The sequence below is a fragment of the Schistocerca nitens genome, chromosome 2, assembly GCF_023898315.1.
Source record: "Schistocerca nitens isolate TAMUIC-IGC-003100 chromosome 2, iqSchNite1.1, whole genome shotgun sequence".
In the NCBI taxonomy this organism is placed as follows: Eukaryota; Metazoa; Arthropoda; class Insecta; order Orthoptera; family Acrididae; genus Schistocerca; species Schistocerca nitens.
In genome coordinates, this window is record NC_064615.1 from 903,186,560 (window position 1) to 903,258,648 (window position 72,089).

Below are 72,089 nucleotides of genomic sequence, written 5' to 3' on the forward strand. Positions count from 1 at the left end.
TGCAGGAAGATCTGCACCGGATAGGTACTTGGCGCAGGGAGTGGCAACTGACCCTTAACATAGACAAATGTAATGTATTGCGAATACATAGAAAGAAGGGTCTTTTTTGTACGATTATATGATAACGGAACAAACACTGGTAGCAGTTACTTCTGTAAAATATCTGGAAGTATGCGTGCGGAACGATTTGAAGTGGAATGATCATATAAAATTAGTTGTTGGTAAGGCCGGTACCAGGTTGAGATTCATTGGGAGAGTCCTTAGAAAATGTAGTCCATCAACGAAGGAGGTGGCTTACAAAACACTCGTTCGACCTATACTTGAGTGTTGCTCATCAGTGTGGGATCCGTACCAGGTCGGGTTGACGGAGGAGATAGAGAAGATCCAAAGAAGAGCGGCGCGTTTCGTCACAGAGTTATTTGGTAAGCGTGATAGCGTTACGGAGATGTTTAGCAAACTCAAGTGGCAGACTCTGCAAGAAAGCCGCTCTGCACCGCGGTGTAGCTTGCTGTCCAGGTTTCGAGAGGGTGTGTTTCTGGATGAGGTATCGAATATATTGCTTCCCCCTACTTATGCCTCCCGAGGAGATCACGAATGTAAAATTAGAGAGATTCGAGTGCGCACGGAGGCTTTCCGGCAGTCGTTCTTCCCGCGAACCATACGCGACTGCAACAGGAAAGGGAGGTAATGACAGTGGCACGTAAAGTACCCTCCGCCACACACCGTTGGGTGACTTGCGGAGTATAAATGTAGATGTAGAATGTAGATGTAGATGTAGGTCAGTCAGTCCACTAAATCCTGCACTGGTACCGATTTCGCAATTATGACCAACTATAGAGGCAGGACGGCTTATTATTTTTGTAGGAGATTTCCAACGACTTGTTGAGTGCTTGCCACGTCAAGTTGCTGCACTGTGCCCAGCAAAAGAAAGCCCAGTACGATATTAGGAGATAATTCATGACTTTTGCCGCTTCAGTGTATATTCGTCTTCACTTTAAAATATTTGATTGATGCTTGTAACATGTAGATTCAAACTGAGTAAGCGGCAAGCTTCTATCAGTAAGGACGGTTTGGTGAAAATACAATTTTCCTTCGAGTGGATACTTTTTCCCACCTTCCCTTGGAAATAACAACTACCGAAACGCAGTGGTTAATTGGTACCGTAATATGAAGGTCGTAAATTAGAATGATGTATGGTATAAACAATACAGAAAGCGTGCGTTCCTGAGGGGGACCGAGTCAGATGCTGACTGCCTAATTACGGAGCGGGGACACACGAGGAGCCGTATGGGAGCTGTGTCGACTTTGACGAAAACGTCAGCCGTAGCAATTCGGCTTCAGGAATCACCACTCCACATCACAACAACTCCTACGGGTCGTTGAACATATAACACATGGCTTCAACATAAACAAAGCTACAGGGGCGGTGTTCCTGGACATCAAAAAGGCTTTCGACCGTCTATGGCACAACGGCCTCATCCGCAAACTCAGCGACGTGGGATTCCCCGACGGGCTGCTGCGTCTAATACACTCATACCTCACAGACAGGAGTTTCAACACTGACGTGCAGGGAAAACAATCAACACGACACGGTATACACGCGGGAGTATCCCAGGGAAGCATCCTAGGGCCCCTACTGTTTAACCTCTACATAAACGATCTCCCAACCACACACAACACAATGACGGCAATCTATGTGTATGACACAGCCATCCTTGCTCAAGATTGGAAACCATCAAACATTACGACACGCCTACAGACTGCACTCAGAGTGGCCGAGCCTTGGTTGGAGAAATGCCGTGTTAGAGTAAACGTCGACAAGTGCGAAGCCGTTCTGTTCACTAGAAGACCGAAGCAACTGCGCAAACACCGCTACTGCAGACCAATAACTCTACATGCACGTCCAATACGTTTACGCGAGAAAGTCAAATACCTCGGTGTCTGGCTGGACCGGAAATTACTCTGGGGGACCACATACAACACATGACCAACCGAGCTAGCGCGAGGCTCAAACAGCTCTATCCTATGCTCAACAGGCGTAGCACACTGAACAGAAGGGTGTCGAGGTCCATGTACATGACACTTATCCGACCCCTGATGACGTACGCAGCTCCTGTCTGGGGATACGCTGCGCCTACACGCCTGCGCCGTCTGCAGCTCATACAAAACAAAGTACTCAAAATCATAAGCAATGCTCCACGATACACACGCATCGCGGACCTTCACCGGGAATACCGACTTGAGACTCTCACGGAGGTAATCCACAAGACTGTACAGAAACTCCAGACATTCGCAGAACCCGTTACACTGAATCTGGGGAACTACGACCACAACCATAGATGGAAACATAAAAGACCAAAAGACATACTTGTAAGGACCTAACATCTATATCCAAGCACACGCAAACACAACGGTACAGGTGAGCCCCTGTTAATCAGACGCCATTACTGGATATCCAGCTGGAATACACTGCCGAATAAATGGCACCACACAGGGAAGCCGTACCGTACACTGCATGCAAACAAGCTCCACACATCCCCCACGCAGTGAGATGATCTATTGCCGATCTCCCACTACTGTATAACGATCTTGATTGTTCCAGGAATGTAGCAGCTGCAGCAACTGGGACACATCGCCATCGCTTGTCACGGTAATGATGCATGATAACTATACTAATAAATCAAACCTTGCATGAGCTAGTAAGCCACTACTGCTCTTACTACCCATCCCACTGTCGCAGAGGTTTTTTTTCCCACGGCACGAGCCATGGCACTTTTTTCCCTCTGCTCTTCAAATCGCTACCCTCACTCGCGTTTCGTCCACTATCTATCACCTGATGGACCGTGTTAATGCGTAGCCTTACCCAGACGCACGGACAACATCACAGCCCAGCATCCTGTGATCCACTTACTAGATAACTAACATGTTTACGGAGGTGACAGTAGAACTTTTGGTTTGGTCACCACGTTGGTGCGGGCGTAGAGGGGCCCCATCTCTATGTACAGCCGAGAACAGTGAGAGGAATTACGGATGGCGGCTAGTGGCGAGTAGTTGGTCCCTGGACAGTTATCTGCGAATAGCGGTGGGCTACGTGTGGCCAGTCCGAATAGGATGGCTGCCTGGAGAGGGGGGGGCGGGGGAGGGGGTCACGGCGGCCGGGCTGGCAGGCTGCGCGCCCACTCCGTCGGCTCCCCGTATAAAAGACGCCGCCGCCGTACGTCCGCCAACGTCTCGTCGTAGACGCCCAGCAGTACACGACGGGCACCATGAAGACCCTTGTGATACTGCTGCTGGCCTCCGTGGCCCTGCTGGGGCTGGCTCCCGGCCTCAATTGTAGTGCAGGTTAGTTGATTTCCATCACCCCGGCTCTAACCCCATGTTGTCGGAAGTACGTACCAGAGGTACATATATAACATATGGTGAACATCTACGTATAATATTTGCTGTTTATTCAAAACCCAATGTGGTTCCCTTCGTCAACTTTTTACTGACTTATTTTTTTGTTTGATATGTCCTCTTACTATTTCACATCCTATTTTTTATAAAAAAAAGTCTTCTCAACGCTTCTGCTACGCCTTTCAATCTCGACCATTTGTATTATATGTTATAACTTTTTACTTTACTTACTATCTTCTCTCTGCTTCTCCTTCCAGTTCCATAAAACTACCCCGACTTTCGTTTCAGTATGTCCTTTATACGACTCTTCTAGCAGTTCTTTCCAAGGACTATTTTTCTCCCCATTTCCTTCCAGCAGCAGTTAGTTTATTACTACTTCGAACTAGATCACCTTCAAACTGTTCTATCTTCTTTACTGATTTCAACAGAACATATGTCACTTACACCCAACTTTCTCCTCTGATTTATAGTTCTCTCTTTCTCTTTCTCTCTCTCTCTCTCTTTCACACACTCACACACATGCACAGTATTCCATATTTCGAGAGGTACTAGTATGAATCAAAACAACAAACAAATGTCCAGTCAGCACTGGCTGTAAAATGCTTACCTTAGTGGCTGTGAGCACTTGTTCCGCAGAAGAGATGTGTTTCACTATAACAAACCTGAAGAAGTACTCATAGCTCATAAAGTATATATTGTAGAGATCATTTTTATAGCACATTTATTTCTTGTTTTGATCCATGCTACTATCTCTCAGAATATGGAATACTTATTTTTGACACCCTATATATATATATATATATATATATATATATACCGTATATATATTTATAAGCGTTTGACGCTTATTTCGTGAGATATTTGTCCCAGTCACTATTAATGGATCACCATATATATATATATATATATATGATCCATTAATAGTGACTGGGACAAATATCTCACGAAATAAGCGTCAAACGAAAAAACTACAAAGAACGAAACTTGTCTAGCTTGAAGGGGAAAACCAGATGGAGCTATGGTTGGCCCGCTAGATGGCGCTGCCATAGGTCAAACGGATATCAACTGCGTTTTTTTTACACGAGAACCCCCATCTTTATGACATATTCGTGTAGTACGTAAAGAAATATGAATGTTTTAGTTGGATCACTGTTTTCGCTTTGTGATAGATGGCGCTGCAATAGTCACAAACGTATAAGTACGTGGTATCACGTAACATCCCGCCAGTGCGGACGGTATTTGCTTCGTGATACATTACCTGTGTTAAAATGGACCGTTTACCAATTGCGGAAAAGGTCGATAACGTGTTATGTATGGCTATTGTGATCAAAATTCCCAACGGGCGTGTGCTGTGTATGCTGCTCGGTATCCTGGACGACATCATCCACGTGTCCGGACCGTTCGCCGGACAGTTACATTATTTAAGGAAAGAGCAAGTGTTCAGCCACATGTGAAACGTCAACCACGACGAGCAACAAATGATGATGCCCAAGTAGGTGTTTTAGCTGCTGTCGCGGCTAATCCGCACATCAGTGGCAGACAAATTGCGCGAGAATCGGAAATCTCAAAAACGTCGGTGATGTGAATGCTACATCAACATCGATTGCACCCGTACCATATTTATATGCACCAGGAATTGCATGGCGACGACTTTGAACGTCGTGTACAGTTCTGCCACTGGCAACTAGAGAAATTACGGGACGATGACAGATTTTTTGCACGCGTTCGAGAGAAGTTCAAGTCAGCATTTGATACCAGTAAAGGTTCTGCAACGCAGAAAATTTTCATTATCAGCACCAATTTGCTTCTAATCGCTCACTGGCGTGTGCCAAACTGTGCCGCCTTGCTTCCCAGACAACAGCATTCTTCCATATCGTCAACTACTGCTCTTTTCCTAAACCAATACTCAGAATTTCACTCTTTTTGTTGATAACAATCGTCAAGAGTATTTCAAAATACTCGAAGCGTTTGGTGGATTGATAAGAAGAAAGGAACAAATGGAGATCATTGACAAGAAGAAATGTCTGGATGATAGGACATGTCTTAACACATCAGGAAATAATTTCCATACTGCGAGAGCGAGCTGTTGACAGTGAAACTGTAGGGCACGGCAGAGGCCAGAATGCATCCAACGAATAACTGAGGACGTAGGGTGCAAGTGCGACTGTTAGATGGAGAGACTGGCAGAAAAGAGTTTTTTGTAGTGGGCCGCATCATACCAATTAGAAAGCTGACGACTTGGGAATCATCAGTCTTCTGTGTGGACTGAACCAGCCGACCATGAATTTCTTTCCTATGGTAACCTCTTCACCTAGAGTGGCATTTGCACCTTACGTCCTCAATTATTTGTTGGATATATTCCAACCCCCGTGTTCCTCTGCAGTTTTTACCGTCTACAATTCCCTCTAATACCATGTAAGTTATTTACTGGTGTCTTTGACGCATGTCCTATCATCCTGTCCCTTCATCTTGTCAGCGATTTCCATAAGGTCTTCTCTTCGCTGATTCTGAGAAGACCTCTTCATTTTTTACCTTATCAGTCCATCTAATTTTCAACATTCTTCTGTAGTATCACATCTCAAATGCTTAGATTTTCTTCTGTTCCGGTTTTCCCAGAGTCCATGTTTCACTACCACACAACGCTGTTCTCCAAATGTACATTCTCAGAAATTTCCTCTTAAAATTAAGGCCTATGGTTGATTCTAGTAGACTTCTCTTGGCAATGAATGTCCATTTTCCCAGTGCTAGTCTGCTTTTGATGTCCTCCTTTACGGCTATCATGGGTTATTTTGCTGCCTAGGTAGCAGAATTCCTTAACTTAATCTGCTTTGTGAGCACTAGTTTCCCCAATTCTCATTTCTCGTGCTTCTCATTACTTTCCTCTTTCTTCGGCTTTCTCTCAGTTTATATTCTGTACTCATTACACTGCTTATTCCATTCAACAGATCTTTTAATTCTTCAGCTTCTCTGAGGATAGCAATGTCATTAGCGAACATTATCGCTGATATCCTTTCACCTCGAATTTTAATCCCCCTCTTGAACCTTTCTCTTATTTCCGTCATTGCTTCGTCGATGTATAGTTGAACAGTAGGGGCGAAAGAAGTCCTCCCTGCCTTACCCCGTTTTAGTCCGAGCATTTCTTTCTTTGTCTTCCAATCTGATCGTTTCCTCTTGGTTGTTGTACATATAGTACGAGTACATTGCTCAACTTTCTCTTTAGCTGACGCCTATTTGTCTCAGAATTTCAAATATCTTGCAATATTTTACATTTTCGGACTCTTTTCCAGGTCGACGTGTCTTGATTTTCTTCAGTCTTGCTTCCATTGTCAAGCGCATTGTCAGAACTGCCTCTCTGGTACCTTTATCTTTCCAGAAGCCACACTGATCGTCATGTAACAGATACTCTTTTATTCCCTTTCTTTTGTTTATTATTCTTATCTTTAAATTGGATGCACGAGCTGTTCACCTAACTGTGCGATATTTCTCGCATTGTCTACTCTTGCAGACATCGGAATTGAATGGGTGACATTTTTCCGAGAATCTGATTGAATGTCGTCAGGCTCATAGAATATACTCGCCAACTGGAGCGTTTGTCTGGCTCCCGTTTCTCTCAATAAATTTAGAAATTCCGATGGAAAGTTATCTATGCCTTCTGCCATATTTAATCTCAGGTCTTCCAGAGATCTTTTAAATTCTGATTCTAGTACGGGATCCCCTATATCTTACATACCGACGCCAGTTTCTGTTTCTATCACATCATAAGACAATCCCTCCTCTCGTGGAGACCCTCAATGTACTCTTTCCACCTATCTGCTCTCACCACTGCATTTAACAGTGGAATTTCCATTTCATTATTAACATTGCCACCCTTGCTATAAATTTCACCAAAAGTTGTTTTGACTTTTCTATAGGCTGAGTCAGTCCTTCTGACGGTCGTTTCTTTTTCGACTTCTTCACATTTTTCCTGTAGCCATTTCGCCTTGGGCTCCCTACACTTCCTATTTACTTCATTCCTGAACGATTTATGTTGCCCTATTCCTTTCATTTCGTGAGCGCTTTTGTACTTCCTTCTTTCGTCGATCAAGTATTTCACTTGCTACCCCAGTATTTATCCTTCCAACATTTGTGATTGCTCTTTTTAGAGGTGTCCACTACTTTTCAATTTAACTTCTTACTGCGGTATTCTTTATCGCAGTATCTACATCTTTAGCGCACTTCAAACCGTTCTCAATATTTCTAAGTACTTCAGTATCCCACTTTCTTCCACTCTGATTATTCCGTACGATTCTCTTTAATGTCAATCCCCTCATCATCATTAATAAATTGTGATCGGGGTCTATATCTGCTTCCGGGTATGCTTTACAATCCGGTAGCTGATTTCGGAATCTCTGTCTGACCATGATGTAATCCAGCTGGAAACTTCCCGTATCTCCAGGCCTTTATCCAAGTATACCTCCTCCTCTGATTTTGCAGCCGTGTATTTGCTATTACTAACTGTAATATATTGGAGAAATCCATTACTCTTTCTCATATCTCATTCCTACTACCAACCTCATGTTCTTCCGTAACTCTTTCTCCTATTTCCTACTCTACAATCGCATTCCAGTCTCTCATGAGTATTAGATTTCATCTGACTTTTGCATACTCAGTTACCCGTTCAGTATCCTCATTTACTTTTACTATCTCTTCATCTTCTGCTTGCGCTGTCGGCGTGTATACCTGAACTACTTTTGTCATCGTTGGTTTGCTGTCGAATCTAATGAGAACAATCCTATCACCGAACTGTTCACTCTCTGACCTACCTTTCCATTCATAACGAATCATACTCCAGTTATACCATTTGCTGATGGTGGTGATATTACCTTGTATGTGTCGAACAAGAAATCCTTATCTTCTTTGCATTTCACTTCACCGACCACCACTATATCAAGACTGAGCCTTGGCATTTCTACGGTCGCAGGTTCGAATCCTGCCTCGGGCATGGATGTTTGTGATGTCCTTAGGTTAGTTAGGTTTAACTAGTTCTAAGTTCTAGGGGACTAATGACCTCAGCAGTTGAGTCCCATAGTGCTCAGAGCCATTTGAACCATTGAACCTTGGCATTTCCCTTTTTAGATTTTTTAGCTTCCCTACCACTTTCCAAATTCTGACATGTCTTGCCCTGATTCATAGAACATTACCCCTTCCTAGGTTATTCCATATTTTTCTCATGGTTATCTAACCTTTAGCAATCTCCTCTCAGAGTTTCGAATGAGGAAGTAATCCGGAATCTTTTGTCAATGGGAAGATCATCACACCTTTTCAATTATAGGCCACATGTCATGTGGATACACTTTATGGATCTTTAATTCAGTGGTTTCATTGCCTTCTGCGTCCTCATGCAGTTGATTATTGCTAAGTCTTCCCCTTTAGGGGCAGTTTCCCATCGTAAGAACAAGAAAATGCCCTGATCCTCTCTCCGCTCCTCTGCTCTCTTTGACGAAGCTCTTGATAGAACAACGGTGACTTCTTATGCCGGGAAGTCTTCGGTGGCCATTGCTGATGATTTTTATTAGAAATTTAAGCAGTGGTTCGGTTCGAACCCGGGACCTAGAACACTTTAATTACCATTGTCAAAGACACTACCTCTAGACCGCGGGTTCACCTGACTAATGACTTCCTCCCTTTCGTCTCTGCGTTATTAATCGTTATGGACCAGTGAACTAGGCGTAGCGTCTTTGACTAGTAATGGAAACATCCTGGATCTCGAGTTCAAACCCAGCTACTGTTTAAAATTTGATTAACGATCATCAGAAATGACAGCCTAAGACTCCCGGTACATGCAGTCACACTGCGTTGTCAAGGAGTGCGAAGATCGGACAGAGCTTCATGACAACCTCTAGCTATTGGGACGGCAAACTGCTCCTAAAAGGCGGAACAATCAGCAGTGATTAACGGCGTGAGGATGCAGAAGGCAAAGTAAACCATTCCATTAAAGACATACACTTTGTATCCACAGGACGTGTCTGTTGTAACTGGGAAAGTGTCGTAGTGATATCTCCATTCATGAAGGACTCTAGATTAGCCCACTATTGCGATCTCCGGAAAGGCACTGCCAAGGGGGCGGATTGAATACTCGATGAAACTATAATATTCTATGAGCCGAAGTGTGGAACGCCATAAGTTCGAATGTTAAAGGAATGTTAGAAAAACACGAGTAGGATTCGTTATGAATAGGAATGAAGTACAGAGAATGAGGTACTGTGAACAGTTCAGTGACAGGGTTGTTCTCATCAGATTCGGCAACAAACCAACTTCGACAACAATAGTTCAGGTAGTATGTAAAAGAGAGATGAAAATCAAACATTCGTGGGGGATTGGAGTGAGGCTGTAGCGGAAGAGTAGAAGAAAGAGTTACGGGAGAACGTGGGCTTGGTACAGTTAGTGGATTTCCGTGAAAAGTTCAGTGATAGAGTTGTTCTCCTCATAATCGACAGCAAACTAACATCAACAAAATAGTTCAGGTATACATGTCGAATTTTCGTGAAGAAGGTTAAGAGATTGAGAAAGAGTGTGATCATACTGAACGGGTAATTCAGTAGTTAATAGGAGACGATACTCTGTCGATCATGGGGAATTGGAATACGGTAGTAGGTGAAGGAATATAAGCCAGTTATGGGAGAATTTGGGCTTATTAGTAGGAAGAGAGGAGGAAAAAGTAATTGACTTCTACAACAAATTTTAACTAGTACTGGCGGAAAACTCTGTTAAAAAATCACAGAAGGATGAGGTATACTTGGAAAAGGCCCAGAGACACAGGAACATCTCAGCTGCATTATATCATGGTCAGACTGAGACTTGGGAATTGGACTGTAAGGTGCATTATTGTAAATTAAAAACTCTGATATGACATGCGTGCAAATTACCAATGTGATATCATGGATGCAAAAAATGTAGTAAATTCAAAGAGGATATTGCTTAATCAAACAGCACAAGTTTATAAGTTCTAGGGATTGATATGCAGATCAAACAGATTAATTAAAGAGTTAAAACATTGAGTGTTTAAAGTTGTTACAATGCTTTTTATAGAAATACAAATCTCAGGGCCAATTTGACTTGGCATTATGACGTGGCATGGTTCAGTGGTTCAAATGGCTCTGAGCACTATTGGACTTAACATGTGAGGTCATCAGTCCCCTAGAACTTAGAACTACTTAAACCTAACTAACCTAAGGACATCACACACATCCATGCCCAAGGCAGGATTCGACCCTGCGACCGTAGCGGTCGCGCGGTTCCAGACTGAAGCGCCTAGAACCGCTCGGCCACATCGGGCGGCACGTGGCATGGATTCGACTAGCATATTTAGAGATTACGAGGGGTGAAAATGGATCATTTCACCATTCTGCGTAGTCAGTTGTTCTGTGGTGGTGTGGGTGTCAGACACTGGATGAGTACGGCGAATCTTATAGCAGCTGCGTGGCGGCGACTTGGCAGTCAGAATGTGTCTTCCATGGCTTTGCGGCGAGGCTGTGACGGTTTCCGCGTTGACGGGCCGCGGCGGTTGAGTTTCAAAAGCAGCATTATCGCAGTGTTGGAAAACCAATGTAACGGTAGGAAACTGTAATGTGCAGTCGAGTGATTAATTTCTATGCACTGGACAGCAAGTGTTCGTTCATTCAAGATAGAATGGGAAAAGAGTTAGTCACAAATTAATGGCGAACATTCAGACGGGAGCAGGAACCAAATTGTCCGCCCCCGGTAGCTGAGTGGTCAGCGTGACAGAATGTCAATCCTAAGGGCCCGGGTTCGATTCCCGGCTGGGTCGGAGATTTTCTCCGCTCAGGAACTGGGTGTTGCGTTGCCCGAATCATCATCATTTCATCCCCATCGACGCGCAGGTCGCCGAAGTGGCGTCAAATCGGAAGACCTGCACCAGACGAACGGTCTACCCGACGGGAGGCCCTAGTCCCACGACATTATTATTTCATCTCGGGAGCCAAATTCTAGGTCCGCAGACTAAGTAGACAATGGGCTGTCGAGTCTCCATGTAGTCTTGTTTTCACACTGTCTGGCCAGATGTCTCTTCGCCTCTTATGGTTCTCCTCAGCTCACAGAATGTCAGAATTTTTTGTCCTCTCAGTCACTGGCGGGCCGAATATGCAACGCCACCTACTGACTGGTCGCCGTTTCGTGATCATGCCTCCCACTGCAGGGTGGAAATTTCCGATGTTACGTGAACTAATACGTTGATTCGGGCACTGTCGTTTTTCTCACGTTTTCTCTGTCGAGACCACTCCCAACATCGGTCGTAATCAATCCGGCACATTGTTCTGACATTTGGCCGTATTCCCTAGCTGTCGTGTATACAGCCGCACCACAGCCTTACTTGCATATAGCAGCTGTCTCTAGGTGATTCCAGGACAGTCTTATGTCCAAGAATCTGCTGGTGTTCGTAACTTATATGTATCCTTCTCAAAGTCCACCAAACAGTTTTAGGCAGGTCATTTCATTTGCAGCGTTCGAAAGGTTCAGACGCCTCCCTGTGCGTATTCTTGGCGCTGTAATGTCTATATTCTGTCTCAGTGCTTGATGGGCTCAATGAATTACCGTCACGTTTCTCACTGTCCGCCAAAATCTTTAAGGCAAGCCAATTTTTCTGTAGCCATCCAGAAGTCTCACACGTAATCCCTGCGTTAAGGACGTTTTTACATCTACGCATCGTCCCAATGCCTGTAGAGGCAGCGGTATTTTTCTCATTGACTGTCAGGCTCTACGCAAGGTGTTTATTTTTAGAAAGCCAAGGAATTCAAATGGTTCAAATGCCTCTGAGCACTATGGGACTTAACAGCTGAGGTCATCAATCCCCTAGAACTTAGAACCACTTAAACCTAACTAACCTAAGGACACCACACACATCCACGCCCGAGGCAGGATTCGAACCTGCGACCGTAACGGTCGCGCGGTTCCAGACTGAAGCGCCTAGAATCTCTCGGCTACTCCAGCCGGCCAAGGAATTCAGAAACTCCTTCCTGCATACGCGGCTGCCAACGGCCTTTCCGCAGTTGTAGCATCGGTTCCCTTCAGGTCACCGAAGTTGAACGCTGTTGGACTTGGTTGGCAAGCAGGATGCACTCAGCCCTTGTGAGGCCAATTTAGGAGCTACTCGATTGAGAAGTAGCATCGCTGATCACGAAAACTGACAGCAGCCGCGTACGGACAACATGCCGCTCCATATCTGCATCCAGTGACGCCTGACGGCGGAGGATGACATGGTGGTTGGTCGGTACCGTCGGCCCTTAAGAGGCCTTTTTGGACGGAGTTGTGTCCATACTTCCAACTTGTCCCTGCCAACAGTCCCAAGACGTTCCCATCTTCCTGGCTGGTGGTGAAAGTGCCTGGCTACGAAGGTATTTCACAGCTCCTAGGTTCTTAACTGCTGATACGGATGGTTGGGACTCATGACATAGTGACCCATCTACAAGGTTGTGCGAAAAGTAATGAGACTGAGAAAGCTGCTAGAAATCTGGCAACGCTGTGTTCTTCTACTTGCGCAAACTAGTGTGTTCATCCCTTTCAGATGCTCAGTCCGAGTTTCATCTCCTTACAGCTATCACGTAATTTTGGAGAGCGCCGTCAGTGAAGCTGTGTTTTTGTTTTATGCTACGACAATGTAATAGCGTAATTTAGAGCAACGTTATGACATCAAGTTTTGTATTAAACTCGGGGAATTCGTGAATATGGCCTTTCAAAAGTAGAAACTGGCGTGTGGGAAACATTCTTTATCAAGGGTACAACTTTTTTTCTCGCACAAATCGTGTTTGGAAAGTCGGGAACACGCTGATGGTGAATCTCACTCAGAATTTGTTTCTCCATGACAACAAATTCTTTTACAAAGATGTCCTTGAAAGGCTCAGGAAAGGGGTGAATCGAGTAAGACCGGTTGTTGCAGGCAAACGCCCCATGCCACCCTGCTACTTCCGTTATGGAAACTTTCAACTCAAACGGCATTTTTTCTTTTCCCGACACCGAGAAATATCTTAAAAGAACGTCAATTTGGGACTCTGGAGAACAGTTAAAAGAATGTGACAGATATGTTAAAGGCCCTACCAACTGAAGCCTTCAGCACTTCTAACACGGATGGGAACTACTACTCCGCCGGTGTAAACCTGCCGAAGGGAACCACTTTGAAGGGGATAACATCGTTGTTTGAAAAAAATTAAAAATTTGGTAGATAAAAAACAAGTCTCAATACTTTTCTCACTCACTCGTTTCACCTGACGTGTCGTACACACACCTTTAGAAGATGAAAAATCTTCACTCCATCATGATAATACACAGAAATTGCACTTCACACACAAGTTCAGTGGTTTTGTAGAGATGTTTTTTGTTGTATCCTAGCGTGTCAAGCCTGGTTGGCTGTTGATAATGTTGTGTCGATTCCCTAAGGTCTCGACACAATGAGTGGCTAGGTGCACGCGAAACTAACGCAGACGGGCGTAAATTCTGAAACAGGAGACTGGATGAAAACTATAAAGAAAAGAAGAGAGATTTTAACATACTTAACTTTAATGTAGTCTTGTTCTTGTTGAAATACATCTCTTGCATAGTAGTAAGCAATTAGCAATGATACACATGGCGCCTTGCTAGGTAGTAGCGATGGACTAGCTGAAGGCTATTTAATCTGTCTCTCGGCAAATGAGAGGAAGACTTGGTAGGTCTAGTCGCAAGCTATGTCGTCCGTACAACTGGGCGAGGTCAAGTCCGTGTATTGTGACCTGCCATGTGGTGGCGCTAGGATTGCGAGTACACAGTGGCGACACGCGGGTCCGACATGTACTACAGGACCGCGGCCGATTTAAGTTACCACCTAGCAAGTGTGGTGTCTAGCGGTGACACCACATTCCTCCCCCGCAAATCGGCGAACGGTCGTGAGATAAGGCTTCCGCCCGCCGTGGGGAGGACCCCATGTTGACGTATGCGATGAGGTGGGGAGCCTAACAACAGGCGAGGCTGTGCCACCCGCACCCGGCCATTCGGTCCGAGGGGAGCTAGGAAACGCCTGCAAACCTAGTCCAGGGTGCACGTCAACATGAGGTGTTTGCGCACGGAATGATATAAGAGGAGCCGCGGGGTCGACCTCCATGTGGTCGGAGCACCCGACGGGCGAAGACGACATCTGGTCCGGAGCGGGCAAGAGGTCCATGGCGGAGGACGGCTGGTCACGGGAAGCAAGCGGCGGCGCGTGACCCAGGGAGGCGCGAGGCGGCTGCAGCGAAGCGTCCGCTGCTGGCGGCGCCGGCGGCGGCTGCGGCGGCGCGACGCCATGAGGCAAAATGGAAGGCATCGTCGGTAACACCTGGGGATGAGGCGAGCCAGTAGATGGGTCCCCAGGGCGCTGACCTGACGGCGCCGTCGCTGAAAGCAGACGGGGAGCGGCAGAACCCAGGCGACGACAGAGGCGCAGCTGATTGAGATGCCGACGCACCTCACCAGAGGCCCCCAAAACCAAATACATCGCGCGGCCGAGGCAGCGAAGAATGCGCCCTGCGAGCCAACGCTGGGAACCACGATAGTTGCGATAATAGACAACGTCGCCAGGAGCAAAAGCAGGAGACTGCCGCTGCACAGGAACCTGATGTGGCGGATGCAGCAAAGACATCAGAGTTCGATGAGGACGACCATGGAGCAACTCAGCCGGCGAGCGACCATCGCGGGGCTGAGAGCGATACGAGGACAAAAAGAGCAACAAAGCGTCCTCCCGAGAATGCGACTCTTTCAACTTCAACATCTGTGACTTGAAAGTCCGGACCAATCGTTCAGCTGCACCGTTTGACTGAGGCGAAAACGGCGCGGATGTCAGATGTTGAATACCATTGGCCTTGCAGAACGACTGAAATTCTGCGGACATGAATTGTGGGCCATTGTCGGAAACAATAGTCTGCGGAAGACCGTCAATGCAAAAGATAGCAGACAAGGCTTGGATGGTGGCAGAAGACGTCGTGGAAGACATCCGGACAACAAAAGGAAAATTACTGAAAGCATCGACCACAACCAACCATCGAGCATTCCAGAACGGCCCAGCAAAATCGATGTGCAATCGTTGCCAAGGGGAAGTGGCTTTCGGCCATGCAAAGAATTTCCGCGGCGGTGCGGATTGTTGTTCGGCACACGCCACGCAAGAGGAGCACATATTCGTAATCGCAGCATCGATTCCGAACCAAGTACAGTGCTGACGAGCAAGCTGTTTCGTTCGCACTATACCCCAATGTCCTTGGTGAAGAAGCTTTAATACAGAGGACTGTAACGAACGTGGGACCACGACTCGGGATTGATCATTATCGGAACGCAACAACAAAACACCACGTCGGACAAAAAGTCTCTCCTTGTGAGCAAAAAAACGGCGAACCAAAGGATCCTCGATCCGTGACTTGGACAAGGGCCATTGCGTAGCAACAAAACGCAAAACGGGAGCAAGGACAGGGTCAGCAGCTGTGGCTGTAGCTACACGACGAAAATCAATCGGAAACGATGCGACCACGTCATCGGCTTCCGAATCAATGAACAAGCAAGCAAGTTCGGAAGAATCGAATGCTTTATCCTCAGCAACAGGCAAACGGGACAACGCATCAGCGTTTCCGTGCTTAGCAGTGGACCGATACAAGATATCGTAGCGGTACTGCGAGAGAAAAAGAGACCAGCGAATGAATTTCTGCGCTGTACGTGGAGGTACAGGTTTGTTCGGATGAAAAAGCGATGTCAAAGGCTTGTGGTCCGTGATGATGGTAAAGTGACGACCATACAAGAAGTCATGGAACTTTGAAACACCAAACACAAGAGCCAAAGCTTCCTTCTCTATTTGTGAATAATTGCGTTGCGCAGATGAGAGCAATTTGGACGCAAAGGCAATAGGGCGATCATGCGAGCCATCTTTGTGTGCAAGCACAGCACCGATCCCGAAATCCGATGCATCTACCATCAACAAAAGGGGTTTTCGGGGATCGAATGGCGTAAGGCAAGTATTTGAAAGTAACGCCGATTTCAACTGACGAAAGGCGCGTTCGCATTCCGTCGTCCAGACGAACGGAACACCTTTACGGCGTAAGCGATGAAGCGGAGCTGAAATGGAAGAAGCATTGCGCACAAACCTATGATAATAATGTACCTTACCCAGCACACTCTGTAGCTGTTTTAAGTTCTGCGGTGACGGCAAGTCCTGAATGGCACGAAGGTGCTCTGGACTCGGATGTATACCTTGGGCGTTAAGGACATGGCCCAGGTACGGTAAGTCACGAGCAAAAAACACACATTTGTCCTTCCTCAAGCGAAGACCATTCTGACGCAAGACCTGAAATAACGTCCGGAGATTCTGCAAATGTTCGGCTTCTGTCTTTCCTGAGATCACAATATCGTCCAGATAGTTCGCAGCCGTAGGGACCGACGCACAAATAGTTTGTAAATATTGCTGAAATAAAGCAGGGGCGGATGCACACCCGAATGGCAGTCTTTTGAAGCGATACAAGCCAAGATGCGTGTTTACCACTAAGACGCGCTGGGAGTCTTCGTCCACAGGTATCTGCAAGTACGCATCTGCTAGGTCCAATTTTGAAAAATATTTTCCCGGGCACAGTTTGTCAAAAAGATCTTCCGGGCGGGGCAAAGGAAAAGTAGCAGTCACAAGTTGTGGATTCACAGTTGCCTTGAAGTCCACACAAAGTCTCAATTTTCCGGAAGGTTTTGGCAAAATGACTAAGGGTGAGGCCCAGAGAGAAGCCTGCACACGTTCAATGACACCTTGAGATTCTAATTCGGCTAATGTTCTTGCGACCTCATCACGCAATGCGTGGGGAACATTGCGCGCTCTGAAAAATTTTGGTTGCGCGTTATCTTTCAGTTCCAAATGCGCTTCATAGTTCTTAGCGCAACCAAGGCCCGGAGCAAAAATGTCTGCAAATTCTTCACAAAGACTAGAAACACTGGCGGAAGGCACAGTCTGATTCACTGATAGGACCTGATTCACTATAGACAAATTAAACAATTGAAACAAATCTAAACCAAACAAGTTCACTGCACTAGAGGAACGAAGAACATAAAATGACACAAGTTTTGTCTGTCCCTTGTATGTGGCAAGAAGGCTGCACTGTCCTAACACAGGTATATGCTGTCCTGAGTAACTAGTTAACGTAACAATTGCGGCACGCAATGGCGGGGCGCCCAGTTGTTTGTACGTGTCGTGATTGAGCAATGAAACTGCAGCTCCGGTATCGAGCTGGAATGGGATCACTTTGCCTTCAAAGTCTAAGTCCACAAAAAGTTTATTGTCTTGTTGACGACAAGAGCGACTGTCACGTGCAATTTGAACGGATACAGGTCCAGAAGCACTTGCAACTTTACGGGATTTCCGGCGACGTCGACGCACACTTTGGGTGGGACGAACACAGTCACTGTTAGCTAAAGTGTCACTGGACGGGTGGGCATGAACTACATGAATGTCCATGGGCGACGGTCCACGAGCCTGATTGTCCTGGGTTCGATTCCGGCGCGAAGCAAAGGGCCTGGAATTATTGCGAGTGTCTGATCTGAACTTTTTCTGGCAAACACTTTGTACATGTCCTTTCTTTTGACAGTAAAAGCAAATAGCTTGGCGTGACGGGCAATGTTCACGCGAATGTCTAGTGGCACACCGCGGGCAAGATTTCACTGCATTTGCTTGCTTACGCGGCGCACGTGGTTGCAAGCTAGGCGGCCGCAGCGAAGTCGGGCGCGAGGGCCGCTTAGCGTCCCGTGCAGCGGGCCCGGCGGGCCGATTAATGTGACACACTGCTGGCGAAGTTTCAAATGATTCCTGAGCAAAGTCAAGCGTGTCTTGCCTGTCCAATATGTCTATCACTTGTTGCAGGGAGGGATTAACTAGTTTCAAAATCTGTTCCCTTATGCGAACATCAGAAACGTTCTGTGCAATTGCATCACGCACCATAGTATCTGAATATGGGAGGCCACATTCACAGGCAAACGCGCAGTCTCTAGTAAGTCCTTGCAAAGTTGCTACCCACTCCCTATTAGTCTGACCGGCCGTACGTTTTGTACGAAAAAACGTATACCGTTTTGCAACTACATTTACTGTTTCTTTGAAATAGGCATCTAAAGCCGACAAAATTTCTTCGTAGGACAGAGTTGCGACGTCGCGTCGGGGAAACAATTTCACTATCACCCGGTAGGTAGACACACCGACACAAGAAAGCAAAAACGGCTGCCGCTCTTTACCTTGAATTCCATAAGCAGTGAGGTGGAAGTTGAACTGATCGGCCCACTCCGTCCAGCTTTCGGTTGTGGCCTCAAAGGGCCTAAATGGCGGTGCGACAGCGTTGTGTGGCTGCGGTAGCGATGAAGCGGCGGGTGCCGCATCGGTTCGCAGCGCACGTTGACCCTGGACGAGCTGTCCAAGGGCTTCCAATAACGCCTGCGTCTGCTGATTCTGCAAGCGAAAAAATTCGGACAGTACATCTGGAGAATGCGGCGAAGCCATGACACAAGCAAATTAGAGCAAATAGAACACAAAGACTGCAACGTGGGCGCGGCACCACACCTCGTCGCCAAAATATTGTTGTGTCGATTCCCTAAGGTCTCGACACAATGAGTGGCTAGGTGCACGCGAAACTAACGCAGACGGGCGTAAATTCTGAAACAGGAGACTGGATGAAAACTATAAAGAAAAGAAGAGAGATTTTAACATACTTAACTTTAATGTAGTCTGGTTCTTGTTGAAATACATCTCTTGCATAGTAGTAAGCAATTAGCAATGATACACATGGCGCCTTGCTAGGTAGTAGCGATGGACTAGCTGAAGGCTATTTAATCTGTCTCTCGGCAAATGAGAGGAAGACTTGGTAGGTCTAGTCGCAAGCTATGTCGTCCGTACAACTGGGCGAGGTCAAGTCCGTGTATTGTGACCTGCCATGTGGTGGCGCTAGGATTGCGAGTACACAGTGGCGACACGCGGGTCCGACATGTACTACAGGACCGCGGCCGATTTAAGTTACCACCTAGCAAGTGTGGTGTCTAGCGGTGACACCACAGATAAATCTATACAAGATGCGCATCGATAGGCATACGAAGTCCAACAACAAGTACACAATACATGAAGAACATACAACACACTGAACATGCCGACAATATCACAAATGTAATTAAGACATACACACAAGAAGCATGGAATTAAGATCTGTGAAAATAAAAATAAACCATGTACAGCAATAATTTTCCTTATGGAGATGTATGTGAGAAACGAAAATACTATACACATACAAGACACATAGAACAAGGGCGTCTGAAACACACATAAACATTACCCAGTAATGATATTCATAAATAAGTTGTGAATCACAAGCTAGCCGGCCGTAGTGGCCGTGCGTTTCTAGGCGCTTCAGTTTGGGACCGCGTGACCGCTACGGTCGCAGGTTCGAATCCTGCCTCGGGCATGGATGTGTGCGATGTCCTTAGGTTGGTTAGGTTTAAGTAGTTCTAAGTTCTAGGGGACTGGTGACCTCATATGTTAAGTCCCACAGTGCTCAGAGCCATTTTTTTAAATCACAAGCAACAATACGTGGAACACACAAGACACATATAATTAAGAAATGAACCGTACACAGTTACAATGTTCATTAACGAGTTCTATAAAAAAAAGTTACAAACTGAGTGTCAGTTCCATATGTTTGGTCACGTAGAACAATAAATATTGGTGAGACACATTCTTAGACTAACATTGATCAGGCCGGATAGGATGGGATTTGTAATACCTTAACGTTGTTAACAACAGTGCACCCTGTTCCTCCTCCGCGAGTTTGGTTCTCACCGTAAAAATACTTACAAAATGAGACTGGTGTCTTCCGGTCCATCACATATGTAAGAATAAGGTACAAATCACCGTTCTCTAGAGGCATCCTCCCTATTCACTACATTTACTAGTGTCAGTTGTGGGAACCGCTTGAAAAGACTCAAATGACAACAATAAAACAAAAGAAAAACTCATGCGTGTATATAAATTCGTACACTAAAAAAAAAAATGGAAGAAAGACGCACCATGAAGGAACTATCAGAATGGTACGGGATTCGGTAGATATGGTGTATACACACAGACAAAGAAGGGTTTATCAAAATTTTAGTATTTACTTACTTATCTCGATTTGGGTTGATTTATAAATAATTTATAGTTAATGTATCATAATTATTATTAAATTATTTATAGAAATGAGATGTTAATCGTTTCCCAAGATATCTAGTTTCTTAAGAAAAAATTTAATTTTTTGAAGTTAATTGTTTTTATTTAATTTTTTAGGTATAAATATTAACTTATTTATTCTCTAAGGGATAAGCTTTGGATGTCAGAAAAATTGGATAATTTATTCAAGAGAAACAGCTTCACAAATTGATCGAGTCAACAACCCGTTGATCCACTTCTGGCTCTTATTCAAGCAGTTATCCGGATTTGCAGTGATTGATAGAGCTGTTGGATGTCCTCCTGAGGGATATCATGCCAAATTATGTCCAAATGGCGCGTCAGGTCGTCAAAATTCCGAACTGTTTGGAAGGCCCTGTCCATAATGCTCCAAACTTTCTCAATTGGCGAATATCTGGCGACCCTGCTGGCCAAGGTAGGATTTGGCAATCACGAAGACTAGAAGTGGAAACTCTCACGTGTGCGGACGGGCGTTATCTTGCTGAAATGTAAGCCCAGGTTTGACTTGCTATGAAGGACAATAGAAAGGGGCGTAGAATATCTTCGACATAACGTTGTGCTTAAGGGTGTCACGGTGACATCCAAGGGGTCCTGCCATGAAAAGAAATGGCACCCCAGACCATCACCCCTGGATGTCAGGGGACAATCACGTTGGTATCCCATGGTTGTCCAGGGCGTCTCCAGATACGTCTTCACTGGTTATCAGGGCTCAGTTCGAAGCGGGACTCATCACTGAAGATAATTCTACTACAGTCAATGTGATTCCAGGTCGAATGCAATTGGCGCCATCTCCGTGATCCAGCACTTCGCTCCCGTCGTGCTCAGCAAGGCAGCTGTCCAGTTCTCGTCTATTCCTTTCTCCTCTCCTACGCCCGTTATTGTGCCAGTTTTGCTAGTCAATACTCCCCACAAACGCTTGTGGAGCCCTATTTTCCTTCTTCATTGCTCCAGCGTGTACCGTTCTCTGTTTGTCTTGTCCCTCATTGTTGCCCAACGGCCTTAAGATACCGAGGAACTGTTCTCTCGACAGGGCCCCGACGGGTGCACGCTGCACATGAGCAGGAAAGTGTGAGCGCAAGGCGCTACAGCATCCTCCATCTATCATTTTGTCGTCCAGTTATCCTGCCAGAACGACAAAACGAAAAATGTACGTCGCCAGTAGTTGGCGTGACCGTGACCCATACTGTCCCCGATATACTTTCATCTCCGCACTCGCCAGGTTGCAATATGTCGCCAGAAACTCGGTGCAGAAATACTTGTAAGTACTGCTCTCGCTAATCTTTACATGGAACCAGGCTGCTTCTTCCTTCCGAAGCGTCGGCAGTGCAACAAGAAAAGCACTAAATTCTGGCACTTCTTTCGCACGCAGATAGGAGTTAAAATTCATTAGTTAAGCCTTCGGGTGAACACTGCGCGCTCGAACCAACTTTGGCAGTATCCGGACACCCGGCTGAAAATGACTTACAAGTCCGTAGCGCCCTCCATCGGTAATGCTGGAATACAATATGGCGTTGGCCCACCCTTAGCCTTTATGATAGCTTCCAGTCTCACAGTCATACATTCAATCAGGTGCTGGAAGGTTTCTAGGAGAATGGCAGCTCATTCTTCACGGAGAGCTGCGCTGAGGAGAGGTATCGATGTCGGCCGGTGAGGCCTGGCACGAAATCGGCGTTCCAAAACATCCCAAAGGTGTTCTATAGGTTTCAGGTCAGGACCCTGTGCAGGCAGTCCTTTACAGGGATGTTATTGTCGTGCAACCACTTCGCCACTGGCCGGGAATTATGAAGAAGTGCTCGATCGTGTTGAAAGATGCAATCGCCACCCCCGAATTGCTCTTCAACAGTGGTAAGGAAGAAAGTGTTTAAAACATCCATGTAGGTCTGTGCTGTGATAGTGCCAAACAAAACAACACGGGGTGCAAGCCTCCATGAAAAACACTGCCACACCATAACACCACCGCCTCCGAATTTTACCGTTGGCTCTTTTACACTGGCAGTTGACGTCTACCGGGTTTTCGCCATACCCACACCCTGCCATCGGATGGCCACATCGTGTACCGTGTTTCGTCACTCAAATCAGCCTTTTTTCACTGTTCAATCGTCCAGTGTTTACACTCCGTACACCAAGCGAGGCGTAGTTTGACATTTACCGGCGTGATGTGTGGCTTTTGAGCAGCAGCTCGACCATGAAATCCAAGTTTTCTTACCTCCCGCGTAACTGTCATAGAACTTGCAGTGGATCCTGATGCAGTATGGAATTCCTGTGTGATGGTCTAGATAGATGTCTGCCTATAACACATAACGACCCTCTTCAAATGTCGGCGGTCCCTGTCAGTCAACAGACGAGGTCGGCCAGTACGCGTTTGTGCTGTATGTGTCTCTTCACGTTTCCACTTCACTATCACATCGGAAACAGTGGACGTAGGGTTGTTTAGGAGTGTGGAAATCTCGCGTACAGTACTTTTGATCGCATAGTGTATGTCTACACCGTACTTGCGAGTACAGCCTGCAAATCCGTTATCGTAACCCGTGTTGCAAGGATACCGGCTGTGGCATCTAGATACTTCTCACTCGAGAACAGACATTTTTGTTTGTACGACATTGCAGTGCCTGTGTTATTCCGAATTACGATACGATGTTCCTCTGGACATATATGCATGTTCAAAGGAACAGGCACTGCGGGGACAACAGACGTTATGAAACGTACGAAATGTAATCACAATTGCGAATATGGACAATCATCAACTGTATAATGGATTGACGACAGTGAAAATTTGTGCCAGACTGGGACTCGATTTTCCGCTTATCCGCCGACACCGGGCAAGCAACTTTCAAGAGAAAGTCTCGCCATTACGGGAGTGGATGTACGAGTATAGGTTGTATACACATGGTTGACGACATATGGGGGTTTCGATGTGGCCGTGAGTCGTGCTCGGATAGCCAAACGCACATATCAGAAAAAGTTTTGCATCACCCCGGTTCCCTAAACTCCTGATGATAGACGTTGACTGTGGATATTGTATCACAGACACAGTGCCTTTGGCTGTTCAGAGATGTCAATAAACCCGCCGAAAGACGTAAACAACCACGCATGAGCAGTGCCTATTAGACGGAGGGGGTCTGACAGCCGATCACTTCCAGTCATTCCAGCAGGAAGGAGGTACATGGCTCGTGTTGTGTGTACTTTAACCATGCCTAGAGGGTCAATACCGCGGTTCGATCGCGTCCGCAATGTTACTTTGTGCCAGGAAGGGCTCTCAACAAGGGAAGTGTCGAGGCGTCTCGGAGTGAACCAAAGCGCTGTCCTTCGAACATGGGGGAGATACAAAGAAACATGAACTGTCGATGACATGCCTCGCTCAGGCCATCCAGGGGCTACTACTGCAGTGGATGACCGCTACCTACGGATTATGGCTCGGAGGAACCCTGACAGCAACGCCACCATGTTGAATAATGCTTCTCGTTCAGCCGCAGGACGTCGTGTTACGACTCAAACTGTGCGCAGTAGGCTGCATATGCGCAACTTCACTCCCGATGTCCATGGCGAGGTCCATCTTTGCAACCACGACACCATGCAACGCTGTACAGATGGGCCCAACAACATGCCGAATGGTCCGACCGGATTGGTCAGGTTCTCTTCACCGATGAGTGTCGCACATGCCTTCAACCACACAATCGTCGGAGATGTGTTTGGAGGCGAACCGGTCAGGCTGAACGCCTTAGGCACAATGTCCAGCGAGTGCAGCTCAAAAATGGCTCTGAGCACTATGAGACTTAACATCTGAGGTCATCAGTCCCCTAGACTTAAAACTACTTAAACCAAACTAACCTAAGGACGTCACACACATCCATGCCCGAGGTAGGATTCGAACCTGCGACCGTAGCAGACGCTCGGTTCCGGACTGAAGCGCCTAGAAGCACTCGGTCACCGCGGCCGGCGCGACTACAGCTGATGTTTTGGGGTGTCATTGTGTGGGGTCGACGTACGCCGCTGGCGGTCATGGAAGGCGCCGTAACGGCTGTATGATACGTGAATGCCATCCTCCGACCGATAGTGCAACCACATCTGCAGCATATTGGTGAGGCATTCGTCTTCATGGACGACAATTCGCGCCCCCATCGTGCACATCTTTTGAACGGCTTCCTTCAGGAAAGGACACCAAAAAATGGTTCAAATGGCTCTGAGCACTATGGGACTTAACATCTGAGGTCATCAGTCCCCTAGAACTTAGAACTACTTAAACCTAACTAACCTAAGGACATCACACACATCCATGCCCGAGGCAGGATTCGAACCTGCGACCAAAGCAGTCCCGCGGTTCCGGACAGCAGCGCCTAGAACCGCACGACCACCGCGGCCGGCGAAAGGACATCGCTCGACTAGAGTGGCCAGTATGTTCTTCAGACGTGAACCCTAATGAACGTGCATGGAGTAAATTGAAAAGGGCTGTTTATGGACGGCGTGACCCACCAACCACTCTGAGGGATCTACACCGAATCGCCGTTGAGGAGTGGGACAAGTTGTACCAACAGTGCCATGATGAACTTGTGGATAGTATGCCACGATGAATACAGGCATGCATCAATGCAAGAGGACGTGCTACTGGATATTAGAGGTACCATTGTGTACAGCAATCTAGACCACCACCTCTGAAGGTATGGCTATATGGTGGTACAACATTCAGTGTGTGTTTTTCATTGAGCAATAAAAAGGACGGAAATGACGTTTATATTGATCTCTACTCTAATTTTCTCTACAGGTTTCGGATCTCTCGACCCATTTTGATGCAAAACGTTTTTGATGTGTGTACTTAGGCTACAGCTTGCGATAAGCGGGAAATCCGAGTTCGAGTCCCGGTCCGACACAAATTTTCATTTTCATTCCATTAAACAGCTGATGGTTGTCCATAGTCGCAACCGCGAATGCATTTCATAATATTATTTGCGTCTGCACAGGTGATTTATGTTAATCATCTATGCGAGTGGTGGTCCCCGCCATTTTTGTGTTTCTCCGCGTTTCTACGTTAGCAACCTCTCCATCACACGCTTTTCTGACCTCGGCCAGAGAGCCAGTAACGTCCGTGCGTATATTTACAATCTCGGACCCCAATCCGCATCTAACGTCTGACCATCAATCTTTTGACTGCGAAATTTTAGCTCGGCTTCTAGTCTCGAAAATTGTTTCGTTCTTCTCCATAGCGGTGTTTAACTGAGCTGTGATGGTTGCTCACGTTGTGAGAATACGACCCAGTGGACTATGACTTTTCATACTCCCCACGGAGGTGCCTTGTCTTTCATCACACACTTCCGAACGTTATTCACTTGACTGGTCCGTTTCCAGTGGGCTCTGACTTCCCGTGCGCCCCTCAGACATGTCCTGTGTTTCCTCACTCAAACCCGAACTTTCCTCAACTGACCTGCCGGTTTCCATATCTGTCAATCTCCTCGAACTCAGTTTCATGGGAAACGTGACCACAAACCAAATGTACTATGCAGAACGAGCTGCCACAAATAGAACAATTCTATGACAAGTCTGCTAGCTGCAAATGGAGCAATGGTAACAAGAAAAAGAATATTGGCAGTAACGAACTTTACATTCAAAATTTGCTTCAGAAAATACAGAGGATTCTGCGAGAGCAAACACACCATCCGTGCGTCTGACACCACTCATAATGAGGTTAGCGTATTCCGTACAGTTATGGGACGTTTATTCTGCCTGACCCGTGTATGAAACTTTAAAAGTTCTCATACTAATAGTAAGGTGAAAATTAAATCAAATCGTAACTCAGTGTTGTGCACCAAAAAGGAAATTAAAATCTCTTATATGATATGTAGGCAAATTACCAATGAGATCACGCTACGCTGGGAGCGAAAAGTGCAATAAGTTCAAACATCACACTGTAAAATCAAAAAGTAAATGGTTATGGGTTCTATGGGTTTGATATGCAGATTAAACAGATTAATTAAAAGTATGTTTTGGGGGTGTCAGGATACTTTTGATCACATAGTGTATTTCTACAGCGTACCTGCGAATTACAGCCTGCAAATCCGTTGGCGTGACCCGTGTTGCAAGGATACTGGCTGTGGCATCATAGATCCCTTCTCACTCGAGAACAGACACTTTTTCTTTGTACATTGCAGTACCTGTGTTATTTCGAATTACGATACGATGTTCCTCTGGACATATATGCATGTTCAAAGGAACAGGCACTGCGGCGAAAAGTACGAAATGTATGTTTATGGATATTTACATTTATTACAACACCTTTTATACAAATACAAATCTCTGGGCTGATGTGAGTGGGCGTGGACTCGACTCAGATATTAAGATATAGAAGAGGAGGGGCGGGGAATGAATCATTTCATTATTCTTCACATTAAAAAAAGGGTCTCTGAGCACTATGGGACTTAACATCTGAGGTCATCAGTCCCATAGAACTTAGAACTACTTAAACCTAACCAACCTAAGGACATCACACACATCCATGCCCGAGGCAGGATTCGAACCTGTGGCCGGAGCGGTCGCGCGGTTCCAGACTGAAGCGCCTACAACCGCTCGGCCACACCGGCCGGCTCTTCATAGTCATTTTGGTGGTGGTGTGGGTGGCAGACAGTAGGTTGGTACTGCGCTCATCTTGTAGCTGGATGGCGGCGGGTTGGTATTGGCATCTGCGTTTCCATTTTAACTTGCTGTGGTGGTTCTGATGCAGAAACAACGCTGTCGCAGTGTTGGGTGAAAGATGTCAGGCAAGAAAATTGTAATGTCCAGTCGACTGCTTGATTTTCAGGCACTGGACCGTCAGGAAACGTCCATTTACCGTATAACGTAAAAATAATAAGTCACCAAGTGGCGATGAACGTTCAGATAGAAGTAAGCATCAGAATCAAACTCTGCAGACTAATAGACAATGTGATGACGAGCCTCCATGTCTTTTTGCTCTAACGGTCTCCCTCGACCCTCCTCAGCTCACAGACTCTCAGCGTTGTCATTGGCGGGTGCGAATTTCCAGTGCCACCCAAAGACTCCTTGCCGCTTTGTGTCCACGCCTCCCAATGCAGGGTGGATATTTCTGATCCTGTGTGAACTGGCGTGCTACTCGGAAACTGTTTTTTTTTTTTTTCATATTTTCTCTGTCGAGGCCGTTCTCAGTGATGGTCCCATTCAACCCATCCCATTGTTATGGACGGAGAGATGGTCTGGGTTTTCGGCGGGTCGGGGTTTAATTTCTCGTGTCTATTCGTCGTTGTCACTGTGCATGCTGCAAATTAAAATTCACCTACCTCAGAACGGCGTCTGCTCAATGTCCATTCACTCGGCAACGTAGATACTCACAAGATGATGTAAAAGCAACGTTGATAAAAAACACCACCTCTTATCTACAGCCACTCAGGTCGCGCAACTCTGGATATGAAAGGAAGTTCTGTAGAAATACTGTCATCAAATTTTATCGGGCAGTAAGAAAATGGATTGGGTTCTGAAAAATAATGTCCGAAATTTCCACACAATAATTTTTATTTTGTCGTTGATAACGAAATAAATGGTACTATTCAGTCCACTTTTAAACTACTGGCTATTTCCTTCCAGATCACGATTCATACACACATTTCACAACCACAGAAGCCAGAAATCTGTCCAAACCCGACCCAAATCAAAAAACGTTTTCACAGTCATTAATTTCACCACTAACATTTGTTATTACATTCGGTCCTTTTTGGGGATTTCTAAAAAAGAAACTGCTCGCCAAAAATGCTCAGTAGTTGAATACTGAAACATATCACGCGGATTCTATGAAGTCCAATATTTTACACGCGAATATCTGTCCCACAGATTTAGTCAAAACCTTTGAAATTTCACCAAGCAGTCCTCAACAACAACTGCTATCGACTTAGTTCACCAATAAGTCAGACACTAAGTAATTCTTCATCTTACACATTATTTTTACTGGCGCTAGCAACACGACCGTCCGCATTCAAAGCTAGCGAGCGACTCCCTTCTTCCAGCCTCACTCCCAGTATAACAATCAGGTAACGAGCGGGAACCGTCTCAATTCTGATTGGTTGATCATACTGACTGGCAATCAGAATACTGACTCGTGATCATACTCGCACCAAAACTGGCCTGCACCAATCCTTATACACAGATGCATCTGCGTCAATTTGACACATAAATATTAACGTAATGTTTAATAAACGAAAACGAAAAGACCATAATTCTGGAAATATTCTTTGGATACAGATTTTACTCCAGGTGACTTTCTGGCTGCTCTGTTACAATAGCAATCACACCTAGGCATACCTCATCAGCAAAATGGGTAAATCCCCTAGGATCATTTTCCCACGACAGAATTGCGTAACTCTTCCCGTTACTTAGGACGGTATATAATCCTATATTGAAATTTGACGAATGGCCCACATACACACTCTCATTTACTCACAGGCTCACATAACATATAATAAAAAAATACTGATTTTATTAGTTCTTTCTGAAGTTATTCTAGATTTCATACTACGAAAATTGTAAGGTATTTGAAATTTTTTAAATTAAATTTCAGTTAAATAATCCTATCCCCTGATACTTCAGGTGAGTATTTCAGTTGAGAACCAAAACCAAGTCATAAATGTTCCCAGGTGAATTTCCTTTCTTAAGTGTAGTTTTTCTAACTTGAAACTAAATTTTTCTATCTCCGAAAATATGCCCGCTAGAACGCTGAAATTTTCGCACCACCTTTCTATTAATAACAAAGTACAGTATACAAATTTTGAAAGCGATTGCACAAAAACTACTATCCTTTATTTAGATTCTTATAGGTGGTGAATGTACGCGTTCAGTAAGAGACATTGAATAACTTTCCCATGGCAGGCAGTGACAGATGCACGTGTGTCTCCCGGGTAGGCCGCTAGATGTTAATCCCCGAAGTTACATACAGCAAGCTATCCTAAAACAAACATTCGCTCGAAACAACTTGCGACGCTACAGGTTGCAAAGTTATTTATTCCAGTAACGCTTTTCACCCTTTTGGAGGCTATTCGATTGCGTAAAAGTAACTGAGTATAAAACCCATCTGTCATAGAGTCCTACAGAACGAGAGGTGGACGTTAATCACATCAACCAACCTCCACCATAGCAGAGGCAATGCTTACAAAATTACAAACGCGGTATCAACTGTGCATGATATAACAGGTCCGCTTAGCTTCCACACAGATATGAAAGCCATTCTAGGAAATATATATTAGCTGTACACAACCTAAGGTACCCTAACTTATCGAGACACGCGAATAGTTTTCTCGGGTCGATTGTACCTAACATGGACAACTTGTTCACGTTGGAAGAAATCAATTACGAAGTCCTAATGTTAAATGTCTAGTGGCTAGTACCCCTATCAGTACCAAATTTTTGCATCTGCGGCTGCAATCGTCAGTTTTCGTTTCATGGTGATCTCAAAAATAAAAAAGCGATTATTAAAAAATTGTTGCATTACATAAAGAATACTTTTCATTTTCGTTGTGATGAATGATATTGCTTATGATGTAACTACTGTGCATGAATAAACTGACCACAACGTAACACATTTTACAGCTGACAAGGACTTCCTGATCAGGCAGAAAAAACTTCTACAGCTCTTATGGCACGTTGGACAACCTGCACTGCTCCCTGAAATGAAAGAGATATCCAGTTCCTTTGAACCTAAAGAATACGTTGCATACTTCAAGGTACGTGAACCAGCGAAACCAGTGTTTAGCTTTGGCAGGTTCTGTGTTACTAAGAATATCGTATGTCGCAGGACCGCCGGCCAGGGTGGCCGAGCGGTTCTAGGCGCTACAGTCTGGAATCGCGCGACCGCTACGGTCGCAGGTTCGAATCCTGCCTCGAGCATGGATGTGTGTGATGTCCTTAGGTTAGTTAGGTTTAAGTAGTTCTAAGTTCTAGGGGACTGATGACCTCAGCAGTTAAGTCCCATAGTGCTCAGAACCATTATTATTATTATTATTATTATTATTATTATTTTTTTGCAGGACGCAGAAACTGTCAACAAATTCGTTAAGTACTACACACACGGCTACGTAAAGAAGCGCGGCGAAGAACTGCCGGTGCACTACAAGTACGACGAGCTCCAGGTCAAGGCACTCGTCGACTTCATACACTGCGCCAAGGACTTCGATACCTTCTATAAGGTGGGTACCGGTGTTCATTTCGAATACGACTCAACAACAGAACTTTCTGATTCCTTCTGTCCATCCACAGGCAGCTGCGTGGGCCAGGGAACACGTGAACGAGGATCTGTTCTGGTACACAATCAACGTTGTCAAGCTACACCGCGATGATCTTTTCCAACTCGCAATGCCGCCTTATTACGAGCTCTACCCCCAGCTCTTCGTTAGTGACGACGTCATCAGTGAGGCGTGGAAAGCTGCCCTACGAGGTAAGAGCGACAATCTGCTTTCTTCACCATATTTTGTGTAGAGTGCAAGCTAATTCCGCGTTTTATCAATCATGTGCTTTAGTGAAACTTCCTAGCAAATTCAAATTGTGTGCCGGACCGAGACTCGAACTCAGGACGTTTGCCTTTCGCAGGAGAGTGCTCTACCAACTGAGCTGTCCAAGCACGACTCTCGAATAGTCCTCACAGCTTTACTTCCACCAGTACCTCGTCTCATACCTTCCAAACTTTCCAGAACTTCTCCTGTGAAACTTGATGGACTACCAATCATAGAAGACAGGATATTGCGGAGACATGGATTAGTCACAGTCTGGGGGACGTTTCAAAAATGAAATTTTCACTCTTGCAGCGAAGTGTGTTCTAGTACAAAACTTCATGGCAGATTAAAACTCTGTGCGAGACGGAGACTCGAACTCGGAACCTTTAACTTTCGCGACCTTGTACTTAAGCCACTGAGCTACCCAAACACGACTGAGGAGCCCTCCTCGCAAACATAATTCCGCTGGTACCTCGTCCTCTACCTTCCAAAGTTCACAGAAATCTCCTACGAAACTTGCTGGATTAGCGCTTCTGGAAGAAATGCTACTGTGGAGACATGCTTGAGCCACAACCTAGAGGATGTTTCCAGAATGAAATTTTCACCGTGCATACGAAACTTCCTGGCAGATTAAAACTGTGTGCCAGACAGAGACTCGAACTCGGGACCTCTGCCTTTCGAGGGCAAGTGCTTTACCGACTGAGCTACACGACTCACGATCCGCCCTCACAGCTTCTGAAGGCAGGAGACGAGGTAATGTTGGAAGAAAAGCTGTGAGAAGTGGTCGTGAGTTGTGGGTGGGCAACTCAGATGGTGAAACGCTTGTCTACGAAAGGCAAAGGTCCCGACTTCGAGTCTCGGTGTGGCACACAATTTTAGTCTTCCAGGAAGTTGCATACCACCGTAAACTCCCCGGAACAATGAAAATTTCTTTCACGTGCTATAGTGTTATTAGGAAATCTAGAGTAGATATCAGATTTAGATGAAGAGCTGTGTTTGGCGGTCAGTGGCTTGATGGACAATTCCAAGACACTCACCGTCATACACACTTGGTGCAGGGACATTCTTCCACCATCATCTTTCCTATCTTCTGACTTTATTCTTCCTAAAAATATGGTTATGGTTCATAATTCGGTTTTCCAAAATTTTGTTGATTTCTTGAATGCAAGAATCTTGTTTACTTTAAAATATTTTTTTTCGAATTTATAGTATGTCTTAAAGTTATGATGTGTCATAACCTCTTCCCTGTCTCCATAAATTCCTATCTTCTAAGAATAAATCGCTATTTTTAAGATAAATATTTAAAGCTGCAATATTATGAATCCCAAATAAGGAATAACGAATTCTGCACATGCGAAATTTCGTATTGTGAAAGTATGACCCGTAACAAGGTGGCAAGGTCATTTGTAAATGGCAGAAAATAAATAAATAATAAGTAAATAATAATAATCTACTAGTCCCAAGTTTGGCAGTCTCTAAAATACTTTGAAATGTCAATTTTTTACAGTGATGTCACTATAGAGCATGCGGTAGAGAGCAATTTTGTACTGTGATTCGTACCTCGCTTTCCCCGCACGGTTGTGAAATGTGTCTGCGTCCTTCATATGTACCCTACCGCAGTCTCTCCGCATATGTATGATAGAAGTAGAGTCGTTCTATCATGGCCTCTGAAACATGCTGAGCAGCGTTTAACGAGAAGAAAGCCGTCGTTCTTTACAAGACCATCACATAAAGTACCTGAATACATCAGACTCATACAATGCTCGTTAAAGTACCTATATGACAGCAAACGCAACGTTGTTGATTTACGACCATGATACGCGAATTACAAATAATTATTACATTATAATAATCACATTTTCGCTATAGTATATTATATTGCAACGTACAGAAGCTGAAGATTCAGTTGTTTTATTCAAAAATGAGTTAATTAAGCTATACATGTTGATGAGTTAATATGACCGCTTCTTTCTTTCTTAACCGATAACAGTGGAGAGTTACAGAACACAGCATGTCATTCTCAATGGAGAGAAGTCTTCCGAAGTAAGAGTGATTTCAGGTGTGCCGCAGGGGACTGTCGCAGGACCGTTGCTATTCACAATATACATAAATGAACATCGGAAGTTCACTGAGGCTTTTTGCGGCTGATGCTGTGGTACATCGAGAGGTTGTAACAATGGAAAACTGTACTGAAATGCAGGAGGATCTGCAACGAATTTACGCATGGAGCAGGGAATGGCAATTGAATCTCAATGTACACAAGTGTAATGTGCTGCGAATACTTAGACAGAAAGATCCTTTATCATTTAGCTACAATATAGCGGGTCAGATACTGGAAGCAGTTAATTCTGGGAGCAGGCATTAGGAATGATTTAAAATGGAATGATCATATAAAGTTGATCGTCGGTAAAGCAGATGCCAGACTGAGATTCATTGGAAGAATCCTAAGGAAATGCAATCCGAAAACAAAGGAAGTAGGTTACAGTACACTTGTTCGCCCACTGCTTGAATATTGCTCAGCAGTGTGGGATCCGTACCAAATAGGGTTGATAGAAGAGATAGAGAAGATCCAACGGAGAGCAGCGCGCTTCGTTACAGGATCATTTAGTAATCGCGAAAGCGTTACGGAGATGATAGATAAACTCCAGTGGAAGACTCTGCAAGAGAGACGCTCAGTAGCTCGGTACGGGCTTTTGTTGAAGTTTCGAGAACATACCTTCAACGAGGAGTCAAGCAGTATACTGCTCCCTCCTACGTATATCTCGCGAAGAGACCATGAGGATAAAATCAGAGAGATAAGAACCCAAACAGAGGCATACCGACAATTTTTCTTTCCACGAACAATACGAGACTGGAATAGAAGGGAGAACCGATAGAGGTACTCAAAGTACCCCCAGCCACAAATCGTCAGGTGGCTTGCGGAGTATGGATGTAGACGTAGATGTAGATTAAATCTCATTTTTTTCTGCTTGAGGAGACAGAAGAATACTGAATGATTGAGGAATAAAAATCCATTAGATATGAATGACGTAAATTTTGGTGGAATCAGTTGCATTCTGCAATATACGGGAGTGGACAAAAAATATGGAGACACCAAAAACCCAACACATTACCTTGGGTAATACGGAGTAATAAGACAGTTAGCGTCCAAAGCAGTTTCTAGTCGGCTCGGCGTGAATAAATAGAGATCCTGTACGGTTTTCAAGGGAATATTATACCACTATCACTCCAAGATAGCGGCAAGTTCAGGTAACGATGGTGGAGGTGGGGATCGATCGCATTCCACGAGCTTTCAATAAAGTTAAGATCGGTTAGCTGTGTGCTCACAAAGCCAGTCCTGAAAGATGGGAGCTGTGTGAACAAGGGCTCTGCCGTCTTGGAACCGTTAGGAAACAAACATTATACCGTGGGATCGACTCGATCAGCCTAAATGTTCATATAATCGCTGACAGTAATGCGACCTGCCAGAGAAACCATGGGGCTTGTAGAATATCGTCGGCCTGCTTAGGTGAGTGGTAACCTTCTCCCCTCCCATGCTGGCGGGCCCGGGCTCGATTCACTGCCGGGTTGGAGATTTTCTCCGCTCGTGGACTGGGTGTTGATCGTCCTCATCATCATTTCATCATCATCACCGGCGCTCAAGTCGCCCAGTGTGGCGTCGACTGCGGTAAGACTTGCAGTCGGCGGCCGAACTTCCCCGGCTGGGGTCTCCCGGCCAACAATGCCATACGCTCATTTCATTTTTTTTTCATAGAATATCACGATAGGCAAAACTCTACCATCTGGTGAGCAAGATGTACGAGACAGACGAAATACCCTCAGACTTCAAGAAGAATATAATAATTCCAATCCCAAAGAAAGCAGGTGTTGACAGATGTGAAAATTACCGAACTATCAGTTTAATAAGTCACAGCTGCAAAATACTAACGCGAATTCTTTACAGACGAATGCAAAAACTAGTAGAAGCCGACCTCGGGGAAGATCAGTTTGGATTCCGTAGAAATGTTGGAACACGTGAGGCAATACTGACATTACGACTTATCTTAGAAGAAAGATTAAGAAAAGGCAAACCTGCGTTTCTAGCATTTGTAGACTTAGAGAAAGCTTTTGAAAATGTTGACTGGAATACTCTCTTTCAAATCCTAAAGGTGGCAGGGGTAAAATACAGGGAGCGAAAAGCTATTTACTATTTGTACAGGAACCAGACTGCAGTTATAAGAGTTGAGGGGCATGAAAGGGAAGCAGTGGTTGGGAAGGAAGTGAGACAGGGTTGTAGTCTTTCCCCGATGTTATTCAATCTGTATATTGAGCAAGCAGTAAAGGAAACGAAAGAAAAATTTGGAGTAGGTATTAACATCCAGGGAGAAGAAATAAAAACTTTGAGGTTCGCCGATGACATTGTAATTCTGTCAGAGACAGCAAAGGACTTGGAAGAGCAGTTGAATGGAATGGACAGTGTCTTGAAAGGAGGATATAAGATGAACATCAACAAAAGCAAAACGAGGATAATGGAATGTAGTCGAATTAAGTCGGATGATGCTGAGGGAATTAGATTAGGAAATGAGACACTTAAAGTAGTAAAGGAGTTTTGCTATTTGGGGAGGAAAATAACTGCTGATGGTCGAAGTAGAGAGGATATAAAATGTAGACGGAAAGCGTTTCTGAAGAAGAGAAATTTGTTAACATCGAGTATAGATTTCAGTGTCAGGAAGTCGTTTCTGAAAGTATTTGTATGAAGTGTAGCCATGTATGGAAGTGAAACATGGACAATAAATAGTTTGGACAAGAAGAGAATAGAAGCTTTCGAAATGTGGTGCTACAGAAGAATGTTGAAGATTAGATGGGTAGATCAGGTAACTAATGAGGAGGTATTGAATAGGATTGGGGAGAAGAGAAGTTTGTGGCACAACTTCACTAGAAGAAGGGATCGGTTGGTAGGACATGTTTTGAGGCATCAAGGGATCACAAATTTAGCATTGGAGGGCAGCGTGGAGGGTAAAAATCGTAGAGGGAGACCAAGAGATGAATACACTAAGCAGATTCAGAAGGATGTAGGTTGCAGTAGGTACTGGGAGATGAAGGAGCTTGCACAGGATAGATTAGCATGGAGAGCTGCATCAAACCAGTCTCAGGACTGAAGACCACAACAACAACAACATAACGATATGGCTGGCCAAATCATCGCCGAACCCCTGTCATGTTTCTGTCTAGGGACGTAAAATCGACAAGAAGTTGGAAACGGTTTGAAACAAGACTCACCCGACCAAAAAACTTTCTTGCATTGCTCCCTACTCAAGGTTTTATGGCTTCGGCACCACGTTTTCCTGTTATGGGCATTGGAACCGCTAACGAGTAGTACTGGAATTCCAGCTCACACTGAAGTTCCCTGAGTATGGAGATCCCTTCGTGTACTTTCGGTGCTAACAGGGTTCGCGAGTGTGGACTTTCAGTTCTGCAGTGACTTTTGCAGCCGTCGTCCTCTTATTTTTCGTCACACTCAACTCACACTTTCGTCCGCGTTGTGATTTAGCGGGTGATATTTTTCTTCTTTCTTTTCAACATCAGATAGTCCGACTACCTAGGTTATGGCAGCATCCACCACACGGGCCCCAAAAATTTGCCCACGTTTGACTTCACTTAGTTCCGACGTAGTACACTCACAGCTACACAGAACACTGTTCTCGCCTGACTGATACTTGCAATATTGAGAACATTGAACAGGTTACGTTCGTGGTCAAATACAACAGCGCAATACGCAGGCTTCGCTAGCACTGCCTTTATAATAAAGCATGCATTTCTCGCGGTGCTTCCATGTGTTTGTCCAACCCCTGTAAGTTTCTTTTTCTTCAACTATGCTATTAGAATAAAAAATATATTAAATATATTTGGTATGATAACACATTTTTTTGATCTGACTGCTCAATATTTTTTCAATAATGAATATGTCAATGTTTTTTCTAAGTACCAAAAATAGAGAACGTATAAAAAGACTCTACATTCTGTTTTTTTTTAGGTACTTGATACTGTGATATGACAAGGTACCAATCATGCTCGATGAGGGGATCCTCGAGAAAATTTTGTTAGGAACCCCTGCCATATACTTTCCACATGTATTTGAGATAAGTCATATTAGAGTCACAGCTACAATTACATAATACGTATTCTTTCATTCTCCGTGCACCGCCAGCTTCGAGAATAACAATGCTATCTTCGCCTGATACAAAGTCTACGTGTTTGGCATTCGTATTTACATACTAATTCCAGTATGTATTAGCTAATATATGAATTAAACCATCTGACCCGCCAGAGTAGCTGAGAGCGCTAAGGCTTCCTAGACTCGGGTAGGCCCCGGATCGAATCCGCCTGGCGGGTTAATGGCGAGGGCTGGTCTCCCGACCAGCCTGGATGTGGTTTTTAGGCGGTTTTCCTCATCCCGCTAGGTGAATACCAGGCTGGTCCCCACGTTCCGCCTCAGTTACATGGCTCGCAGACATCTGAACACCTTCGCACACTTCCATGGAGCCGGCCGGTGTGGCCGAGCGGTCCTAGGCGCTACAGTCTGGAACTGCGCGATTGATACGGTCGCAGGTTGGAATCCTGCCTCGGGTATGGATGTGTGTGATGTCTGTAGGGTAGTTAGGTTTAAGTAGTTCTAAGTTCTAGGGGAGTGATGACCTCAGATGTTAAGTCCCATAATTCTCAGAGCCATTTGAACCATTTTGTACTTCCATGGATTATACTAGTCGCAAACAGTTGGGGTACACTAATTCCGTTCCGGGGGGTACGGGTTGGCGGCAGGAAGGGCATCTGGCCACCCCTTAGCACTAAAATGCCACATCCGATTAACCATGGCCAATCCTGTGCAACCGCGGGATAAGGCACAAGTGATAGATAAATATGAATTAAACCATCTTGTCAACAAAACTACCTGCTAATGTAAAATAGAAAATAATTTGAGGATCCGTTTCAGGACTCTAACTTTGCCTTCAAAATGTCCTACAGGTACAAAGATTCTTGCCCCAAGAACAATCAGATTCCTAAATCCATATCTTCGTTACTTTTCAAAGAAGTCTGTGGTTATATTAATTAGTGATTAATGCCCTCAAACCCACAACAGGGAAGACTTTCAACAAGGGGGAGCCGTACGTGATCCATGCCAACTACAGCGGCCCCCCTTACGCCGAAGAAGCTGACGAGCTGCTGTCCTACTACACTGAGGACGTGGGCCTGCTCGCCTTCCGAGACTTCCTGCGCTTCCGCTTTCCTTTCTGGGCCAAGATGGAGGACTACGGCCAGGCCAACGAGACCCACAGGGGAGACCGCTTCTACTACCACATCAAGGCCACCCTCAGCCGCTACAGCCTGGAGAGGCTCTCGAACAACCTCCCTGACATTGAACCTCTCGATTACGAGAAACCAGTTCCAGGAGTCAAACCGGAGGGCTCACTGGTACAGTCTGTCATGACACTGGAGAAAAGGCTTTGGGAAGCAATCGATTCTGGATACGTACTTGATGTAAGTGAACCTCTCTCTTGTATCGTCGGAATCTTTTGCAGTGGTATAATTCAATACAATCTTCTCCGTTTACAAGCTACGATACTTTGAATAAGTATTGAGTATTCATAGGACAATGACATGGACTGAGACCAGCGTTTCGGCTCACCTCCCAAGTACGAGCTACGTCCTGTTAAAGACAACATATGTCTTAGATGCATGGCGTGTTTCACGTCCCTTGTAAAAATGGTAACATTTACGTAGGACAAACTATTCACACAGTTTCTGAGGATTGCGCAGAGCGCTCACAACATATTAAACAAAGGAAACTTGAGAAGTCGACCGTGGCTGAACATTGCCTAGAAAATGGACATAAAATACACTTTGGCTCAGACATAATCATTTCGAATTTGTATTATGAAAGGAGTGGTCGAAATTAAAATAAAAAAATTAAAATAAACAGCAGCATTATTCCAGAATGAGATTTTCACTCTGCAGCGGAGATTGCGTTGATACGAAACTTCCTGGTAGATTAAAACCGAGACTCGAACACGGGGCCTTTGCCTTTCGCGGGCAAATGCTCTCGGTCCGACACACAGTTTTAATCTCCCAGGAAGCTTCAGCAGCAATATTAACAGAGACCAGGGGTACACGGTCAATAAGACATGGGGTCGAGCGAAAGCAGAAATGAACGTTTGACGCTTGTAGGGTGGCGAGAGCGGCCGTTTCAAACGTGGCACCGGCCGCTTGCACCACCTCACGCCCCTTGGTTCCGCAGTGGAACGGAGCTGTTATGAGCTGCCCCATTTGTCTTTTGTGAATGCTTTACTTCGACCCTCTGTGGAAGATTTTTGCATCTTGTAATTCGTTTGACACGACATTAATAATATCAGCCTGCTTGCATCTGTATAGGCAGAAGACAGTGCCAGCTCTGGCAGTCAGCGAGTTTAACTCCTCATGACGGTAGTGGAGACAGCTATCGAAACCTGGTGTTTTTATTCGAAGTGACGCGGCTTGGAAACAGAGAAGATTTAATTGCAACTGACTTTTATTTTACAAAAATCTTGAATGTCGATTTATAAGCTGACATTGACTTTTTCATATCTCTCGTTTACAGACCGAACTCAGGAATCACTCTCTTCGTGACCCATCGAGCATTGAGATCTTTGGACGAATCGTTGAAGGTAATGCAGACTCTCTCAACAAGGACTACTACGGTTCATTCTACCATACTTTGTTGGAGTACGTGGCACACGACGGTGAATGCTGCTTTTATCACCCGGTACGACCCGTCATGATGATTTTTTTGCATCTTGTAATTCGTTTGACACGACATTAATAATCAGCCTGCTTGTTTCACAGGCGGAACCCTCCATCGTGGGCACAACAACATCTGCCTTCAAGTCTCCTCTGTACTACAAGATTGCTAAGCGAGTTGCTCTGGTACTGGACGAGTTCAAGAATCGCCTTGGACCATACCCACAGGAAGAGGTAGGAAAATCGGATTTTTTACGCATAGATTTAAAATTGCTACACCAAGAAGAAATGCAGATGATAAAGGGGTATTCATTGGACAAATATATTATACTAGAACTGACATGTGATTACATTTTCACGCAATTTGGGTGCATAGACCCTGAGAAATCAGTATCCAGAACAACCACCTCTGACCGTAATAACGGCCTTGATACGCCTGAGCATTGAGTCAAGCAGAGCTTGGATGGCGTGTACAGGTACAGCTGCCCATGCAGCTTCAACACGATACCACAGTTCATCAAGAATAGTGACTGGCGTATTGTGACGAGTCAGTTGCTCGGCCACCATTGACCAGACGTTTTCAATTAGTGACAGATCTGGAGAATGTGCTGGCCAGGGCAGCAGTCGAACATTTTCTGTATCCAGAAAGGGCCGTACAGGCCCTGCAACTTCCGGTCATGCATTATCCTGCTGAAATGTATAGTTTCGCAGGGATCGAATGAAGCGTAGAGCCACGGGTTGTAACACATCTGAACTGTGTCGTCTGCTGTTCAAAGTGCCGTCAATGCGAACGAGAGGTGACCGAGACGTGCAAGCAATGGGACCCAATACCATCACGCCGGGTGATACGCCAGTATGGCGATGACGAATACACGCTTCCAATGTGCGTTCACAGCTATGTCGCCAAACACGGATGCGACCATAATGATGCTGTAAACAGAACCTGGATTCATCCGAAAAAATGACGTTTTGCCTTTCGTGCACCCAGGTTCGTCGTTGAGTACACCATCGCAGGCGCTGCTGTATGTGATGCAGCGTCAAGGGTAACCGCAGCCATGGTCTCCGAGCTGATAGTCCATGCTGCAGCAAACGTCGTCGAACTGTTCGTGCAGATGGTTGTTGTCTTGCAAACGTCCCCATCTTTTGACTCAGGGATCGAGACGTGGCTGCACGATCCGTTACAGCGATGCGGATAAGATGCCTGTCATCTCGACTGCTAGTGGTACAAGGCCGTTGGGATCCCGCACCGCGTTCCGTATTACCCTCCTGAACCCTCCGATTCCATATTCTGCTAACAGGCATTGGATCTCTACCAACGCGAGCAGCAATGTCGCGATACGATAAACCGCAATCGCGATAGGCTACAATCCGACCTTTATCAAAGTCGGAAACGTGATGGTACGCATTTCTCCTCCTTACACGTGGCATCACAACAATGTTTCACCAGGCAACGCCGGTCAACTGCTGTTTGTGTATGAGAAATCGGTTGGAAACTTTCCTCATGTCAGCACGTTGTGGGTGTCGCCACCGCCGCCAATCTTGTGTGAATGCTCTGAAAAGCTAATAATTTACGTATCGCAGCATCTTCTTCCTGTCGGTTAAATTTCGCGTCTGTAGTACGTCATCATCGTGGTGTAGCAATTTTAATGGCCAGTAGTGTACATTCACTCTTGGCTAAATAGACAAAATTCGTAACTTGTTCCAGTAATTTACAGCAAGTACATGTGTCACTGCCGAGATAAATATTTTTCGCCATTATATTGTAAATGACATTGTTAGCTAGTTGCATTATGTTAGCCGGCCGAAGTGGCCGTGCGGTTAAAGGCGCTGCAGTCTGGAACCGCAAGACCGCTACGGTCGCAGGTTCGAATCCTGTCTCGGGCATGGATGTTTGTGATGTCCTTAGGTTAGTTAGGTTTAACTAGTTCTGAGTTCTAGGGGACTAATGACCTCAGAAGTTGAGTCCCATAGTGCTCAGAGCCATTTGAACCATTTTTTTGCATTATGTTAGTTACGGGCCTGTCATGGTTCACACCCTTCTTCCCCTGCAGAATGATAAGCTACTAGTACTGCCAGAAATTCCAATGAATTCAAGATTAAGCATTTTCTTTTATAACAGGGGAGCCACAGTATTTTCTAGGCATTGCTTCAACAAAATGTAACGTGAGGTGAACAACATATCCGGACCTCTGCATTCATGTTACTGTTTGCGCATCACTTACATTAAATTTCGTATACGGCTTGTGACGTCAGTTTCTATCGATGCTCAAAGGCACCCAACGGACATAGTAACGCAGTACGTAAGCACTGAAATTGCCCCATGTTATTTATTTTTTCATACCAGCTGTTGCTGCCTGGCGTGACAGTGGAGAGCCTGACCGTTGACAAGCTGGTCACGTACTTCGAGGACTACGACTTCGAGCTGAACAACGCTGTTCCGGTGGCGAGCCAGGAGGAGGCCGCCAAACTAAACGTGGTGGCCCGACAGCAGCGTCTGACGCACATGCCCTTCAATTACCACGTCAAGATCACCAGCGACAGGGAGATGGACGTCTTCGTCCGCTTCTTCATTGGCCCTGTCTACGATGTCTATGGCAAGAAGCTGTCTATGGATGAGAGGCGGCACAAAATGGTCTACATCGACTCATTCGGCATGAAATGTAAGTTGTTTACATCAACCTGCTTCTTAAGGAAAATTTAGTGTAGTTACTCTTTCAAATTCTGAAGGTGACAGAGGTAAAATACAGGCAGCGAAAGGCTATTTACAAGATGTACAGGAGCCACATGGCAGTTACAATAGTCGAGGGGCATCAAAGGGAAGCAGTGGTTGGGAAGGGAGTGAGACAGGATTGTAGCCTATCCCCGTTGTTATCCAATCTGTATATTGAGCAAGCAGTAAAGGAAACAATAGAAAAGTTCGGAGTTGGTATTAAAATCCATGGAGAAGAAATGAAAACTTTGAGGTTCGCCGATGACATTGTAATTCTGTCAGAAACAGCAAAGGACCTGGGAGAGCAGCTGAACGGAATGGACAGTATCTTGAAACGATGATATAAGATGAACATCAACAAAAGCAAAACGAGGATAATGGAATGTGTCCGAATTAAATTGTGTGATGCTGCGAGAATTAGAGTAGGAAATGAGACGCTTAAAGTAGTAAATGAGTTTTGCTTTTTCGGGAGCAAAATAACTGATGATGGTCGAAGTGGAGAGGATATAAAATGTAGACTGGCAATGGCAAGGAAATCGTTTCTGAAGAAGAGAAATTTGTTAACATCGAGTATAGATTTAAGTGTCAGGAAGTCCTTTCTGAAAGTATTTATATGGAGTGTAGCCATGTATGGAAGTGAAACATGGACGATAAATAGTCTGGACAAGAAGAGAATAGAAGCTTTCGAAATGTGGTGCTACAGAAGTTCACATAACTAATGAGGAGGGCCGGCCGGTGTGGCCGTGCGGTTCTAGGCGCTTCAGTCTGGAACCGCGTGACCGCTACTGTCGCAGGTTCGAATCCTGCCTCGGGCATGGATGTGTGTGATGTCCTTAGGTTAGTTAGGTTTAAGTAGTTCCAAGTTCTATGACCTGATGACCACAGATGTTAAGTCCCATAGTGCTCAGAGCCACTGTTGAATGAGGAGGTATTGAACAGAATTGCAGAGAAGAGAAATTTATGGCACAACTTGACTAGAAGAAGGGAACGGTTGGTAGGGTATATTCTGAGGCATCAAGGGATCACCAATTTAGTATTGGAAGGTAGCGTGGAGGGTAGAAATCGTAGATGGAGACCAAGAGATGAATACACTAAACAGATTCAGAAGGTTGTAGGTACTGGGAGATGAAGAACCTTGCACAGGATAGAGTAGCATGGAGAGCTGCATCAAACCAGTCTCTGGACTGAAGACCACAACAACAACAACTTTGCCTAAGGAGTTCGTAATCTTTACATGAGTAACATTACAATTTTGATACTTTATAGTAGTTTAACATTGAGAATCCAGTTGGCACTTGGACCTGGTACCTTGCCTTTCGCAGAAAGTGATCTTACATGTTGAGCTATCCAGCAACCACTCGCGTCGTTCCTTCCCAACTTCAGGTCTGAAAATGTTTTACGTACCTTATGCACACCAAACTTGAACATCTATCACAGCGCGTACCAACCACGTTTAAAATAAGTAAGAATGAACACTTCCAAGACTAGGTTGCGAATGTATCACTGTATACATACGCTTCTACTATCCAGTAATACGGGCTACCTTCATTGATTCGTATTCTGTGAGACACAGTACGAGTATACAGACATCAGCAAATCAACTCCGGTGTATTCTATCAATCATATAAAGCATTTGTTTTGTAAACTCAAAAGCCTTTTTCTTGCTGCAGTGTATTTCAGGGACGTTTCGCCTTTTATATTAAGCCATTCGTTCGTCTTTCCAAAATCTGCTTTTCATCTCCTCTGGTAACAGCAGATTTAGGCACGAGGAACAAGTAAATTATCGAATCTACTGAATGTACCTGAATTTAAAAGGCTGAATGCATTTGGAACGTTAATAAATATTAGACTGTATTAAAAAGGTGTTAGTATTTATGGAGTGAGTGTTTATACAAACGCTGGAGAAAACTGCCACACCAAATGCCAGACCGGACATTCAGATAATTTCAGGATAGTTCTTTCAAGAATGGAAGGCTCTGTTTTCACCCGTCTTCGTAAAATTGAACCTAGTACTCTGTCTCTATTGATACATTAAAGTAGGCCTTACCTGTTTATACAAATTATCTCATTTTAAATGCTCAATCTAAGCACACTCCTAACACTCAATCTTCTATCACCATTTTCTAACTCATGAAGGTCATTAAAACAGTGACATCTGTAGGTGTATTTTCTGTCCCCCACCCCCATACAAATGTCAAGATCACAGCTTGCTCTCTCTCTCTCTGTTTTTTTTTCGTCAGTGTAGTGCCGGTTTCAAGTGGCCCTCCACGAATTTCTCTCCTGTCCTCAACTAGTAGCAGCACTCGAACCAAATTACTCAGTTATTTGATGTTAGATACATTCTTATATGTCTCTCACCCGACAGATTTTACTGTCTACAGTTTCCTCAAGTACCTTGACAGTTATTCCTTGACGTCTTAACACATGTCCAGTCAGTAGCGAGGACGTGAGAGTACAGGTTCAGTCCCCATTGTTGCCAGATTTCCGAAGACGTCTCTCAGGGTTCCCAGATCCAATACAAGATTGCGCATGTAGGCGAATTGTCGATGTAAGGAAATTCAAACAATGGCAACAAATTCAAAATTCTTGGTTCAAAATGATGCGATAATTTTAAAAAAATCGAAGACACGCGCTTTTGCTACATTTAAAATGGCAGTAGGCCAATTATTGGCGTAAATTTAAAATGGCGGGAAATTCAAAAAGAAGACCAATTTCCGAAGTATTGGGTTGGTTCATAAGTTCATGGCATTTACCCATAAGTTTAATAAACACAACAAATACACACAACAGAGACTTTAGTCATCAACGATTTATTCTCCTTTACTACTTATAGCTGTCTGCCGACGCTAGTGTAACTTTCCGATTCCGCGACTGTTGTAGTTTTGAGGTGAAGAACTCGTCGAGCCATGTTCGATGTGCACTTTCATACGGAAAGGAAGTTCCTTCAGAAATTTTTTGGCCAGAGAGTGGAAAAAGTGAAAATATGAGGGCGCAAGGTGAAGTGAAAAAGGTGGGTAACGAGGACTTGCCAACCAAACCTCTGTGTAGTCTTTTTTCACAGTCTAGCACTCTGCAGGCAGGCGTCATTGTGGAGTAGCTTCACTTCACACAGTCTTCCTGGTCGATGTTCTTGCACTGCATCTGCAGGACATCTCACTCGTTGACACCAGATGTCAGCAGTGATGGTAACACCTCAAGGAAGCAATTCGTAGTACACCACACCATCGCTGTTCCACAAGATGCATGACATTATCCTTTGTGAAAGCGCGCAGGTCTTCGGAGCGAAGCTTCTGCTTTGTTTGGGCTCAACCACTCCTTTCTTTTCCTTATGTTACCATAAAGTCACTATTTCTTACCACCAGTAACGATACGGGCTATGAATGGTCGGTGCCGTTCACAAGCCATTTGAGCGTAAATGTACAGTCGTGGACAAAACGAGCGAGACCCCTCGCCTTTGCGTTATGCTGATCCGCACAGCTCTAATGTCTGCTACACAGCATAACAGGCAAGGCGACGAAGTGCTACCAACATACTGTGCACAGGCGTGAAATTGAAAAACTATCCGAACTTTGTCAGACTATTTTAATCATGTGTAAGACTGACTATATTAACGCTGATTACTGTGTTAAAGTCGTAAATATAAGATATAAATGGAAGAAGAAACTCTAATTAGTATGAACTGTACTAATAAAAATTAATTTCAGCTTATCGAGATAACACAACTGTTTTAGTAAGACAAAGTACCCCACATCGTTACGAATCAGCAAAATATTACGCACTTTCGGCCACGAAACGGTCTGTGTCGTCGTTCAGTCCAGACACACTAGATTACCATTGCTGAACTACCATGAAAGTGTGCAAGTAGAAATGCGTGAAGATTCATAACGAAATTCTGTTAAAAATCATTCCTTGCCACACTTAAGTCAATTCAGTTATTGACAGAAGCAGAAAAAGTAGGCAGTAACAAGTATGAAACTCTACAAGAGTTTCATATTGACATCCACACAAGGCGCTGGTTCAAAATGAAGGTAGCAATAAAACGCATTGGGGGCGCGAGAATTTCTTAAAATGGCTTTACTGATAGTCTGTCTGCCTGCATCGAGAGTAGAACCGAAAACAAACCAGACCTCCCTTGCAGTAGGTATTACCTTTCACTACACTAGCAGACAACCCAGGCAAACAGCCCTCTATTATTACCCCAGACATGAATAAGCTGGCAATTTCGCAATGAAAATGCAAAATGATCTGCAGTTTCTGTTGCGTAGAGCTTTCTGGACTAAAAAAATGAATTTTCTACCTTTATGTCACGGCTTATGTGTCGATCATTCGGGATGTTTACCGAAATAACAAAATACTGTTATTTTCGAGTAAATTTAGTAGGATAATTCTGCACCACCCAAGGAAATAAAAAGGGCGGTATAGCTGCCAAACATATTCTACAATGTTTCGAATTCTCCATTAGACTCGCCACAGCCAGGAAACGTTCATTAGCCGAAGTGTTTCTTACGCTAGCTAGCAATGGGAATGCTCTCACTTCTCAATCGCCGTGGCATTAATACTCGGATCTGAATTACCACGTGTATAGGCAAATGGATTTTATTTGCATTCCTGTAAACGTGATTTGGATCGAAAGCGTAGCTACGATTAACATGCTGATGTATCGACTGCAACTATAACATTTCGAATAAAGAGTAGGGTGAATTATTCATTCGTTGTTAGGATTTCGTCACCTAAATCGGTAAAAATGGAACCCTACTAGTCTCACTTTCTTGACCGTCTATCTGTCCACCCAACCCTTGAAACCCTTTATCCTCGAGTACGGGTAGACATAATAAGCAGAAATGTGCCGCACTTCCTGCGATATAAGGTCCCTTGGTGGTGTAAAAAAGTGAGCTTCTATGTCAACGCATCTAAAGATACAGCCGTTTAAGTAAAGAAAATTTACGCGAAAGGTCAAAAAATGGCTCTAAGAACTATGCGACCAAACTGCTTAGGTCATCAGTCCCCTAGACCTAGAACTACTTAAACCTACCTAAGCTAAGGGCCTCACACATATCCATGCCCGAGGTAGGATTCCAACCTGTGACTGAAGCAGCTGCGCTGTTCGTGACTGAAGCGCCTAGAACCGCTCGGCCACCGCACCCGCTGAAACCCTTTTCACCATTAACAGAATTTCGTTATGAATCTTTACGGATTGCTAAATTTGCACACTTTCATGGTAGGTCAGAACCGATAATCCAGTGTGACTGGTCTGAACGATGACACAGACCGTTTCGTGGCCGAATGCGCGTAATATTTTGCTAATTCGTAACGATAAGGGGTACTTTGTCTTACTAAAACAGTTATGTTATCTCGATAAGCTGTAATTCATTTTTGTTAGTACAGTTCACTAGTTGGCGTTTCTTCTTTCATTTATATTTTGTATTTACGTGTTGTGTTTTACACACTATTCAGCGTTAATATAGTCTTACACATGATTGAAAACAGCCTGACAAAGTTCGGATAGTTTTTCAATTTCAAGCCTGTGCATGGTACGTTGGTAGCACTTCGTCGCCTTGCCTGTTATGCTGTGTAGCAGACATTAGAGCTGTGCGGATCAGCATAACGAAAAGGCGAGGGGTCTCGCTCGTTTTGTCCACGACTGTACATATGGCCATCCATTGATTTTTGTGATTTTAGGTTAGGGAATACGGCACCCATACATCCGGTTTTTGAACCTTCCCCATCGCATGCAAAAGTCGCACGATGGTGGAATGATCACAGTTCACCACATTTGCCAGTTCTCAAGCACACTGACATGGTACATTGTGGATTAACGCGTTCATACGACGTTCATCTATCCCTGAAGGTCTTCCTCAACATGGACAGTCTCCAATGTCAAAACGATCCTCCTTAAAATAAGAAAACCATTTTCTTGTCAAGCTGCGTCCAGTGGCAATATCCCCATACATGGCGAAAATGTTTCTAGTTGCCTCTACAGCTATCAGCCATCTACTGAACTCAGACGGAAGAATATCTCGGAAATGTTCCAATTTCTCCTCTTGGCACTCTACTTCCTAGCATCCACAACTTCACTCACTGTCTCCAAATGACAAAATGACAATACGCAGACTCAAATAGCAACAGTGAACTATAAATAACAAGTGAGAACCGATAAATAAAGGCACAACAACCGGAATGCGAATATGCAAAACCAAAACGCTGCGAATTTGTGCACCATCTAATATAAATTGGCAGGAAATTCAAAGCATCCAAGATGGGCAATTGTACTAACAGCAGAAAATTAAAAAAGACCACCAAACACAACAACTATGTTTTTAAAATCCATCACAAAAAATTTGTGTGAGGGTGGGTTGGTAGCTATTAAACAAGCACTAGCCTGTCTAATTGCATGAAAAATCAAGGAAACAGCTACGAAATTAGCGCTAGTAAATGGCTATAGCCAGTCTAGATCATAAGTTGCAGGATTGTGAGGCTGAAAAGCACAGAAGCTGTATACCAATTAGGTTCCTTTCGGTGTATGCTACTGCATTAGCTCCATATTTAACAATCATATACATCCGTTCGCTCGACGAAAGATCCGTACCCCAAGACTGGAAAGTAGCACAGGTCACGCGAATATTCAAGAAAGGTAGTAGGAGTAATACACTAAATTACAGGCCCATATCATTAACGTCGATATGTAGCAGGATTTTACAACATATATTGTGTTCGAACATTATGAATTACCTCGAAGGAAACGGTCTATTGACACACAGTCAACATGGGTTTAGAAAACATCGTTCCTGTGAAACACAACTAGCTCTTTATTCACATTAAGTGCTTAGTGCTATTGGCAAGGGATTTCAGATCGATTCCGTATTCCTGGATTTCCGGAAGGCTTTTGACACTGTACTACTCAAGCGGCTCGTAGTAAAATTGCGTGCTTATGGAATATCGTCTCAGTTATGTGACAGGATTTACGGTTTCCTGTCAGAGAGGCCACAGTTCGTCGTAGTAATTGACGGAAAGTCATCTAGTAAAACAGAAGTGATTTCAGGCGTTCCCCAAGGTAGTGTTATAGGCCTTTTGCTGTTCCTTATCTATATAAACGATTTGGGAGACAATCTGAGCAGCTGTCTTCGGTTGTTTGCAGATGACGCTGTCGTTTATCGACTAATAAAGTCATCAGAAGATCAAAACAAACTGAAAAATGATTTAGAAAAAAATATCTGAATGATGCGAAAAGTGGCAGTTGACCCTAAAGAGCGAAAAGTGTGAGGTCATCCACATGAGTGCGAAAAGGAACTCGTTAAACTTCGGTTACACGTAAATCAGTCTAATCTAAAAGCCGTTAATTGAACTAAATACCTAGGTATTACAATTACGAACAACTTTAATTGGAAAGAACACATAGAAAATGTTTTGGAGAAGGCTAACCAAAGGCTGCGTTTCATTGGCAGGACACTTAGAAAATTTAACAGACCTACTAAGGAGACTGCCTACACTACGCTTGACCGTCCTCTTTTAGAATACTGCTGCGCGGTGTGGGATCCTTACCAGACAGGGCTGACGGAGTTCATCGAAAAAGTTCAAAGAAAGGCAGCACGTTTTGTATTATCGCGAAATATGGGAGATAGTGTCACAGAAATGATACAGGATTTGGGCTGGAAATCATTAAAAGAAAGGCGTTTTTCTTTGCGACAGAATCTTCTCACGAAATTCCAATCACCAACTTTCTTCTCCGAATGCGAAAATATTTTGTTGACTCCGACCTACATAGGGCGGAACGATCACCACGATAAAATAAGGGAAATCAGAGCTCGTACGGAAAGATATAGGTGTTCATTCATTCCACGCGCTATACGAGATTGGAATAATAGAGAGTTGTGAAGGTGGTTCGATGAACCCTCTGCCAGGCACTTAAATGTGATTTGCAGAGTATCCATGTAGATGTAGAAACACAGACTAAACTTTTACCCATCCAGCACGTGCCATCTGCAGCTGAGTGTGAAGAAAGCCTGTACTAAGTGACAAAGGTAATTGTGACCACCAAACACGTTGCAAATTTGCAAATACAGGTGACTGAAATGACGACATATTACAACAGAAATGGTCTGTAGTGTAGGTGTACAATGCGTTTGTAGAAGAAAAACAGCAGTGATAACTACCAGATCCCAGGTCCTTCAGGTGGACGAGAGCCACGTTGGTCCAGTGCCTCCTACACCAGAATAGCTATGCACCAGCTCATACGGCCTGGCCTGTCCGCAGCTCGTGGTCGTGCGGTAGCGTTCTGGCTTCCCGCGCCCGGGTTCCCGGGTTCGATTCCCGGCGGGGTCAGGGATTTTCTCTGCCTCGTGATGACTGGGTGTTGTGTGATGTCCTTAGGTTAGTTAGGTTTAAGTAGTTCTAAGTTCTAGGGGACTGATGACCATAGATGTTAAGTCCCATAGTGCTCAGAGCCATTTGAACCATTTTGAAAGGCCTGGCCCAGCGAGGTGTGGTGCTGTACTGAGTCGGTTGCCAGTGTTGGTAAATGGATTTACGGAAAATCCCGCATTTGGAATCGTATTCAAATCTGCAGGCCTTTCCAAGGCTAGTCGTACTTTGTATACCAGTCCCACGACTTTGGAGGCAATTGAGTGATTTGTAAGTGTGGCTGATAAAGCCAATATCAAAGGTGCACGTCAAGAATATCAGTACTGATGGGCCAAATCATTATAACCACCTGCTTAATAGCATGTTGGTCCACATGCTGTACCTAATACAGTGGCCCTTCTACAAGGCATGATTTGGAAAAGTCCTTGGTAGATTTCCGGAAATATGTGACACAAAATGTTTACGAAATTCCTGTAAATGTGGGCGCAAAGCTGACGTCCCTTTGGATCCAGATCAGACGAATTTGTTGGCAAAGACATCGATGCGAATGCTCCTCAAAGCACTCTAGCACATTTATGGCCTTATTCCACGGACATTTATCCTACAGGCAGACATCAAGCATGAAGGGATGTAAACAGCCGGATAAAAATCAACCGAAATGAGGAAAGCCAACTATCCAAAACGGCAGAGGATGAGATGGATGCACACTGTATATTCCATATATACGGTGTGAAATAACGATGTGAGAACTACAAGATTGTTTATATAGCAGCAATGAACAGTTATCAGAATTCATGACGTGGATGTGGCGATGATTTAACACAATTCTGCAATCCTCAAACCTATATTTTGAAGTAATATTATGTGTCACAGTGGTGCTTTGGTCTGTTAGAGATGCACCTACGAGCACCGCGTGGACATCAGACATTTCCTCAAGACTTTTGATCAGTATCAGTAAACTTCCTTCAAAGAAGTCATTACCGATTTATATCCTCGTCAGTGTGAGCTAGTGATTTATCTTTAATGATGTCGATGTCGACTGTATATTAAACTCCAATCCTCGAAATTATAAGCAGAATATGATCTAGTTTTCAGGTCAGCATTTCATTTTCAGTGATTTTTAAGCCATTTTTCACATAAATTCTAATGAATCACAAAGTTTCTGTCTACGCTGCCTGCAAGTATGCCAGATGCAGCAGAGAAATGGTGTAGTCCACGTCAGTTCTTCTCTTCATCGTTTGACAGTCTCTGTCCATAGGTACTGCAATTTGATTCACACTTCTTTGTCCAGTCTTCCTTAGCAAATTTTGTTTTGAAATTAGCTAATTTTGTGCTAAAAATCCGTGAATTTTGTGTCAGAATCGGTTTGTATAAAAGACAATTTTAGCATTTCCGATGGGGAAGCGAAAACTACAACCAGACAAAATGAAACAGTGATACACAGTGTGTAAGTACAGCATATTTTACTACAAATTGATCAAATTTTATTGATTTTCCTTTGTAACTTCAGTGGTGTTGTATTATTTTATGTAGAAAACTCTCAAAACAATCGTATGATCACTATGAATATGTATGGCTATGAAACGAAAGGTCTAAGAGATTTATTTTCTGCTGCATCTCCTTGCGGTTTCATCCAGAATTTCACCATTATGAACCTCTTCTCTGCAGGGCAATTTCTGATTCCATATTAGGCTGCTACGGTCGCAGGTTCGAATCCTGCCTCGGGCATGGATGTGTGTGATGTCCTTAGGTTAGTTAGGTTTAAGTAGTTCTAAGTTCTAGGGGACTGATGACCACAGATGTTAAGTCCCATAGCGCTCAGAGCCATTTGAACCATTAGCCATATTAGGCATAGAATTGGTCCTGTGGTTATCCACGTCTGTCAGTTCGTCTTCTATCCATTTTGGGGTGTTAGTAAGTTGTAAAATCAGACCTACCAGACTTTTATTCAGAGTAAAACATCAGTAAAGTAGGAGACAATCGCCACTATACTAGAGGCAGATGGTGATGCTACATCAAGTGGAACAGTAGCATATGTTTTCCATGGAGAAGTGTAAGCTATTAAATGTAATATAGGAAGAATAACGAAATTTTGTTATATACACATGATGACGTTAAAGATTGTGATCAGAGTATGTCATAAAGGTGACGCCTAGGCTTACTATGCATCTAGAGATTGGTGGAGAAAGCACACATTAATCGTTGTGCTGCTATTGCTACAGCTCTTATAAATATGAAGATAATGTTTAAGCAGCACTAGAAGCACAGATGTCTAAAATTGGTTTGACAGTTGTGAGGCTGAAACAAGGACTCTTCTCCAGCTTGAAGTATTACTTCACAATGGGAGATATCATGTTGGACTGAGAACACAGCCATGATTATCTCAAGTTATTCTATACACAGCCATATTACAGCAAAAGAGTAACAAATTGCGCCTTGTTACAACAAAATTACAGCAAATTACTCCATGCATTGCTATGGTATCAGAACTACTGCAGCAAATTGCTCCATGTAAAAAACGTTTTTCATCTTCTACTGATAATGCTAACTTCTGCGCTTGCACTGTGGAGACCAGCTGGCCGCTGTGGCCGAGCGGTTCTAGGCGCATCAGTCTGGAACCGCGCTGCTGCTGCGGTCGTAGATTCGAATCCTGCCTCGGGTATGGATGTGTGTGAAGTCCTTAGATTAGTTAGGTTTAAGTAGTTCTAAGTCTAGGGGACTGATGACCTCAGACCTCCCATAGTACTTAGAGCCATTTGAACATTTGTGGAGACCACATGGCACATATTACTTCTCAGAACAGAATTGTAACTGATTACCACAGACATCGTCATGTCACAACAAAACTGTAACAAAAAACTACATAAATTACCATTTTACAGAAAATCTGTAATAAATTATCCCACACATCAACACTGTTACACAAAATCACAGCAAAGTGCTCCTATTACAGCAAAATTGTAATAAATTGTCCCATACATCGATACCTCAAAAATTCTAACAAATTACCCAATACATCACTATGTTACAGAAAAATTGTAACAAATTTCCGAGATATGTATTTTGATAAATAATACCAAAAACTGTCATGAAAGCAGAAAAGAACATCCTACTTTTAGTTAGATACACTTCAACTACATGGTTGTGTGTCATCTGCAATATTTGTTTCACTCGATATATAAATGTGATACAGAGTCTTAAGCAAAATTGAAGCAGCTTTATTAAATTCCACGCTGTTCTGCTGATATCGTGACGACATTCTGCTACAGGTGGAATTTTTTCCACGGAGACTTTAAGTTTTCATAGATGACACACTTTAAATTAGGTTAAGAATAGTGACATCTGCATTATGTATGAACTTGTTGGTATAAATTTCATGCAAAATGTTATAAACGCATTGTATAGGATTTTTTACATTGTATATTTATTAGTGCACTTCTAGGGAGTGATGGAAGCTGTGGAGTGAGTGAGCAGTATTAATTGCCTCCTGTGGAAGATACATTTTCTTGTGCTCCATGCGAGAACTCTATGTTTCTACCACTTTACTAAATAAATGTCTGTTAAACGTAGTTATTCGATCACTTTTCGAACTCAGAAAACGTTAGTACAAGTGGACATATCGGATTTTCTGAATTTCCTGCCATCTGCAAGGGAGATTCTTAAATTTCCGGCCATTTTCGGAATTTTTCACCTTGGACAATTGTTCTACTTCCACCATCTAGGGCTGTGAAATCAGACGGTTTGGGGAAAGAGTGGGAAGGATCTAGCAGTGTTGCAACATATTACTGGGTTATGTCAGAAATCTGGCAACAGTGCAGGCTGCACATGTACCTCTGATTTACCTGCTACTCCTAGTGTCCTCTCCCTCCTTCTTGTAAGTATTTTCCATAGGTTTCTTTTCTTGCTGATTCTGAAGAGAACTTCCAGAATTCTTATCTTATCCATCCACATTATTACTGGCATCCTTTTATGGCACAGCAGCTCAAATGCTTCGATTCTCAACTTTCTAATTTTCCCACAGTCCATGATCCCCTTCTGTACAATGTACTGCTCCAGTTGTATATTCTGGGAAATCTGTTCCACAAATTAAGACCGATGGTTCTTACTAGTAGACTTCTTTTGGTTATGAATGCCTTCTTTGCCTATGCTAGTCTGCTTTCTATATACTCCTTGCTCTGACCATCATGTGTTACCTTTCCTTCAGAGACAGCAAAATCCATTCACTTCCTCTATATTGCGGTCTCAGTTTTGATGTTAAGTTTATCGCCAATCTCTACTACTCCTCGTTATTTTCGTTTTTCTTCGATTTACTCTCAACCCATGTAACTCTTTTTGCAGTGAAAAAGGGAGTGAATGAACTGCTGAGGAAATCAAAGGACATCAGCTCCTACACCCAGCTGCCAATGAGCTTCACTCAGCTGTTCGGAGCCACGGAGGTCGCCATGGCTAGTGGGACACAGCCGTTTTTCAACTACATCATGCGCGTATTTGGAGACATCGATCGCCTGATGCTGCCACGCGGAACCCGTGAGGGTCTGCCACTCTGCACCTATGTAATCATCAGCCCGTGCTCAACCAGTACCAACGGAAGAATCGACCCGTACACCAAAGACATGTGCCCCAAGACCTCCCTATTCCCATTCGACAGGCCCATCAACGAGCTGGAGTTTGACGTGCCTAACGCGCTTTTTGGAGAAACTGTCATCTTCCACAGGAACGCCGAAGAGGTCGTTGTGGTCTGAAGCTGCACAATATTCTCTGCCAGTACAAAGCATGTATAGGTCCAGTGTGTGAATGCTGAGACTTTGAATTTAATAAACTAGTGTAGCATGATCATCTGTTTCCTCTATCATTTCATTACCCTTTTCACCACAATTTTCTTTTAATTATTGCTCCACTGCATTTCGATATCGATGTCACGATAGAATGTGTGGTAGTTTGGACAGGATCGCGAAATGCTTCAGAAGTGATGTTATCGAATGAACAATTAAGTCTTAGCTCATTCCAAAAACCTAGCCTGTGGATTAAATGTAAGACTTGGTCGTTTAGTTGCTCGTAAATACTCATGTTAATACGAATATCTGTACACAGAGTTTAGACATTCTAAATGTGAGTCAGTGTAATGTTGTGAAAGGGAACAATCATAGAATGTGCTTTATCTTCCACGGTTTTCGAGATGTAGCTATTTAGAACTGAAAGGACTGTGAAGAGAAAAGGTGATATTAGCTCTATAGATTGTTACCTATTGCGCTTGTTAGTCATTTATCCATCAAAACACACGTAGAAAGTGCCACCGCCAACTTCATTGTATTTTGGGATCGTGAAAGGCTTGTCTTATTTCTAAATGAGGCTACGTTCTACACAACTTGCACACAAGTATATCGAGCGTGAACAAATCAATTCCTTTCTTATTTGGACTTTTTGGCTGTAGACATCAGTCCCGTACCAGGACGACGTTCAGTGGGAGAGAGTATTGTACCTTGAGATGCTTTCAGAATTTTCGTCTGTGATATAAATTAAATATCTTTTCTTATTCCATTTATAAATTATGGCATTCACGATTTATGTGTTGCAGTCTTTTTCTGAAATTTCACAAATTCCTCCAGAAAATTAATGTTTTTTCCCTATGTAAAAACGTGTTTCAGAGTACAAAATGAACATGAGCCTAGAAACAAATAGTCGATTGAAATTTAAAAGCGCTCCAATCGAGAAACTCTTGTCAATACAGTTTTTAGTCGTTTATAGGATTTGTCGACCTGGAGAAAGCGTTCGATAACGTAAAATGGTGCATGATGTTCTAAACTCTGAGAAAAATGGGTGTAAGCTATAGGGAAAGACGGGTAGTATGTAATATGTACAAGAACCAATAGGGAAGAATAAGACTGGAAGACTAAGAACGAAGAGCTCGGATTAAAAAGGTTGAAAGAGGGATACAGTCTTTCGCCCCTACTGTTCAAACTATACATCGAAGAAACGATGACGGAAATAAAAGAAAGATTCAAGAGGGGAATTAAAATTTGTGAAAGGATAACAGTGATAAGGTTCGCTGATGACATTACTAACCCCCCCCCCCTCCCCCCCACCCCCCGAAAGTGAAGAGGAATTACATGATCCGATTAATGAAATGCGCAGTCTAATGAGTACAGAATATGGATTGAGAGTAAATCGAAGAAAGAGGAAAGTAATGAGAAGAAACAGAAATGAGAATAGCGAGAAAAGTAATATGAGAATTGGTGAGCGCCAAGTAAGTCAAGTTAAGTGATTCAGCCACCTATGCGGTAGAATAACCCAGAATGGGCAGAGAAAGGCGGACATAAAAAGCAGACTAGCACTAGCAAAAAGGGCTTCCTGGCCAAGAAAAGTCTATTAGCGTTAAAAATAGGTCTGAATTTGAGGAAGAAATTTCTGAGAATCTACGTTTGGAGCACAGCATTGTATGGTATTGAGACATGAACTGTGGGAAAACTGGGACAAGAAAATCGAAGAAATTGAGATGTGGTGCTGCAGAAGAATATTGAAAGTTAGGTGGACTGTTAAGGTAGGGAATGAGGATGTTCTCCGCAGAATCGGCAAGGGAAGGAAGATATGGAAAGTACTGGCAAGAAGAAGGGACAGGAAGATGGGACATCTGTTAAGACATCAGGTAATAACATCCATGGTATTGGAGGGAGCTGTACAGGGTAAAAGCCGTAAAGGAAGAAATATATTGGAATACATCCGTCAAATAATTAAGGACGTAGGTTATAAGTGCTACTCTGAGATGAAAAGTTTGGCACAGGAGAGGAATTCTTGGCGGTACGCACAAACTAATGACTCAAACAAAGAAGAGAATAATCAGTAAATCAAACCAAATTAAGCGGAAGTATTAACAAAAAACAGTTACTAGTTAAAAAATTAAACTTAAAGCTATTAGAAACTACACAAATTTCTACATTCAAGATAGATATAATTGTTACGATATTAACGAAACTCAGTTAATTTGCAAGTATTCAATGTTCCATGGTAAAAGTTTTTGCTTCTGTTTCAAGGTACAAGTGTGTATGACCAACGAAGTATGGTTTTACCATCCACTCGTTTTATAACTAGTTTTAGGAACACAGAACGAGCGCATTAACGCAGAAATGAAAACTTCACTCACAAAAATTTTGTCTGTTTTGTTCCATAGTAAGTTCAGCGTCCAAAATATGGCTAAAACCATTTAACAGTAGCTGCGTATGTATATTAATAAGTAATAAAAACAATTTATAAGTAGAAATATTTAATTTGAACATTTATTATGCTCGCAAAGTTTGTAAAAACTTACATCTTCACCAAATTAATTTTTGCTGGAAATTTCGTAGAGATCTTGCGTATTATGAGAAGCAAGCAAGCTGTGTGTATATTTTTATAACTCGTACAGACAGTTTAGAAGCGGGAAATATATATAGTTTAAAGATCCTTAGAGCTTGCAGGTATAGTACACATATCGAGCTTTTGTCGTAAAAGAGTGCTGCTTAAACTAAAAGTTTCTGTAAACAGTCCTAGTATGCAATCTGTGAGTAGTTTAATAAGTAATGCAGACAATTTACGTGTGGAAGAATTTAACTGTAACCCTTCAATAAGAAATACAGACAATTTAGATGCTTAAATCTTTAATTTTAGGAGCTTAATTGTGTCTGCGAAGTGTGAGAAATCTCACAATAAATGAGATATAATTTTATTTTCGAAATATCGGCTCAGACATTGCCTTTGAAACTGTCACATCTTTCGAGATTACTGTCTTTGGTTACCTCTCTCATGAGTGGGTGTTTCTAAACAGTCCATGTAATTCTCCAGTTTACACAAAATATTATAATAAAATACCTTATATCTTCTTAAAATCCAACACCTTATTTCTTCCTTCCCTAAAAACGTCGGGTTATTCATGTGTGTATTTGTGTGGTGGTATTTTCTTTAGATTTTGGTCTAATTGCTAACAGGTTTTATTTTAACTAATCATAGTGTCCTAATACAGCAGCTGTTGGTTTGTAATACTTATCATTGGTGTATTTTTTCTTATGACACATTATCTTCGCTTCCCCCTTCCTGAAATGGTGCTGAAAGAAGCGACATTATGTGGTGACAGTCCACACATTATCAAATAGAATCCACTTGACATACAGTATTTCGATACTATTGCAACGTAGACGATACACTTTCTGACACATTTTTGAACATTGTGCATCATAGCTGAGGAAAGTAATCAATTTGAGCCTTACAACGTTCTTCTTGTACGTAATCTCAACTAGGTCCAAATCTCATTCTAGTGATACATTATCTTCGCTTCCCCTTCCCCCTTACACATACTTTGGAGTTCACAATAGTGTTCACAGTCATGATGGGATATGTGTGCACAGATTTGATCTTTTATTTTAGTACTGGACTCTGATTGGAGGAGAGGGGAGGGAGGTGGAACACCTTGCACCTTGTATGTGCACCATTATATATATACACTCCTGGAAATGGAAAAAAGAACACATTGACACCGGTGTGTCAGACCCACCATACTTGCTCCGGACACTGCGAGAGGGCTGTACAAGCAATGATCACACGCACGGCACAGCGGACACACCAGGAAGCGCGGTGTTGGCCGTCGAATGGCGCTAGCTGCGCAGCATTTGTGCACCGCCGCCGTCAGTGTCAGCCAGTTTGCCGTGGCATACGGAGCTCCATCGCAGTCTTTAACACTGGTAGCATGCCGCGACAGCGTGGACGTGAACCGTATGTGCAGTTGACGGACTTTGAGCGAGGGCGTATAGTGGGCATGCGGGAGGCCGGGTGGACGTACCGCCGAATTGCTCAACACGTGGGGCGTGAGGTCTCCACAGTACATCGATGTTGTCGCCAGTGGTCGGCGGAAGGTGCACGTGCCCGTCGACCTGGGACCGGACCGCAGCGACGCACGGATGCACGCCAAGACCGTAGGATCCTACGCAGTGCCGTAGGGGACCGCACCGCCACTTCCCAGCAAATTAGGGACACTGTTGCTCCTGGGGTATCGGCGAGGACCATTCGCAACCGTCTCCATGAAGCTGGGCTACGGTCCCGCACACCGTTAGGCCGTCTTCCGCTCACGCCCCAACATCGTGCAGCCCGCCTCCAGTGGTGTCGCGACAGGCGTGAATGGAGGGACGAATGGAGACGTGTCGTCTTCAGCGATGAGAGTCGCTTCTGCCTTGGTGCCAATGATGGTCGTATGCGTGTTTGGCGCCGTGCAGGTGAGCGCCACAATCAGGACTGCATACGACCGAGGCACACAGGGCCAACACCCGGCATCATGGTGTGGGGAGCGATCTCCTACACTGGCCGTACACCACTGGTGATCGTCGAGTGGACACTGAATAGTGCACGGTACATCCAAACCGTCATCGAACCCATCGTTCTACCATTCCTAGACCGGCAAGGGAACTTGCTGTTCCAACAGGACAATGCACGTCCGCATGTATCCCGTGCCACCCAACGTGCTCTAGAAGGTGTAAGTCAACTACCCTGGCCAGCAAGATCTCCGGATCTGTCCCCCATTGAGCATGTTTGGGACTGGATGAAGCGTCGTCGCACGCGGTCTGCACGTCCAGCACGAACGCTGGTCCAACTGAGGCGCCAGGTGGAAATGGCATGGCAAGTCGTTCCACAGGACTACATCCAGCATCTCTACGATCGTCTCCATGGGAGAATAGCAGCCTGCATTGCTGCGAAAGGTGGATATACACTGTACTAGTGCCGACATTGTGCATTCTCTGTTGCCTGTGTCTATGTGCCTGTGGTTCTGTCAGTGTGATCATGTGATGTATCTGACCCCAGGAATGTGTCAATAAAGTTTCCCCTTCCTGGGACAATGAATTCACGGTGTTCTTATTTCAATTTCCAGGAGTGTATATGAAGCACATCTTTGACCTTGCAGGCATTTTAATATTACCTCAGAGGTATATATTTCTAAGTAAATAATATAATTTGAAACGTCCCCCGATCGAATCCGCCTGGCGGATTAACGACGAGGGATGGTGTGCCGGCCAGCCTGGATGTGATTTTTAGGCGGTTTTCCATATCCTGCTAGGTGAATACCGCGCTGGTCCCCACATCCCGCCTCAGTTACACGACTGGCAGACATCTGAACATGTTCGCACTATTCCATGGATTACACCAGACGCAGATAGCTGGGGTACACTTATTCCATTCTGCGGGCGGGGGTGGGAGGGGTACGGGGTGGCTGCAGGAAGGGCATCTGGCCACTTCTTAACATTAACCTGCCAAATCCGTTTCTAACAATTTCGACCCTGCGCAACTGCAGGATTAAGGCATAAGCGATAGATGGAATGTAATTTGAAACTAATTTTGTACTGGAAGTAATTCTCTTGCAGGTAATAATGAACATCTTTGACTGAGGGGTATGTAATTTGTTACTGCATATTGGCGATATTTATAATACTATATCTGACTGACTGGAGATAGGGAAGTGTAAGTCAGAAATAAAGTAAATTTATATCATTTAATTCTGTGCTCTGACTGGTTGGAAAGAGGAGTGGGTATGGGGTATAAACCATACAACCGGTCTATTTGCATCAACTTATAGTTTTAATTTTGCACTGTGATTGGCTAAGATATGGGAGGGGTGAATGACTTTTCATTTCCCATAGCACAGTTGGGCTATTTCTGCCATCTTGGATCTTTCCACCTTATGTTTGGCTTGAGACAAGGAGTAGTGCACTGTCTGGCTGGTTGGTGATAGGGAGAGAGGAGGTTTGTTTTTTATTTTCGATTAATACAACTGCGCTATTTCCGCCATCCTGGATTTTTAATACTGCAGTATAACTGACTAGAGACTAGGAGTAGACATGCCCTCCCACTGATAAGGATGATGATGTCACAGATGACATCATCTGTTCTAGTTCATCAGTTATGTCACTTATGACGTCAACAGTTCCAGGGAATCGATGATGTCAGGCATGACTTTGAACACAAGTCGATGATCGAGTTTAAGGTCAGTTAATGTGTCTGTAAGGATTGTGGGTGGGCCTGACTCGCCTTACCTATATTACTCACTTCCCATTCGACAAGTTTTTGTCTGCACGAGTTTCTGTTTAAAAGCCATAAGCAATTTTTTCTTGCCTCCTTTACATCTTTTTTAACTTGTTGAATCTACATATGCTAGAATATTTTCATTACGTGTGGATGCCCATATGTGCTGAACGACTGGTTTCGAGTCTGATGCTGTGACATACGCTGTGACATAGCATCCGAATAACAGCAGCAAATTTGTCAAATCTAAGGGTACATTTATTAAACGACCTAATAACATTTTAGCCCTAAATCTAGTTCGCATGAACCTATTTTCCAGCACCACTTCTGGCTGGTCAAGTAAACAATCCAACATCAAATTATGAAGTGCAGTTAGACAATGGTCAAAAGTGAATTAAAAACATTTATACACATAAGAATCTGGAAATATGAAACGAGCCATTCCACCTTTGTTGAACACTAATGAAGCACTGACATGAACGATCCCAAACACCTTTTCGTACGTTTTCTTAATGTCAACAACTTACTTATCTAATATTCTTTTTGCTCTTTTGTCATATTTTATTCGTAAAGAAATAAAAAAAACTGACGTTACGATAAATCTATATCCACATGATGCCTCTTTCCTTGTGTGCAATTGCAGGTGTGTGGGAATAAAAGTAGATGCACATTAATATGTGGGAAGTATGCACACGTGCAAGAGAGTACCCAAGTCTGCATGTTGCCTCATTGTGCAAGCAGTCTGATGTGGATGCCCTTCTCAGCTTGGGCATCCATTGTGATGAAAAAGCGATAGAGAAAGAAAACACAAAAGCGGCTGTATGTAAAAAAGTATCTAAATAATAGAGGTACAAGAAATACAGAGTGACGAAACGTTGTGTTTTAATTTCAGAACGTGGTCACACTGAGGTTGCTATAAGGTTGGCAATAACATCTCGTTAGCTAGAGTAGGTATGCATGGAGAGAATGGGGATCAAGTGTGTCACTGGTGACGTCCTTGATGACATAATGGGTTTTACCACCCCACTCCCACCAACAGCATTATGGTTGTGGACATCATCATGACAGTTGGAAGAGGCTGCTTAATGTGCGTGACCTCCAATTCTAGAGTAAAGATATATAATAAATTTATATGCCAAATCATAAACCCTGGCATGAACGAAGTTATTGGTAGCAACATTACAGATTTTTCAGTGTCCAGATATGCAACTGTGAGAAATTATTACTTCCTCTGTGGTTAAAGAACATGGTGTTACCAGCCTGGGGGCTACTATATACATCTACAAAATGGATCGTGTATTTCATCCTGTGCAAGACTGTTCAAGTGTTTTAAACTCTAACGAGCAGTATTTACAATGTGTTCCATTGTACTCTGTCAATCACATCCATGCAGTATCAGCTAATGGATGATTTGCAGAACAGCTGCTTTGTGGTGTTTATCAATGTTCTGCAGCTTGTCTACTGGACTAATAAGATTATCCGAAAATTGACTGATGTACAAATAAGTTTTCCAAAGAGACAAGACCGAGAGAAGCTTATAAAATATGTTCTGTCTGCACACAGTTTAATTATCTAGTTGTAAACTACGTGGAGATCCTTAACACTGAGTCTAACAAAGAAGATATAAGTAATCCATTAAATTTCGGGCATGCAGCCGCGCAAATAAAATTTCTTCTACTGATATTTCGGCCGCGTATCGTCCGGCCATCTTCAGAGCGAGTCACAAGACTGATGACAAGGTGCCAAGCGCGGCCTTATATGCTCCACCGCGGCGGTACTGCGCATGCGGGTCACAGATGCTGCGCCGCCTGTGGCGAAAGCGTACGGACGTTCGATGTGCTTATCGATGTTTGATCGGCGGCGATGACACGGTGACGACTTCTCTGCAATTTAATTAGTCCAAGAGCCGGATTCCATGCTTTGTCCAAATTGAAACCTTTATCTCTGTTTATTAAATTGTTGGCTAGTCGAATTTCTATGGCTTCCTTGAATACAGAATCCCAAAAAGAAGAAGTGGATGTTAAAATCTTCACATCACTGTAATTCATCGAATGACCCGTATCAATACAATGTTCGGCCACAGCTGACTTGTCTGGTTGTAATAGGCGTGTGTATCTTCGGTGCTCCACACACCTTTCATGAACGGTGCGTGTTGTTTGACCTATGTATGACTGCTCACAATTTCCGCAAGGAATCTGGTACACACCCGCCTTACGAAGCAATAAATCGTCCTTTACAGAGCCGAGTAAAGCCGCAATCTTCGTGGGGGGCCGGAAAATCACCTTAACACTGTGTTTTTCTAGAATACGGCCTATCTTTGAAGAAAGAGCACCCACATAAGGCAGAAACGCCCTAGATCTGAAGAAATTACTATCTTCTTCCGCATCGTATACCTTCTTTTTAGGTTTTACATCGAATGCTCTACGAATTTGTTGCGGAGAATATCCATTCGATTAAAAAATACTCTTGAGGTATGTTAGCTCTCCTTGTAAATTGTCTTCATCGGATACACAGTGCGCCCGATGCACTAAGGTCTTAAGGACACCCATGCTCTGAGAAGGGTGATGGCAGCTACTGGCATGAAGATATAGATTTGTATGCGTTGGTTTCCGATGTACGGCATGTCCTAATGTGCCATCACTTTTACGGCGAACGACAACATCCAGAAAGGGGAGGCACCCGTCTTTTTCTATTTCCATGGTAAATTTAATGCTAGCATGGATAGAATTCAAATGCTGAAGAAATCGATGTAATTCATCCATACCATGGGGCCATACCACGAATGTGTCGTCCACGTACCTCCAGAAGACCGTGGGTTTAAAACATGCTGAGTCCAGTGCCTTGTCCTCGAAGTCTTCCATGAATAAATTAGCTACCAGAGGGGAGAGGGGGTTTCCCATGGCAACACCGTCAATTTGCTCATAAAATTCACCATCAAACTGAAAATAAGATGATAAAAGCACATGTTCAAATAAGGCCGTAATGTTCTTATCAAAATGTTGGTTGATAAGAGCTAAAGAGTCCTTTAAAGGTACCTTGGTGTATAATGATACTACGTCAAAACTAACAAGAACATCCATACTATTTAGCCTGACATTGCTAAGTCTCTGAATAAAATCCATAGAATTACGAATGTGGTGACTACATTTTCCTACCAATGGTTTTAATAAGGAAGCTAAATATTTGGCAGAAAAATATGTTGGTGAACCAATAGTGCTCGTTATAGGTCTCATAGGTAAGTCCTCTAGACGCTCATCCTTACCCATCTTGTGAACTTTAGGAAGACCATAAAATCTCGGTGGTACTGCACCTCGTACTTTTAAACTTCTTATGACTTCCTTCGGTAGTGATGAAGCGTTCAGCAAGGCAGCAGTCCTTATTGTCACCTTGTTAGTAGGATCTTTGTTAATCTTCCGGTATGCACCAGAACTAAGTAGACCACATATCTTTTCCTTGTAGACTTCCTGAGGCAAAAGGACGGTAGCATTACCTTTATCAGCACGCAGGACGACTGTATCAGTATCCTCACACAGCTTTCGTATCGCACGTCTTTCTTCCTTGGAAACGTTGCTTCTTTGTGGACGATGCTTCGTGATTGCTTGACAGGTTTCTCGTCTGATTTCTTCCGCAGAATCCTCTGATAGTGGTCGGACCGCTTCTTCAATGGCACTGATGAAAGATGATATAGGCAAAGGGTTCGCGAAGTGGCCACGAAAAGGCAGATTACCAAGTATAGCCGATTGGACCAGCCTTCTCAGGTGGACTCAGTTATTCGACGCCCTGTCATAAATTTGACGGGTAAGGAATTGGACGAAGCTACGTTGTCTGTCTTAAGTAAAGGGCTAAATTTTGCCCCTACTCCCAAGACTTTGCCTATATCATCTTTCATCAGTGCCATTGAAGAAGCGGTCCGACCACTATCAGAGGATTCTGCGGAAGAAATCAGACGAGAAACCTGTCAAGCAATCACGAAGCATCGTCCACAAAGAAGCAACGTTTCCAAGGAAGAAAGACGTGCGATACGAAAGCTGTGTGAGGATACTGATACAGTCGTCCTGCGTGCTGATAAAGGTAATGCTACCGTCCTTTTGCCTCAGGAAGTCTACAAGGAAAAGATATGTGGTCTACTTAGTTCTGGTGCATACCGGAAGATTAACAAAGATCCTACTAACAAGGTGACAATAAGGACTGCTGCCTTGCTGAACGCTTCATCACTACCGAAGGAAGTCATAAGAAGTTTAAAAGTACGAGGTGCAGTACCACCGAGATTTTATGGTCTTCCTAAAGTTCACAAGATGGGTAAGGATGAGCGTCTAGAGGACTTACCTATGAGACCTATAACGAGCACTATTGGTTCACCAACATATTTTTCTGCCAAATATTTAGCTTCCTTATTAAAACCATTGGTAGGAAAATGTAGTCACCACATTCGTAATTCTATGGATTTTATTCAGAGACTTAGCAATGTCAGGCTAAATAGTATGGATGTTCTTGTTAGTTTTGACGTAGTATCATTATACACCAAGGTACCTTTAAAGGACTCTTTAGCTCTTATCAACCAACATTTTGATAAGAACATTACGGCCTTATTTGAACATGTGCTTTTATCATCTTATTTTCAGTTTGATGGTGAATTTTATGAGCAAATTGACGGTGTTGCCATGGGAAACCCCCTCTCCCCTCTGGTAGCTAATTTATTCATGGAAGACTTCGAGGACAAGGCACTGGACTCAGCATGTTTTAAACCCACGGTCTTCTGGAGGTACGTGGACGACACATTCGTGGTATGGCCCCATGGTATGGATGAATTACATCGATTTCTTCAGCATTTGAATTCTATCCATGCTAGCATTAAATTTACCATGGAAATAGAAAAAGACGGGTGCCTCCCCTTTCTGGATGTTGTCGTTCGCCGTAAAAGTGATGGCACATTAGGACATGCCGTACATCGGAAACCAACGCATACAAATCTATATCTTCATGCCAGTAGCTGCCATCACCCTTCTCAGAGCATGGGTGTCCTTAAGACCTTAGTGCATCGGGCGCACTGTGTATCCGATGAAGACAATTTACAAGGAGAGCTAACATACCTCAAGAGTATTTTTAAATCGAATGGATATTCTCCGCAACAAATTCGTAGAGCATTCGATGTAAAACCTAAAAAGAAGGTATACGATGCGGAAGAAGATAGTAATTTCTTCAGATCTAGGGCGTTTCTGCCTTATGTGGGTGCTCTTTCTTCAAAGATAGGCCGTATTCTAGAAAAACACAGTGTTAAGGTGATTTTCCGGCCCCCCACGAAGATTGCGGCTTTACTCGGCTCTGTAAAGGACGATTTATTGCTTCGTAAGGCGGGTGTGTACCAGATTCCTTGCGGAAATTGTGAGCAGTCATACATAGGTCAAACAACACGCACCGTTCATGAAAGGTGTGTGGAGCACCGAAGATACACACGCCTATTACAACCAGACAAGTCAGCTGTGGCCGAACATTGTATTGATACGGGTCATTCGATGAATTACAGTGATGTGAAGATTTTAACATCCACTTCTTCTTTTTGGGATTCTGTATTCAAGGAAGCCATAGAAATTCGACTAGCCAACAATTTAATAAACAGAGATAAAGGTTTCAATTTGGACAAAGCATGGAATCCGGCTCTTGGACTAATTAAATTGCAGAGAAGTCGTCACCGTGTCATCGCCGCCGATCAAACATCGATAAGCACATCGAACGTCCGTACGCTTTCGCCACAGGCGGCGCAGCATCTGTGACCCGCATGCGCAGTACCGCCGCGGTGGAGCATATAAGGCCGCGCTTGGCACCTTGTCATCAGTCTTGTGACTCGCTCTGAAGATGGCCGGACGATACGCGGCCGAAATATCAGTAGAAGAAATTTTATTTGCGCGGCTGCATGCCCGAAATTTAATGGATTATTCATTACGCCGCGAGAAGTTGAAAATGCACATCAAGTACCTCTTCGGGGAGGAGATGGTTTCATGGGTCCATAGTTTGGACAAATTAAGACACCAGAGAGCAAGACTATTGAGCTCCTTGAGTTTCTTACTGAAGTGCCGCGACCATGGAGTTGTCCCAAAATTTGCAAGGTTGGTTCACTTTGTTAAGAATGCTGCAGTAAATAGAATTTTATATAGAGCTGGTTCCGCTATTGTCAGAGAAAGAATTCGTTTTACTCGTCGGAAGTTGGACAATGTTTCTGAACATCTGTATCATCTGCATCTGAAGGTTGCAGCTGTTTTATCTCCTGACTCCTGGGACTGGATCGATGGCACGACATGGGCTAAGTCTGACTGGGTTCGCGAAGTGGCCACGAAAAGGCAGATTACCAAGTATAGCCGATTGGACCAGCCTTCTCAGGTGGACTCAGTTATTCGACGCCCTGTCATAAATTTGACGGGTAAGGAATTGGACGAAGCTACGTTGTCTGTCTTAAGTAAAGGGCTAAATTTTGCCCCTACTCCCAAGACTTTGCCTATATCATCTTTCATCAGTGCCATTGAAGAAGCGGTCCGACCACTATCAGAGGATTCTGCGGAAGAAATCAGACGAGAAACCTGTCAAGCAATCACGAAGCATCGTCCACAAAGAAGCAACGTTTCCAAGGAAGAAAGACGTGCGATACGAAAGCTGTGTGAGGATACTGATACAGTCGTCCTGCGTGCTGATAAAGGTAATGCTACCGTCCTTTTGCCTCAGGAAGTCTACAAGGAAAAGATATGTGGTCTACTTAGTTCTGGTGCATACCGGAAGATTAACAAAGATCCTACTAACAAGGTGACAATAAGGACTGCTGCCTTGCTGAACGCTTCATCACTACCGAAGGAAGTCATAAGAAGTTTAAAAGTACGAGGTGCAGTACCACCGAGATTTTATGGTCTTCCTAAAGTTCACAAGATGGGTAAGGATGAGCGTCTAGAGGACTTACCTATGAGACCTATAACGAGCACTATTGGTTCACCAACATATTTTTCTGCCAAATATTTAGCTTCCTTATTAAAACCATTGGTAGGAAAATGTAGTCACCACATTCGTAATTCTATGGATTTTATTCAGAGACTTAGCAATGTCAGGCTAAATAGTATGGATGTTCTTGTTAGTTTTGACGTAGTATCATTATACACCAAGGTACCTTTAAAGGACTCTTTAGCTCTTATCAACCAACATTTTGATAAGAACATTACGGCCTTATTTGAACATGTGCTTTTATCATCTTATTTTCAGTTTGATGGTGAATTTTATGAGCAAATTGACGGTGTTGCCATGGGAAACCCCCTCTCCCCTCTGGTAGCTAATTTATTCATGGAAGACTTCGAGGACAAGGCACTGGACTCAGCATGTTTTAAACCCACGGTCTTCTGGAGGTACGTGGACGACACATTCGTGGTATGGCCCCATGGTATGGATGAATTACATCGATTTCTTCAGCATTTGAATTCTATCCATGCTAGCATTAAATTTACCATGGAAATAGAAAAAGACGGGTGCCTCCCCTTTCTGGATGTTGTCGTTCGCCGTAAAAGTGATGGCACATTAGGACATGCCGTACATCGGAAACCAACGCATACAAATCTATATCTTCATGCCAGTAGCTGCCATCACCCTTCTCAGAGCATGGGTGTCCTTAAGACCTTAGTGCATCGGGCGCACTGTGTATCCGATGAAGACAATTTACAAGGAGAGCTAACATACCTCAAGAGTATTTTTAAATCGAATGGATATTCTCCGCAACAAATTCGTAGAGCATTCGATGTAAAACCTAAAAAGAAGGTATACGATGCGGAAGAAGATAGTAATTTCTTCAGATCTAGGGCGTTTCTGCCTTATGTGGGTGCTCTTTCTTCAAAGATAGGCCGTATTCTAGAAAAACACAGTGTTAAGGTGATTTTCCGGCCCCCCACGAAGATTGCGGCTTTACTCGGCTCTGTAAAGGACGATTTATTGCTTCGTAAGGCGGGTGTGTACCAGATTCCTTGCGGAAATTGTGAGCAGTCATACATAGGTCAAACAACACGCACCGTTCATGAAAGGTGTGTGGAGCACCGAAGATACACACGCCTATTACAACCAGACAAGTCAGCTGTGGCCGAACATTGTATTGATACGGGTCATTCGATGAATTACAGTGATGTGAAGATTTTAACATCCACTTCTTCTTTTTGGGATTCTGTATTCAAGGAAGCCATAGAAATTCGACTAGCCAACAATTTAATAAACAGAGATAAAGGTTTCAATTTGGACAAAGCATGGAATCCGGCTCTTGGACTAATTAAATTGCAGAGAAGTCGTCACCGTGTCATCGCCGCCGATCAAACATCGATAAGCACATCGAACGTCCGTACGCTTTCGCCACAGGCGGCGCAGCATCTGTGACCCGCATGCGCAGTACCGCCGCGGTGGAGCATATAAGGCCGCGCTTGGCACCTTGTCATCAGTCTTGTGACTCGCTCTGAAGATGGCCGGACGATACGCGGCCGAAATATCAGTAGAAGAAATTTTATTTGCGCGGCTGCATGCCCGAAATTTAATGGATTATTCATTACGCCGCGAGAAGTTGAAAATGCACATCAAGATATAAGTATTACACAGACGTGTAGGAAGGAATAACATATTTCTCTCGATCCAGGACATTATTCTGCACAATATCATAAAATATAGACATTGCAGAATTAAACCTAGTTCCCACAAACAATGTTATTCCACAAGCCCTTGGAAAAAGGACCAAGAACCAGTGTATCGAATAGACTTAAGCCATTCCCTGTTAAAGAAACATCATTACGCGGAGTTAATGTGTTGTTTCTACGAAGAATAAGACAAGAAATGGAAGAGAGCGTTGCGAATAACCGAAAACTGGGGTATATGTCTAGAACAACTGTCATAAAGGACGAATTTAAACTGCAATCGGAAAGAGGACTCTACTGCATAGGTGCAAGGGAGGTTTACATATGGCTTTTAACACAATGTATGGAAAAATCTGGCTATGACTGGGGAATACAAGATAATAGCATTTAATGTAAACAGCAATGGTAAGCGGCCATATGTTGGAGCCCTGCCCGAAAATAATGGATTGGAGTACGTTTAACTACACTAAAGGATACACGAAAAATCTGTTTTTGAAACTCCATTCTCACCTGGATCTTCTTAGAAAGGATGGCTATGTTATTTCGAAATGCAGTAGATTTGATGTCATACACATAGCAACGCACAACTGTTTACAGAGGTTAAAGCCAACGCAATAACGACTTTTAATGGTAAATCGTTTGCAAAAGTTGTAAATTTAAAGTTCTGTACGGATATTCCACAAGAATGTGAGGCAGAATTGTTTGTAGAATGAACCCAGGAAGATGTGGAGTGTTATTACAATAGTGTTACGTAGGAAATAAAAGGTAAAATTAAACTCTCTGAATGCTCAAAACTAAGTGTTAAAGCTATAAAACAGAAATTTTACAGGAAAGGAAAATAGATAAATATAGGAATTACTGGACTAACCTTCTTTGTACCTGTTTCGAATTACTGGATGGAGAAGGAATCAAAAGACTCCAAAGTAGTTTTAGATTATAAGTTAAATGTTAAGCTGGATGTTATTAAAAACACATCGAAAAAACGTAGAGATACGGTTTTTTCCTGTGTGTAATTGTGTATGCAGAAATTAATAAAGATTTTCTTGATCGCACACTTACTTACAGACATCATGTAGACAAGGTCAGGGGCTAACTATCAACAAGAAACAACCTCCTGAGTAAGCTCACCTCCACGAAATGGGGCGCCGACCCACATACTTTACGTACGTCGGCACTTGCACTCTGCTACTCGGTTGCTGAATACGCTGCCCCAGTTTGGGAAAGATCAGCGCATGCGAAACGAGTGGATCCTCTGCTGAACGATGCCTGTCGCGTAATCACGGGATGCGTAAGACCCACCCCGGTTAGCCAACTTTATTAGCTTAGTGGCATAGCTCCAACCAACATCAGCTATAGCAAGCGAAGCAGAGCGCCTCAAGCAGCTGCGCGACCAGCGCCATCCTCTCTTCGGACAAAACCCTCCACACACACGTCTAAAATCAAGACGGAGTTTCCTCACCTCAGTTCAACCGCTCGAAACCTCAAAACAAAAGGCCAGATTGTCAAAATGGCAA

The 72,089-nt window shown here is 43.9% G+C and overlaps 1 protein-coding gene across 1 annotated transcript; it reads left to right on the forward strand.

Annotated features, from left to right (window-relative positions):
• Positions 1–3,266: 3,266 nt before the first annotated feature.
• On the forward strand, positions 3,267–55,647 carry LOC126235433 (hexamerin-like). Its single transcript, XM_049944157.1, has 9 exons — positions 3,267–3,342; positions 30,188–30,321; positions 30,625–30,783; positions 30,854–31,031; positions 38,204–38,601; positions 39,698–39,871; positions 39,943–40,071; positions 42,182–42,497; positions 55,244–55,647. The coding sequence occupies exons 1-9, from the start codon at positions 3,267–3,269 to the stop codon at positions 55,645–55,647; spliced, it is 1,968 nt and encodes a 655-aa protein (XP_049800114.1).
• Positions 55,648–72,089: the final 16,442 nt, after the last annotated feature.

Excerpts from the sequence above, each read along its gene's own strand:
- LOC126235433 (XM_049944157.1), top strand. The coding sequence starts at position 3,267 with ATGAAGACCCTTGTGATACTGCTGCTGGCCTCCGTGGCCCTGCTGGGG. Across the intron at positions 31,032-38,203 it reads GTGGAAAGCTGCCCTACGAG|GGAAGACTTTCAACAAGGGG; the intron begins GTAAGAGCGACA and ends AACCCACAACAG. Across the intron at positions 42,498-55,243 it reads CGACTCATTCGGCATGAAAT|TGAAAAAGGGAGTGAATGAA; the intron begins GTAAGTTGTTTA and ends CTCTTTTTGCAG.